The sequence below is a fragment of the Cheilinus undulatus genome, linkage group 6 (genome assembly GCF_018320785.1).
Source record: "Cheilinus undulatus linkage group 6, ASM1832078v1, whole genome shotgun sequence".
Classification (NCBI taxonomy): domain Eukaryota; kingdom Metazoa; phylum Chordata; class Actinopteri; order Labriformes; family Labridae; genus Cheilinus; species Cheilinus undulatus.
In genome coordinates, this window is record NC_054870.1 from 23173274 (window position 1) to 23245362 (window position 72089).

Here is a 72089-nt window from a genome sequence, read left to right on the forward strand (position 1 = left end):
AGTTGTTGTGGATCTCAGTGCGCATGCGTATCCGATTTATGTGACGCCATCAAAGATTTAGTAGACCTCAAAATGTGATAAAAGAGAAAAAATAACGTTTGTCGTCGTATAATGACACAGAAAATTCTTACTATTTGTAAATTGTTAAAATAAATACAATCTTTTGCATGTTTGTTTTTCTGTTAATTGATTTTTTTTCCTGTTTTCTGTATTTCCTCTTTCTTCAAGGATGAAGTTAACCAGATTGTGACTAGTAATGTCCGTCTCAGACAGGTAAGCATGACTGAACAGCTAATTCATGCAACTAATTAAATATACCAGTAAATATATGGATCAGACACATTGAAAATGGGGTATTTGGAATTAGGCTCAAGATTTATCACAAACTCATGCGATATACAGTAATTTTCCCTGTGGAACAAAATGAATACTTAGCTTTTCTCATGCATCACAATTATCTTACCCACAAAATGAATGCTAAAAAAGTGTTTTGTATTATTGCAATAATATTGTGAAGTACAGGAATTAAATAATTCAAAAGAAAAAATAAAATAACTTGGCTTATATTCTGCTTTGCATTAGTTGACTAGATAAACGTGTGTTTTTTCTGTATCATTTTCATCCCAGCAATGGACTGATGTTAACTTAAAGTGGAATCCTGACGATTATGGAGGCATTAGAAAGATCAGAATCCCTTCAGCAGACATATGGAAACCTGATCTGGTGCTTTATAACAAGTAAGCACACCTTTTTGATATAATTATGTTGTATACTCACCTGACCATTTACTATTTAAATGCCTCACTCTCCTCCTGATTTCTGTACTTGTCCTCCTCTGCAGTGCTGATGGTGACTTTGCCATCATCCATGAAACCAAAGTCCTGCTGGAACACACTGGGAGGATAATATGGAACCCTCCTGCCATCTTTAAGAGTTACTGTGAGATTATTGTCCTCCATTTCCCATTTGACCTGCAGAACTGTAGCATGAAATTAGGAACCTGGACATATGATGGACTGCTGGTGGTCATCAACCCAGTGAGTGTGGATTAATTCTGTTACATTAGGAGATTATGGTGAAAATGTTCCATAAAAAGTGTATTTTGTTTCCATAAAGCCTGCTTAAGTGCATCATTTCCTCTTTTCTGTCTTACAGGACAGTGACCGGCCTGATCTGAGTAACTTCATGGAGTCAGGTGAATGGGTATTGAAGGACTACAGAAGCTGGAAACACTGGGTTTACTACACCTGCTGTCCCGACACACCATACCTTGACATCACGTACCACTTCCTGATGCTTCGGCTGCCACTGTATTTCATTGTGAATGTCATCATTCCCTGTATGCTGTTCTCTTTTCTCACCGGACTGGTCTTCTACCTGCCCACTGACTCTGGTGAGCAGATGCTGGCAGGATTTTAGGGGGCATGGAGAGTTGGTCTGGTATTATAGAAAATGTTGATGGAAACTAATAAGGAAGAATCATCATAACCCCCTGAAACATTTGTACAATAAGGGTGGGAATCGCAGGGTTTACTCATGATACAATACAATACAATGAGCAATATGTGGTCAACAATAACAAGTTTGGCAGACACCAAAAACTGCTCATCACCACAAACACACCATCCCCACAGTGAAGCACAGTGGTGGCAGCATCATGCTTTGGGGATGCTTCTTAGCAGCTAGCTCTGGAAGGTTTGCAAAGGTAGAGTAAAATGAATGGGGCAAGGAAGGAAAACATCACTGCAGTCTTGAAAAAACATCTTTATAACCCACCTATAACAAATCAAATCATCAGTTTCTCTGTGAAGCTCAAACTGGCAATAGTTTCTGTGCAAGCAACAGCTGTTCAATACTTTCTAAAAACAATGGATCTCAGTTTTGGTTAAAGCAAAAACAGTTCAAAATGATGTGTTTCACAGTAGTTCAGAAAGCATAAAATCATTTGCAATTGTGCAAAAATTTTAAATGTTTAGTTAAAACAAGAAATTCAGGGAATATAAGCAGAAATCTTAAACCTTTGATTATGAGTGTTAAAATCTCCTGAATATCTGTCTTTGCATCTGTCTTTCTGCAGGTGAAAAGATGACTCTGTCCATCTCTGTCCTGCTGTCTCTAACTGTCTTCCTTCTGGTCATTGTGGAGCTCATCCCCTCCACCTCCAGCGCTGTTCCTCTCATAGGGAAATACATGCTGTTCACCATGGTGTTTGTCATTGCCTCCATCATCATCACTGTCATCGTCATCAACACACATCACCGCTCACCCAGCACGCACACGATGCCTGCCTGGATACGCAAGGTTTGTGTGTGGGTGTGTGTGTGTGTGTGTGTGTGTGTGTGTTGGGGGGGGGGTCAAATCATAAACATAAACAAGTAAATAAAACAGATTTTTGAATATTATCATTAATACTTTCTTTTTTCTGTTGGTCAGGTTTTTATTGAAACGATTCCCAACATGATGTTCTTTTCTACGATGAAGCGTCCGGGTCAGGAGATCCAACAAAAGAGATTGTTCCCTACTGACATGGACATCTCAGACATCTCAGGCAAGGCTACCACTAAATAACAAACTTGTTAAAATGAGATAATGAGACTGTGGTCTGTAACTTTAATATGCAGATGTGAACAATTATACAAGTCCCCAGATGGAAAGACTGTTTAGATTGTTTATGTCTTATCCTCACAAATAAACCTTTTTTTCTCTCTCCTCTGCAGGTAACCCCACCCCCACCAGTGTCACATACCAGTCTCCCATTGCCAAAAATCCTGATGTCCGCAGTGCCATAGAAGGGGTGAAGTACATCGCTGAGACCATGAAGTCTGATGAGGAATCAAACAATGTAAGACAACTACACACCAATTGAGTCTATAAAATCCATGGCCCAGTTGTGGATACAGACTATCACACCATTAATGTGTCTATTCAATTGACTGAAAGGCCTGTACTAAGACTGTACAATAGTCAATATGATTTTTTTAAATCTTTTCATGCAAGAATTATGAAATCCTCAGAAAGGATTTTCTGATGTTTTTAATTGTTCTTGAGGAATGAAAAACAAGATTTGGACATATTTTTTTAACCCAAAGTTTTCAAGATTTGCACATATCCACAAGAGTGGGGGCATTTTCAACTACAGAGATATACAGAAATTACATAGCAATACGATGTGTTTTTAATGAATTGATTAATATAAAATTATGTGAGGACTATAAAATACAAAAAAATAAGATTTCTTCAACTATTGCAGAAGCAATCAAGGAATAATGTATTTCACTCTTTTGAATATATATATGGAAAGAGAACATACATTTGATATGAAGTTAATCGGTATATTTGAACCTCTGAACTGAAGGTAGGATAGCAATGAAAACAAGATCCTATATCATGTCTAAACTAATGATTTAGTTGTGAATAACATGTGTTAAATATTTACTGTGACTCAGTCTGTTGGTAACATTCTTCTTTACATTTGTAGAACTGTATTCCTTGTTCAGACGCCTGTGTAACAAGTCCATTGAGCTCTAGCATTTACTCAATCCTTTTTCCTAGATGTTTTTTGTCTATAAGAAAATAGGGTTTTACTACAACTTCTTCTCTAGAATCACTTCTCCTTTTTCTCTTTTGTGACGTGTCTCATTCCAGGCTGCAGAGGAGTGGAAGTTCGTCGCCATGGTTTTGGATCACATCTTGCTGTGTGTGTTCATGGCTGTTTGCATCATCGGTACGATCGCTGTCTTCGCTGGGAGACTCATTGAGCTCAGCCTTTCTGAGTCATGAAGGACACGTTTTGTTTTTTTTTTCTTTCTTTAATGCCAGGACAGATGTCACATGTGGTGATGCATCTGTATTGTCCATCATGGACTGATTCCAGTTGTGTGCACAGGATGATGTGATAGTAAATGCAATAATGTCTTCTTATTGACAGAGAGCAAAGTTAAAGGGAATTTAGAGGAATATTTAGGCTAAGAGTCTTGTGATATGTGTCTCATACTTGAAGTTATTTTTGTGTCAAACATTTTTTATGGTTTAAGTTGTTTTTGTACCCTCTTTTTGGTCCTTGGTTGGCTCTCTGAGTGTATTTTTTACTCCCCTGTAACAGTAATAATTACTCTGCTGTCCTTTTTTTCCATCTTGATTAAAGGTTAATCTCAGAGTATGTAATTTCTAGATCGATATTTCTAGTGAACAGACAAATAACCTATTCTCCATCTCATTACTATATTTTTAGTTTAGGGAGACTGTTCAGCTTGCTCTTAACAGTTTTGCTCATTGTTTTTTATTATTAGGGGAGATGTAAAAACCAAATCTGGTTGAACAGAAAACTTTTATCCTTGAGTGCTGGCAAAATATTTTCCTGTCTGGAAGTTTATTGTTTCTTTTTGCCTGACACTCATTAAACATTAGTTAAGGTTGTATAAATACTCGTGGATTAGAAGAAAGTTTAGTTCTGTCACTAAGGTTGGTTTCTTCTCTTTGCCTCTGTTGTATAGTTTGTTAGAAATCTGTTAAATCTGAAAATGCTGTTTTTTGATGAATTCTAATTATATATTTTTTCCATCTGTACTTAAAACCTGTGGTTGACTTATCCAACAGCTCTCTTTAGTAACCTGAATGTATTAAGGTGACTGTTACAGGTTGTTGTAGAAGCACTGTCCTCCAACAGCCATCAAAAAGTAACAGCAATCTGCTGTGCTTTAAGTCTCAGTTGTTCACTGTACCAGACATTTACATATGAACTTGAGTAAAAGAGGTCAAACAACTGTCTCATAAGAAAAGTGACTCATAATGTTATTGATAGGTAAAGAAAACAAAAGTGGCATAGCAAACATCATTTGTCTAGCAATGGATGTGAATAATTCCTATTAATAGTTTGAAATGTTGCAGCTGCAGTGTTGCGGCCTGTTTACAGCATCTGATGAAAGCAACTTGATTTATTTTGCAGCTGTGATTGTTTTTAAAGAAAACCTGAATGAGGTTTTGTTATGAACACGTTGAAGTTCTGATCTAATAATCATTTATCATGGTTTTATATCTGTGAAACTTGAGTGAAAAATCAATATATTGGTCTTTGTTCGTTGTAGTACTGGAGTGGTGTTGTTTCAGTCTGAAAACCTAATCTACCTAATACAATTTTATTCAAAATAAACATTTTTCAATGTCTTTCTCCTTCAATATATTCCCCTTCTGCATCAACACACCGCTGCATTCAGGTCTTCCGCTGATCAAAGCAGTGCAGTAGGTCTTCTTCAGACAGCTGTCTCAGAACTTCTGATGTTCTTAACATCTCAGACAGACTCAAAACATGGTCCTTTTGGCACAGATTTGATCCAAGTAAAAAGGAAACACCTACACAGTGCTATATCAGGTGAATAGGGAGGGGGATCAAGCGCTGTGATTTGTTTTTGGGCCAGAAACTCACCCTTTCACCGTTAACCTTCAGGAATCAACTTGTCTAAAATTATACCCTTAATGTACAAAAAAAAAAAAAATAAATCAACATGGCCTTGAATTTGGACTTGCTTTGTGGTGCTTTCTTCATCTTTGATGATGATGGTGTTTGCCATTTTGTCTCAGGATCATGCTGGAAGATCCAAGTTTTATTGCATGTAATCACTCCTAAAAAAAATGTCTTTTCTTCAATTTGTTTTGATCAGGAGTCTGAAGTTTTGGCACAACTTTAGCACACACTGTTGTCATATTCAAAATTTCATGCAAAATTTGCTACACTGCTTTATCAATGGAGACCGTTTCTGCCATTATTCTTATACTGAGTTGTCAATCATTTTGAACAATTATTCAATTTGTTGGATATTTTCAGAAGTTAACGTTCATTTGGACATCCTTTCTGCCTCTACAGAATCTTTTGTGCCATACACATCAGTTAATGTACCAAAGATTTGGCTGCTGTTTTGTTCAGATTCATCCAGAATTTCAAGTTAATGTGTTGCTCAGCTTTTAAGCTTATCATTTTCCGACCTCTTAGCAAAAACATGTGAACTTCAATCAGTAGCTAGCAGTGAACTAAAGATGTCACTTAATAGAAATTTACTCAGACACTTAACCTTAACCTTGCCAATATTTTACTTAGATGAACCCCATAACGCCTGAAAACACAAGCCAGAAAATTCAAATTTTTTGGAACTGAAATGTTCATGTAACTTTCTACTGAAATTTAAAAAAAATCCAAACTCCCGTAAAATTTAACAATTATATTTTTAGTATCTCATTTTATTCATTAGGTGTTTTTGGTAAATGATAATCTACTTGAGGGCATTTTTTTTAATCATTTATCAGATTGTATTCATACGTTTTTTTGAGTAATTTATTGAGCATATTGATTGGATAGAGGCATCATAAAAGTATGTATCAAATATGCGACAACAGGCGCTAAGGGGTTAAAGAAGAATAAGCCCTCAGATTGCTACTCTTCATACAGGCCAATAAGCTTGATAGGAGTGGATTGTAACTGCTGTCAAAACTTCTTGCCAGGAGGTTGGAGGTCCACCTCCCAGCCCTGGTAAAACCTGATCAAACAGGATTCATAAAGAATAGGGTTTCACACTCAAACGTCCGGCGCCTTCTAAATGTGATACAGTACACACACTCTACTCAGGAAAGAATCCTACGTGTAGCTCTGGACGCAGCTAAAGCATTTGACAGGGTGGAGTTTGACTACCTTTTTGATGTGCTTGAAAGATTCGGACTTGGACCTGATTTTATCAAATGGGTGAGACTGCTTTATAGTGCCCCAGTGGCAAGAGTGTTGGTTAATGGTTGTGCCTTTGATGCCTTTAAACTGGGACGAAGAACGCAGCAGGGATGTCCCCTGTCTCCGCTCCTATTTCCATTGGCTATCAAACCGCTTGCAGAGACTATAAGTGGCTCTAAGATATCTCCGGTGTAAGCCTTGCTGGAACTGTTCATAAGCTAGCCTTATATGCGGATGATGTCATCCTCTTAATGACTCAGCCTGAAACATCTATTCCTGCCCTTGTTAAAATTATAGATGCATTTGGCAGCTTCTCTGGTTATAGAATTAATTATGACAAATCTGAAGCTTTGCCTTTGGGGGACTTTGGCGACAAAAGTACCTTGTTGAACTTTCCATTTAAGTGGTCTGATTCTGGCGTTACATACTTAGGTGTCAGAGTCTCAGCCAATTTAGGTAATTTGTTCAAAGTGAATTTTCTTCCCATTATTTCTGTGATTAAAAGTGATCTTCTCAGGTGGTTTGGCCTCCCTCTCTCTTGGTTTGTTAGAGTCAGTTTAATTAAAATGAACATTCTCCCAAGAATCCTGTACCCAATGCAAATGCTCCCACTGAGGATCAATAAATCAGTATTTACTGATATTGATAAAGCTATTTTGAAATTACTTGGCATGGGAAAAAATCATGTCTCAGTCTGAAAACACTGCAATTGCCAAGAGAGAGAGGTGGTTTGTCAATTCTGGACTTAACTTTTTATAATTGGTCATGCCACATGCGCATAGTGTCAGATTGGCTGAGACATTTTCTTGATTCCAAGCAGGAGACCCATATTGACACCTGGCACTGCCCCTCTTTATCTTTGATTAGTCTTGTCACAAATAAATCATCTCTTCTTCCAGCTGAGGTACAAAGCAGCCCAATTTTAATGAACACAATTAGAACCTGGGAGAGGATTGTTAAAATTATTCAGAGAAAGGGGTCCTCGTCTGTTTTACAACCTATCATTCACAACCTAGCTTTCCCTCCTCGCTTGGCTGCAAATATTTTCCTACACTGGTATGACTGTGGTATTAGGATTGTTGGAGATCTGTTTGAAGCTGAGAAGTTACTATCATTTGAACAAAGTCAGAAACAAATATAGCATACCCTCTAAACATCCCATTCCTGTAGGAAGTTACAGTCCCTCAAGACATTAAACATCAACAAAACTAAAAGTTTATGGGAGAGGGACCTTGGGATTGAGTTTTGGGAGGAGGCTTGGTCTGATGCTCTAGAGTCTGTAGGAAAAAAATTTATGCAACAGGCTAACAGAAAGTCAGTACAGCATCCTTCACAGATTGCAATGTACACCCCAATCCCTTAAAACCTTTTACCCTGGGATGCCTCCCCTTTGCATAAAGTGTAAGAAAGAGGTCGGTTCTTACATTCATTGTATCTGGAGCTGTCCTGAGATATATAATTTTTGGGTAAAGGTTTCACAAGAATTAAATCTTATTTTTAGTAAGACAATACAGGTCTAGTTTGTTTCATCTAAACATAGCAAGTGAGGAACTGTTTGACAAATGTCCAACACAAACTTTTGAGCAAGCTTACTGTCTTAGCAAGATGTTTTTTATTTCAGTGGATTGAACCTAGACCGCCAACTATTAATCAGTGGCATGGGGAAATTCTTAAAGTTTTGCAGATGGAGCGTTAAAGCTCAAGGTTGAAGGGAAATGAGAAGTCTTTTGACAAGCTTTGGGGGCCCTTTCTTGACTATCTTCCAGACTGCATAACAGACTTAATAAAGAAGGGATGTTGTGAGGTAAACTGGCGCCCCTCATGTGCTCTTCAGAACCCCTAAGATTCTCTAATGTGTATCTAATTTTAATGTTATTTTATTATGCTTCATTACCTTTCCTGCAATGTCGATTCACTGAACTACATTTGATAGCCAATCACAGTGATATAAAAATGTCTATGTAAAACCTCCTGTACTTGTACATCATGCTTGTTATAGGTTTATTTTGACCATCTCTTGTTTTATTTTGTCTGTATTGTCTGATCCCACATGGTTTGTACCCTGCTTATTCCAGTACTTGCTGTCATTTGTTTTTCTTTTTTGGTTTTCTGTTTTTACTCTTAAATGTTCAAAAATTCAATAAAACATGTAAAAAAAATAAAATAAAATAAACAAACAAAAAACCCAAAGAAATTTACAGGAGTTGTGCGTGTTTACCAAACCTTCAATATATAACACCCAGTGTGACTGTGAACCAGAAGCACATCTCATTGTGTCATAGCCATACCTTGTACCCAAAACTCACCTTAATATTAACAATTTTTTAGAGTAGATGTGGATTAAAAGCAAGAACAAAAAAAACGACTGTCATCCTTTTGCTTTTAAAAAATTTATTCTGCGTGCCATGCACACACTTAATGTCATCCAGCATTGGCAAAAATAGAGGTGATAAATCAAGCAGAGACAAATAAAACTACAGATAAAACAAGTATTTCACGTGTCAGTGTTTGAGGCAAGTTAAGAGCTAAGGAGGAAGTTTTGAATATTAAAAGTTACAGCTACATTTTTAAGCCACAATTTCATCATCAGCAGGTATTATAGGGGATAAAATCCTTATTAAAACAAGTCAGTAAGCAGGCACAGGTATCATGATGCATCTGGTTAAAGATTTTGTAAACACAGCTGCCTGGTGGAAGGGAATAAATAGGAAAAATTCAAATGTCACACTGTGGGGTCAGGCAGCTTTAAATTCATCACAGGGTCTGAAACAGGAGTTAAAACTAATTACAAACAAAAATAGGAGTTTTTAGTGAAAATCCCAAACTAAAACAAGTCATCTGTGTACTCCTACATGTGTTTGCCCAATGAGCCTGGCTATGTTTCTTTGACCAGACAACATCTAAGTTTGCACAGACCCTCTCTATTTGTTCTTGCTCCACTTGAAAACAAAATAAATTGTTATTTGCTACCAGAGGGCAGACTACATGGAAAACAATGTCTAACAGGAGCAACACAGCACATGTTACTGGAGGTTCCTGTCATTAGTGCACAAATTTAACACTTACAATTAACAAAGGCAAAAAGATGATAACACTTCTCAAAAACACTAACTTTATACAACCTTGAGGCAACTTAGCCCAGACCAGGCCTCTGCTTTTAAGTAGTTGTGACAGTAACATGGACACCACACAGAGCAGCAACATCAGAAATACAATATGGCCAAATAAATAAAAAGAGAAACTCAGTGCAAAAGGAGCCAGATAATGATCAATTAACAGTGTAGTTGGCAAACAATAATCCTATGTAGAATTAGGTTTGGCATCAACTAGATCTGAGTTTAATATGCATTTAATTCTTCCAACTGCCAAATGTTTAAAGGTTCACCGACTTTGATTCTTAGCATAACTCATTAACACTTATTCCATCAACAAGCTGACAGAGGTTCAGTGTTAAAAAACAAACAAACAAAAAAAAAACTTCAAAGACACTTTATTCTGAAAAATCTGACTTTCATTGCTGACTTTGTGTTGTCTTGATTGAGGAAAGGCACAGACAATGCAGGAAGGTTATACTGAATAGTAAAAGGGGTCAGTTTCATCTACACATTTAAAACTGCTTTCTAAAAGCTGTCCCCAAAAAACACGTTCTTCTTATCTATTGGTTGCTGATCGTAACAACACAAAGTACTGGGTTACTGCAGCAATAATTTGGACATTAATAAGTGTAAAGGATTTACATAGAGCTAGTGGTGAGATTGCAGAATGTAATCCTTACTTTTTTCAAATGTATAGCTGTGTCAGTGATAGCCACAACACTCCCATAAGACCTTCAAAGAGTCTGTGCTTGGTGTATCTGTTATTGGCTACAGTACAAATTTGGCAGTGCAAAACAACAGACTATGTGGGCATCCTACAAACATGAGGATTGTTGTTTTTTGATTCTCCTACAATGAAAACATAAATACAAATATCACATCCCATTTCATCCAACACTCTGAGAAATCTTACACACTGGGCCTTTGATATCAGTGAAAGTAGTTTGCTTCTGAGAGATGAAGGCCAACAAAAAGTATGACTGCACCAAACTTTCTCTCCAGCAAACAAAAACAAGAATTATCAGAAGCAGTTTGTGTTCACATCTGCTGTAGCTGCCTCCCTAAAAAGAAAAAAAACTGATAACATTATCATCTTGAATCCTGTTTTGGCCTACAACTTCAGAACTTTTCAAGTTACAATTCAACGGTATAAAATGTCGACATCCATCAGTACGTAGTAAAATGTGAGTAAAACAAATTAATCCAAGACTTCAGGGTGAGAGTTTTAATGGGGAACTAGCCTCAACTTTGATGGCATACCTGAATGGATAAACTGTAAACACATTAAATGATAAATGTTTATCTAGAGCTTTACTCTTGAGGATTAAAATGGTTTCTTGGCAATAAATTTCTTCACACCATCCAACAAAACAGTGAATCCAATTAATGTCTGAAACTTAAATTTGCATCTTAAAGTGAGAACACAGACACCACACTGTGTGGGGTACAGGTCACTACAAGAATTATAATTCAAGCATGTTTCCACTTTTACTGTTAAGAACCTATAGCAATTTTATCTAAATTAAAAACTCTTTAAAACAACAAAACATACAACAACCAGCTACTTCAAACCTTAAACAACCCTGTCACCTTAAATAAATCATAAAAATACTGATGAATTAACTCTGTCAGTTAGCACAAAAACAGCCTTATCAGCAGCAAACTACTCTATCCAGAAACAGACTTAAGATTTGAACTACAATCATCAATGTAACTGTTAAGGCCATGATATGTTGGCGACAGTTTTAGGCAATATGGTCAGACAATTTTAGTTAAAACATTATGGGTAATGTTGTTACTTTAATTCACATTCGACTATGTGTTTTTATAGATATAGCAAAAACAATTCGAGATTTTGGTTGCATGGACAAAAGATATGATTGATCTGTTGTTCATGAAAATATTGTCCATCTATATTGCTTTAAAGTGTCACCTGTCAGTCATGGCCGATCAAAGCCCCTTTGTTCAGACAGGATGATCAGACATCACGTCACCACTACGATGACTTGGCTTCTTTCTCACTCTCCTCTGCTTCCATCATTTCCTCTTCCTCCTCCTCCTCAACTACTTTATCCTCCTCCTCCTGTTGTTGTGGTGGGTGCTGCTCCTCTGATTGGCTCTCACTCTCTACTTCTGTAGTGGGTCGTTCATCTTCTATCAGCTCTTTTTCATCTGAGAAGAAGACAAGCGAGTTAGAGGGGTGTTTAAGTGAGCAAAAAATAAAGAGAAAAAGAAAAATGAAAAGGAAAAACCAGAACAATTCAGGAATAGTGAGAGACAGAGGAAACTTTGAGATAAGGTGAATGGTGTGAAGACCAACAAATGATTTGCTTTTTTGGGTTAAAATCAGAAAAGAATGAAAGAGAAATGTTTCTCATGCCCATAGTGAGGGTTAACATATGTTTAAAGCTGGACATACACCGTGTGAATTTCATCCAGTTCAGGCATGAGTTTTGAGTCACATAGCCCACTTGGAAGTTGTGCAGACTTTCAGTCGGACCGTGTATCATTTGTCATGTGTGTATACGGGGATACGATGGCTGTCCACAGCTGGACTACAGCCCAAAGAGCTGCTCCCAACTCATCGGATGGATTTCTGACATATTTGATATGTTGGTCATATGACTCCAGACATTCCCACTGAGAGAGCAGAGCCATGAGCAGAATCCTCAACTTTAGGGCATTTTTCCCCTTGTGAACTGTCAGACAACATCTCAGATTAACACAACAGCAGTAATGACTTTCTAAGCCCCACCCTTTGCTATAATAAAGGAAATAAACAAGCAGGAAATATGCCTATCCAAAGACCTCCATCTGACACAAATAGTAATGTTGCTTGTGTGTGATAGAGGGAGATAGATAGCAGGATAAAGAGAGAGAGGGGATATGACTAGATACAATACGTGAGACTTTATCAAAGGAAACTACACCTCACTCATACAACGTGAGCATGCAGGTCATGCACAACCATCCAACAGTATAGTGTGAGCACATAAATCGTGCCTGATAGCTGTGCGTTGTAAGCAATTCAGTCACACAGCATGAGCCGACACTGAGCCACAACTGCCACAGTCGCTTAAAATCACAGTGTATGCCCGACTTAACTGAAATTAATCAAAACAAATAAAATCATCTGCCTTCAGTCATCTCTGGTATGACAGATACATCAGTGTTAAATAATTAGAATAATTGTGGCCAGAAATAAAATGAGATCTGTGAATTAAACGCACCATTATTTGCACACATTTAGATCAAATTAATTGAATCATAAATTCAGATTGTTTTTAATGTGAAAACTGAAAACCCTGTAACACAGGATTATTCTACATGATGGAAAAAGTTGCCCCTGCTCTTCCCTAAAAAATCTTGTCTGTAATGTTCTATCACAAGGTAAGAGTTTATCATAAGAATTTTCTGCAGCAAAATCACATCTCCTAAAAATGCACTTCTTAAACCTCAGGTATTTACTCTAAAATAAAAAGGTACAGGTACAAATGTGAATTTTTGACACAAATATACATGAATTTACATGCAGAAAAGGAGATACTGGACATGCTGATTACAACTAGAATTGGGTGAGAATGTGCTATGGGTAGAATCAAAACCACAAATCACAACTCTTTCATTAAAATCAACCGAGCTAACATGTAGAAAGACATCTTCAGCGTTGTGTTAAAAAACAGAAGCAAAATAACACCTTGTGCTTGAAAAATGTACACTCTTATATGAAGGTCTGATCAAAGAAAGCACAGCTTGCAACATATTTTAATGGTCTTTGACACAGATGTCATACATTGGCAAAAATGTTTGGCTTCTTGAGACAATCAAGATATAAAAGTAGATTGGAGAGCAAAAAAATGAATTGAACTCATTTGGATGTTGTGTGAGGACCAGCTCTGAGTCAAACAAGTGTTGTGTTTTAGCTATGCTTTGTAAAATAATCGATAAGGCTCCAAATATTTGTGATTGATCCAGGAAGACCACATATACACTGTAGCAACCTCTGTAAATCTGCAATACCAACAAAAGTATCAGTTCTATGAAATTAACATTCAACAGATAGATTTTAAATCTGTAGAAAGGATCAATTTCATGTTTCAACACTTTTTTAACCCAGATCTGGTGTAGATAACACTGTAACTGCCATCCCCACCGTTGGTTTAGTTTGATTAGAGGTTATTGTGATTATAGATTTGGAGTTAGCATTAGGCTGAGCTCTACAATGTTATGGATTTGACAGCCAATAAAATGGGCCCATTCTGGGAGAATCAAATCTATCAAATCAGCTCAAATTAAGCCAGATCAGACAGTGCAGAGAGAGTAAGGGGAACCTGGACTCGGCAGAGGTCGGCTCTGAGGTTTCTTTGGACTCTGCTGGATCCGGAAACTGTGGACCATATTCCACGGGGCCGGAGCCTTTGCTAGAGGCAAGATCACACTGTTAAACCTACAGGTCATAATTATATAAAAGCTTTACTGAGCTCACAGGTGTGACAAGGGAAAAATGTTGGGAACTTTTTGAGAGTAGAATTAGATGACACACAATCTTATTTTCAAAGACCTTTTTTGTACCTGTCTGTCATAATGGAGGATGGATTTCACAGTTTGCCTCATCCCAGGAAATATAATGAAATCTAACAAAATGACAATACCTAAAACAAGTAAGGCATTTTCCTGTAACTGGTTTAGGTACAATTTTGTAGCACCACCGTAAAAAAGCCTGCAGTCTGAACCCAATACTTGTGGTTGTGTCACACCTCTGTTGGCTCACTGTTCAGTAACAACTAGGATGAAAGTTGAGATCATTCAAGTTAATAAAGAATCACACAGAAACAAATGGTAAAGGTCAGCTGTGGTGCTAAAGTAAGAAGCAGGTGGTTAGGACATGGATTAAGTGACATAAATATGCACAGAATGGTGTGAGTATGCCACTGGGTGTTTGTCTGTAGGTCTCTCCATATAAATCAAACAGGTCACGCATGACATATGTCCTTAGTTGTGCATTGCTCTCAATTTTAACACAACCCCAATCCACTCTCAAGTCAGACCTGAGGAGACTCTACCTTGGTTGCTCCTGCCTGTTGCCTGCTGTGCATCTGTGTGTTTCGTTACCTCCAGAAGGGGGTGGGCTCTCCTCTGTTTCTATTCCCGAATGCCGTGATGGTCCAGGGGAACGCGATTCTGCCCGCAGTTTCCTCTCATAGCTGAACTCTGGAAGCCTGGGAGCTTGAGGGCGCGTCTTTCTTGCCGGATTCAAGAAGTAGCAATATGCACAACGAAACGCTGAGGGGTTGGAGATAGAAAAAGGGATAATGAACAAAATAACTTACATTTACCAAAGCCCTAGTATATAAAATTCCACTGACTGACATTCCAAATGTGTAATACAATTAAGAGCTCTACAGGATTTTTAAATACAAAATCTTAAATTATGCTCCCTCCCTTGTAAAAGACAGTCAGTCTCATTAATAACAGTGGTGTTTTTGTTCTTACCTAAATATTCAAATTCTTCTTTCAGAGCCATGCCATTGTGAGAAAAACATTGTTGGCAGATCAGGGCAAATCTAGATGAAAGACAAAAGGAGAGAGATTGTTTAATATCATGAGTTAGTAGTGTCTACAGAAATGGAGAAAAAAAAAACATTATAATTTTTTTGTCTGTTTCACTCCAACTGCCTCCTGTAACTGACTGGTGTATTCAAGAGGGCTTTTGATAACATCAGGAGACATGTATCTCAGAGCATACACTGTTTATAATTCAGCTGACTAAAAAAAAAATAAAGGAACATTTGTGATCAAAAGATCAGTTGAAAGCAGGAGAAGTTCCACCTGAAGAGCAGCAGAGTACATACCAACTGAAAAGTTTAATTGCGTATTTTTTCTTTTTCAGTTTATGTGTATGCCATTTACTTTGGCAGAAGGAGGAAGCAACATCTTCATTAACATGGTCGAACTACCCAAGACGCTCTACTTTCAGAAGCTACAACGCAGAACTGTAAGGATGTCAGTAAAAGTGATTGACTAAACAATACTCCCTCATGTAGAGTCTGCAGGAGTTTTCACCTGTTCTGTGGTCCGTCTCCTACCAGGTACTCAATGACTCTGTCCACTGCTCCCCTGTCTCTTGGCAGAATGGGTCTCGCTAATGGAGGACCTGGTGGGTGTAAACCTGCAAAAGCAGACACACAGTGATGAATTACTTGCAGTATAATACACAAACAGTTATATGACATAGCATGTTTGTTTTGAATTTATGCAACATTCATCCATCCAGGACTTTTCCAGTTTTAGTCAAAAGTAATCTTTGACAGCTAAATTACGCAAATTCTCAGGATGTTATCAGGAGGAGAATATAGCCATTAAAATTGAAGGTTTATAGGGCACAAGTATCTTGTGTTTACTTCAAAATTACAAAACATGTTTAAATGTGGAAAACTGCTGCAGCAGGATGTGCATTTCCACATCAAACACGTGTTTATATAAAGATGCATTCATAGGCTTTATAACATACCTACACCTGGAACAGGGGAGCAGGGGGTCCTGGGTATGGCCCCCTGGAGCACAGAAGCTGACAAAGCTGATCTCTCTGGTGGTCCTCCTGGAGCTGAAAGAGGAACAGGCTCTGTAGGGAGAGTAACACCGGATAAAAGCACTGAGATGTGTCTAAAAGAACCAAGTCAAAGACAACTGGACTTTCGGTTCATTCCAGCTGACATTAACTTGGTCCATGAGCTGGGTGCCTGAGAATCTTAACCTAACACACCAGATAGACAGTTTCACATATACTTACTGCATGGATATATTTTATATTCATCTGGGAAACCTACCATGGAAAGGGCAGGAGTTTTCAAAAAACTCTTGGAAGGTGAGTGGAGGAACATTCTGTCTGTCAAAAAAGAAATGTGGACCAGTTCTGATTGAACTGCCACTTCCCTGCAGCTACATCTGAGCTAACAGCTACCACAGCAGCAGACATTGAATACACTGGCAGACCCCACCTGTAACGATTACAAACCAATGCCGAAGCAGACTGGGAGGAGAGTGAAAACATCTATCTGTCATGAAAAGCTTGCAGTGTTGCTCACTGCCCTTGTTTTAATAAAGAAATGTTCTGTTCTGACAAAACTGCTGTTGTGGCTAAGTCCAAGCTAATCATGCCACTAGCAGTCATTGTATACAACCACTCACATAACAACGAGCCCTTTCCCTGTGAATCTCACAAACTCCTGCCCAGGATGGTTGCCTGAAGAGCAAAAACATCTTCCCTAAAAGTACAACTAAACCCCACCAATAGCTATCAGTTCAGTTCAGCGCAAACATTGTGGATTAGAGCTTTCAAGATGGATTTGCCTGATGACAGTGATGGAGTCTGGCAAATCCATCTGCTTTGCAAGGTTATGAGATTCTGTGGACAGACAGACTGGACCTCTAATATCCAGAAGTGAAAGAACACAACTGATAAGCTCTATCAGTTAAGTCATGGTGCTGTGTTGTCAACATCAAAGTTGATGTACTGACAAACTGTGATACTTCTCCATGCACAGGTTAAGCATCTCTGTCTTCCCCCTTACCCACAGGTGTACCTCCTGGTGCCAATGTGGGCCGAGCTCCCTGGGGAGTCATTGCCATTGCACCTGGGGACCCCACTGGCATGGGTCTCATTTGTGGCCCTCTTTGTCGAATCTCTGTGAAGACAAAAGGAATTCATCACATAAATATTCATTAGAAGAGGTGATAATTCGTTCAAACTAAAATCTCTGTATTCTGGTGGTAATGTGTCAGTTTTAGTAGCGCTCTAATGACTCAAGCTACAGCCTTTATTTTTCTGTTTAGAAATGATATGTTATGTACCTTGTCCTGGCCTGGGAGTCATCTGAGGACGCACTGGAGTCGACTCTAGCTCCTAAAACAAACAAATTAAACCAGCAAAAGTCAAACAACATTTAAGTAACTAAGAACATCCAGGGATAAACCAAAGTAAGAGACACTTACAGCTTTCCTTTTGGCTTCAGGGTCAAAGCGTTCCAGGATGAGTTTGGCGTTTTTGTATGTCTCCGTTTCCATCACTTCCTCCAGCTGGAAACACAAAGCAAAGAAATTTTCATTTTAATATGCACACTAATATGTGGTCATTTGGTTAATGCACAGAGAAGCACTGGGAATAAACTCAGAATATATCTGTTTAAAGGTTTAAGGTTCAAGGTTCTTTATTAGTACCCAAAAGGGTAAATTTGTTGTGCAGACAGGAGTTCAGCATCCAAGAGTCAAAAAACAACAATTCACAATTCAAGGCAGAATCCACAAAATAGATTAAAAGCCAGCATTAAAATGCCAAAACAAACATTGAAGATTAAAACCATATCATGATAAAGTGCTCTAGATGACATCCATTCTAATATAATACTCCAAAAGTGCTAAGTGCTTTTGAAGCCTCCCTAAAATAATACATATTCCATTCTAGTTAAAGTGCATCATCTTGTGCTCGTTTTGTTAAGAAGTGCAAAACCTGCAGGTAGAAAAGTGTTCCTGTAGCGTTTTTTCTCCCTTTAGAAGCAACAAAGCGACAACCAGAGTGTAGAAGTTGGAACTCTGAATTTAAAGGGGGAGAACAGTCATGGAGAACAGAGCTGGCTTTACGCTGCAGCTGTGAGGAATAAAGATCTGACAGGTTGAGTTGTTGCTCACCTATTAGCTTGCTTGCCCACTTTAGGATTTTTTTTTTTAAAAGACAAGTTACCAAACCACAAAACAAGGGAAAAGGACAGGACAGATTCAATAAAAGCTCGATAGAATAAAATCATCAAAGTTTTGTCAATGTGAAAACAAGCAAGTTTCACTCAGACAAAAAAAGACGCTGGTGTGCTTTTTTGCAGACTGCCTCACAGTTTCTCTCAAAGGTCAGTCAATAAATGTTCCAAGATATTTGTAGTTCTCGACACATTCAACTGCCTGGTTTTTGATCATTGTAGGCTTGTGATTTGCAGCATGGGCTCTAAAATCTATGATCATTTCTTTTGTCTTAGAAATATTAAGCTCTAAGAAAGAATCATCACACCAGGTGACAAACTCATCCACAATGGGACCGTGGCTGGACTCATCATTGTGCAACAAACTCACAACAACAGAATCATCAGCGAACTTTACAATAAACCTGTTCTCAAGTTTACTTTTGCACATGTTTGTGTACAAAATATACAGCAATGGTGAGAGAACACACCCCTGTGGCAAGCCTGTAGAAGTATAGGAAAAGTCTGATATGGTGCTTATTTACTTTGACCCTTTGTGACCTTTATATTATTACATTATTATCCAGCCAACAAGATTAAAACTCAGGTTAAAATGCTCTAAGAGCCTCATGGCAAGAATATGGGGTTAGACTGTGTTAAAAGCTGAGGAAAAATTAAAAATACAGCAGCCTGGTGGGTGTTTTGCTGCCTTCAAGATGTTTGGTTAAAAGGTTCAGTAGCATTAGTGTGGCATCCTCTACTCCTCTATGAGCCCCATATGCAAACTGTTAAGGGTCAAGTGCCTGCTCAGTTGCCTCAATAATCCTCTTCTTTATGAGCCTTTCAAAGCTTTTCATTACAATAGATGTGAGGGCAACTGGTCAAAAATCATTAAAAGCTTTTAGGCTGCTGTTTTTAGGGACAGGAATGATCACAGCCTGCTTCCACAGGTCAGGAACACATAGAAAACATAAGGACATATTGAAAATGTAAGAAAACATAAAACTTAATTGACTTGAGCATGACTTTAGTCATTTGCCATCAATGTTGTCTGGGCCTTGGCTCGTATTAACTTTTACAGAACCAAAAGACTTCTTAACCTCTCTTTGGTCAAAGACAAAGTGCTGACTGTCATTACGTTTACATTTTAGTTCCTCTGTTCTGACATCCAAGGTCTGTTATTAGGAAAGATCTTAATCTTTTTTGAGGGAACAATCATATCTTCACAGAAAGTAACATAAGGACAGACAATATCTGTGAGTTCACTGATATCCTCGTATGAATCTTTGAACACATTACAATCAGTGCATTCAAAGCAGCCCTGAAGACTGGTGACTGATTCCTCAGACCAGGTTTTAATGATTTTGGTCTGTCGTTTTTCCCTCTTTAAGACAGTTTGATATGTGGGAAGAAGGAGTACACAATTATGGTCTGCGGATCCAAGAGGGGGCATGGGGATAGATTTGTATGCTCCTTTATCTGTCCCATAACAGAGGTCCAGTGTCTTGTTGCGCCTTGTGGGACATGCAACACATTGATAAAAATTAGTCAAGGACTTTTCAAGGGACACATGATTAAAATCTCCAAGTACAGGGTTAGGAGCCTCAGGGGAGCTAGATTGGAGTTTTTGAACAACATTAAATATAGTGCTGGTGGCTGTGTCAGGGTTTGCCTTTGAGTGAACATATACAGTTATAAATATTTGGGGGAATTCACCTGGTCAATAGAATGGGTGGAGCGACACTGACAAGAGCTCAACGTCAGGAGAGCACAGTCTCTCTCTGACTGTGGCAGAGCTGCAGTAGCGCTTGTTGCCGTAGAGGCACACGCCTGCTCCACATGCTTTCCCTGTCAGCTCCACTTGCCAGTTGAGGCGAATAGGAGCCCCAAATCCATCCAATGAAAGGTCATTGTCTGAGTCTAGCTCAGTGAGCCAAGACTCCGCTAGTGCTGTGACACAGCTGTCTCTGTATTCTAGAAGAAAGCGGACATTTTTCTGTAGTTCAAGGGAAAAATCTAAATGTGAAGGAGCAAAATATATTTAACACAGAACTATAAAGTAGCTGTTGTCTTAGCTTGGCAATGATGCAGCAGCAAATAGGTAATAACTCCATTTGTGCAAAAATTTTAACTCTGAAACTGAGGAAAAGAACAAACAACTTAAAAAAAAAAGCAAACTCCTTTTCCGTAAAATATTACACAATGTTAAAATGCAGTGTGAAGAATCGGTCACTTACAATCTTCTTCTTTGCTGCCTTTAGATCTTCCAGTTTATCATCTAAAAGAGAGTCACTGATTAGTTTAGACAGCACAGTATGCTCAGAGTATTAAACACTTCTGTTTTAATGCAATTACAATATTACCAAGCAGCTTCTGTTGTTTTAGTTCTTTGGATCAAAATATCATGTACTGAAAAAAATTTGAATGTTTGAAAGACATGTGTCAGTGGGCAGCTTTGTTGCTGGCGTCAGTCAAAAACCTTTTTTTCTCATAAGTCAGTGCCATTTGTCCCCCTACACATTTGTTATTGCCAAATTTTAAACCAATAAAAACTGTCAAAAAGATGCTAACAATTACCATTTGGTGTTGAACCATTTGAAAGATAAAGTGTTTTTTTTTTTCCTTCCATGAAAAGTGGTGATTTTGGCGATATGAGATTTTGGCCCAACACCAGCGATAAGTTACTATTAAAGATGTAAGCTTTGATAATAAGGAGGAAAAAAGTAACAATATGGTGAGTTTGTTAGTCTGAAACAGGACAATAGTAATAATTCTGTTCATTCATCAAAAGCCTAATAAATTATTTTACAATTCCCTTAAATAATACTGGAGTCATGGTGGAGCAGAACTATCTCTGTTGTATTCTAAATAGTTTAAGGCTCTCTAAAGGAAAACTAACAAAATGTATGCAGCAAGAAAAAGAATCTGTTCTAGAGAAAAAGTTGATAGTTTTAGATTGAGGTTTAACATCCCTCAATGCAAGATCCTCCACACAATTTTGATGCGATTTTTAGATAACTTACTGTTTCTCTCAGTGCGTTTTGAAAACAGAAATACCAACAGCTTTCTGATAAACCACACCCTAAAGAGGAGAGAGAGACATTTTAAAAATCCTAAAATGCACAAAAAGAGCATACAGTAAGAAATGAAGGAATATTTTAGATGGCATACCTTAAATGCCATTATCATATTAGTTTATGAACTATATTTATAAAATACAGTGAGCACTCACAGAACAGGGTAAATAAAGAAAGGCAGCGCCATGGACAGTCTCTGCAGCCATTGATCAGGCAGGTAGAGCCAGTACACAATCACAGAGGTCAGCAGGTAAAGGACTGATGAGTAGAGAATCAACCGGCCCACCCACAACTGTGCAAAGATACATTTAGCAACTCATTACTGGAGATAAAAATGCTACAATACTGCAAATTCTGCATGTTTTGATATAGATTTTCACCTTTTGTAGCCGTTGGTTTTTGGCTCTGAACTCCTCGAGATCTTTGATCTCCTGAAAGGGAAACAATAGAGGTGAAAGGTCATTGAAACACTGCCAACCTCATGGTACAATATGTCCAGATTGATAACACCAATTTAAAGCAACTTTAATTTTCCATGAGTATATTTGTAATGTAAATATTAACATATTAAATTAATAGCCATGTCTGATCAAAAAAGATTGCCTTTTTAGGTAAAACAGAATTGAGAATGTCAGATGAAAACAATGTTGAACTAAAATGTTAAATATAATCATCCAAAGTTCATCCTGCTCTTGGCACAGGGCAGAGTTTATAGACACAAGCACCTCAAAGTATTAGAGCAGTACCTTGTCAATGTTCTCCAGCTGATCAACTGTGGTTGGCTTTGTCTGCATTAAGGAAAAAGATGAGAGAATCATCAACAAAATCATCTTTACTATTAACAACATTTTTACAACAAACAGATTCAGAAATGACTTATCAAGGATTCAGTTCTTTATTCCACTCCAAAATCTCAGCAAAATATGAATAAAGACTTTATGTGCTGTACACTATTACTCTAGTCTTTCTATCAATGCCATAAAACCTGTGTTTTGCATTACACTGAGTATACTTCTCTCTCTGAAAGATTTGTGAACCTTTTACCACATGTTTCACTTGTTACTGATCACTCTCTCTTACTCTCATCCTTTCTTTCCTGTCTAAAAAAAGCATATGAATTTCATCTTTCTAGGGCACAGAGTTCAGTGTGCTGATGGCTAATGCACCTAAATTGACTTAAAAGAAGCCTACCAAAGGTCTCAGAGTCTAATTGCACTGTAAAAAACACATAAATGATGTCCCCCCCCACCTCACAGTCTATGTGTATTTTTGGCAGGGAAGAATCCTCACTGCTGTCTTATCAAAATAAAAGCAAAAAATTATCTGAAAAAATATCCCTGGTCATGCTGTGGATGTCCCAAGGGCCTGAAAACTGCCATCGCTCACTAGGCATAGTGCCTGGGTAAAAAAAGCCAGGAAAAGGAAACGTCGTCAAACTTGTCACGTCTACACACGTGTAGACATCCTTGGGTTGTGACACCTCGGGCACCAGGATGAATCCTTCGCGCCCTACATGCCTAAAACTTATGCACATGACTGTATATAAGAAGTGCCTATGCATCTAATCCTAAAGCCCGTTTCAGACTAGAAGTGTGACACGCACGTCTTGACCGCGACACGCTTGGATTTTCAGTTTGATTGCATGTTAACAAGTCAGGGCTTTCAGACTGCACAGGAAAGTCAAACGCAGTACGTTCTTTTCTGGTTTGTGCTTTTCAAATTAAAAGCCCGGTTTAGCATTTCTGTAGAGAAACTCTGTTCACTTGTACAGAATGCTTTTGTTTTGAATAGTTTCCGACACACTTCCTCATACACTAAATCAAATAGCTTGCAGGGGGGTTTGTTCAGGTAAAACTTGTGAAGAGGGAAAGGGCTCTGAGAGCAGAGAGATTTGGCTGACACGCAGCAAACTTGCACCCTGTGTGATAGCCGCACCGGCAGGAGCCGGAGCAGGCACACGCAGGCAGCAAAACACGCTCCCAGTCTGAAACAGGCTTAAGAAGTAGGCACTGCAGTAACTGCCAATGGTTGTAATGCTGTTATTACACTTAACAACAAACCCATCATGCAGTGAGTCAGTTTCTGGAATTGTTGAGTTCTATCTATCCAAAAATGTTTCCTGCATATTTTGGAAATGGCTTTAGAAACTGTTTGGGATACACACATGCTAATAACAGTGTCAGGTGTTGGTGCCAATGCCCAGCCTTAGTACTCATACTCATAAAACCCTGCCAATACTGTACTCTGGATCATTTTTCAGCATAAATAGCAGGTAGGCAAAGCCTTCAGTTTTATAATGTTGAACATAAGTGAGGAAGACACAGTAGAGCGGACCACAAAACTGTGCAGAACCAAACGATCAACATGAGGGGAGAGGGGCCTCTGATAAAAAATAAAACAACCTTTGAAAATTCCAAGAATAACATCGGTATTATTAAGTATTCATATTATTCTCCGTACCAGTGTGCAGCCAAATGTTAGTACTTGAACTTGTATTTGGTCTGAAAAAATTGGTATCAGTGCATCCCTAAAAAACTGTCACTACATCTTGTTGGTAAAGGTACTAAATTTGGTCCAATGTGACAAAATCTCTGAACAGAAATGTCTGAGACAAGTTTTACCTAATTTATATCATATTTTATCAATACTAATTAGGATATTCATCAAACATAGAAAACAGTTGAAAGAAGCACTTCATAGTCACAAAAACTGAATGTTTGAGGTGTTGTTTGGAAAGGCATGCAAGCAGTCTGTTAAAGCTGTTAAAATGCCTCTATTTTCCCAGCATGGTCACACAGACCTTAAGAAAACACTTGACGTGTTTTGGGTCAAGCCCTCATAAGGAAACCTAACAAAAATGAAGGGGGTTTTCTTATGAAGGCATGATGGTCTGCACAACCACAATGCGAATTAAGGCACTTTAATTGTTAAAGAGAGTGAATTACAGCTCTGTTTTTGTTTTCTCTTTTTGACACATGTTTTAGTGTCGCATGATATGACCACTGTTTTACTCTACTACAGTTTGTTAACATGACGCAATATTAACTTCTCACTCATGTGTTTATGACCATTTCTTTCATCCACTTACCTTCCATCGGGATATCAGGGCCCCCATGTCTGAAGATTAAAATAATCCTCCTCTTTGACTCACTACCAGACAGAAAGTCTTTGTTAAATAACATGCTTTAGGTCAAAAAACACACTCATTAGAGCAGCAACAGGATGTTTGTTGCTGAACACCACAACTAAGCCCTGCTGTGAGATTTACATAACACTTACATCATCACAGGATTTGGCAAGCTGCCTATGGAATAACTTTACACAAAGGTTTCTGTTGTTACTGTGAATTTACTTGGGGAAACGCTGGTTTTTGAGTCTTCTCAACTAAATCAAGGAATATTAAAATGTACACTGATGTAGATCACAATCGAAGATGAGATAAGATCAGATCAAATGACAACGCTAATCGTATTTATTAGTGAAACCTGTTCACTGAACATGACTGGCCCAAACTCCAAATAAACAGCTGTAACTTTACAGCTCCCTGCATAAAGGGCAGCTTCTATTCAAAGGTTATGATGACATCAGAGAATGGTTTATCTTCTGACAGGATATGACCCATCCAAACATGACTCAGCATTTTATGCACAAGAAATCAAGTCAACTTGTACCACCTGGTGTTATGTCATGGCTGTCATTTCATTTTATGCATTAAGTTACAAAAACAAAACCCAGGACCTAGAAATAAATGTTAGGCCCTCGTGTTCAGTTTGCAAATTGAAAGCTAACGCATAAAACAGAAATGAGCATAGCTTAGCTTGCTCGCTAACTATTCACTGATACCACTTGCATATGCTTATATATTAGAGCTCCTTATACTGAGCAATAGTAGTAACAACATTTCCAGCTCATTCCCCGAGGATAACATGTGCACTCTTGTACATTTTTAACATTTGCAAGAGTTAAGTGGTAAAACAGGTTAACCTTACAAGTAGTTCCACTACATTTCTCTTCAAAAACGCCATTTTATCACGAACTATAGAGGTAAATTCAACAGTAAAGGTAACTGTAAACGCTTTATCATATTGCTTTCCTACTTAGCCCTCATTCGACGTCACACTCGTTAAGAGAAATGTTTTTCAGCAAAACTAAGGAGTTATAACGTCAGCTACGTAGCTTTAGCTGCTCCATCACAGCACTAGAGACATGAACCTTTGCTAGCAGGGAGCAGAAACGTTTTAAAACCACTGAGAGTCAAATCGTATCCCCCTCTCTGTGCGTACTCGGTGAGAATTAAACGAGAGCATATCCAAAATGTACTTTATGTCAACTGCTAGCCATAACTAGCTAATAACTAGCAACAACAATAACATACTTGAATCGGTGTCACCTCGAAAACACTATCGTTAAGGTTTGTAACAATTGTCGAGCATTTAATTTAAACACGTACTTACATTTTGTGGTTTCCGGCGTGTTAGTTACCCTTTCATTGGATCGGTTTAGCTCAGAAAAAGAGCAAACAAGACACATGAACAGCCACCTCAACTGACATTTCTGCTGCCAAGCGAGAGTTGGCGCGGTGAGGCGACGTAATAAACGCTTATTTTGGATGACGTAACCAGGAGAAGACGTTGTTTTTTTTCCCATAGATCTTTGCGTTGTAGTCTTTTTGGGGTCTTTGTTTAAATCATGGGATTTCCCCTTTGTTGACAGGATTTTAGGACAGAATTTGGACGCTTGCCTCTAAATGATATTGACATACATTACAAGAAATGTAATAACAAACATATGCGTCAGTTTTTTTCAAAGCAAACGCGAAATAGTCTAAGAGGAATTTTTTTTAATTGGAACAGCCATTTAGTAGACATTTAAAATGTAAAAAACACAACGTTTACCTCATAAATACTGTATTCAATTAAGTCAAAGAAATTCATTTCACTTCTTCAATAATATATCCTGTCAATTCATTAATCTGTTCACATGTGGATAATACCTGTGCATTTTGAGGACATGTTGATAAAACACTAGCATTTATCTTTCTGACTGCAATGCAACTATGCAAAATTGGCCAGATTGTATGTCATACATTTCTGCTAACATTTCACATATTTTTCCTTGAAAGATGTTATTATGATGACAAAAGTAAAAAAGTCTGTCTAAAGTGAACTACTTTACTTTACAAGGAAAATTCTTCACAAGCAAATACTTTGAGGCTTCAAACCATCATTTTCTCATTTTTTGGATTGAATTTCAGTACCTTTATAACTCCCTCAATAGAGAATTAAAAAGTATAGTATTCTTAAGTAAATAACAAAAATGTATTTGGAGAACACCCGTTCAATGAAAAATGAAACATTAGCAATGTATTCCTTGATATAAAGAAATAAAGAAAGATCTAATATAGATATTAGATTATGCATAATTTCTCAATTTGAGAGATTTATGTATTTATTCTATTTATTTTAACTTCATGTCTTCCAGAGATTATTTTAATGTTATTTTGTATCATTAATGGTTTACCACACATTGTTGTATTTTACAGTTGCGTAATAGCTCTCATGTTGTTTGTTATATGTGGAAAAAGAAGATTTGATTAAAAAAACATAAAAAAAATTGGCCAATTATTTATTGTATTTTATTCATTGATATTTTGATTAAACTGTCTTAAAGCTGTTGTCTTGACAAAAACATTACTACACTGTTTAAACGACATGTGTTTAGATGGACTGTAAAATAAGGATGTCATGCAACCTTTAGGCTTACTCATCTATCTACTCATCTATTGATAAAAGAATGTAAACTCTCAATTGATGCATTCAGTCACTGAATAAGATTGAATGATAATGACTTTGACCCAAAAGCCAAACATCAAAGAGAAAATACTTATGTCCATAAAAGTCAAACATCAATTCAGTGCATAGGTCATCAAAAAAAATCTCAACATTCAGGCAAATTAAACCACGAAAAGTTCGCCATTGAAAATGTAGACGAGGGATAACATTTAAAATGAAATATAGCCTATATATTAATCCTTCATCCATTGAAGACGAAAGAAGTAGACGCTGGGTGTAACTTCTTGTATTACCACTAGATGTCGCACTTTTATCATTTAAAAAGGACTTTCTTTTTTTTCTGTCTGCCGCATTTAACATGGGCTGACATGTTGAACAGAGAAAAGCCTACTCTGACTCACTTGTAACCAATGTACAAGGATACAATTTCAATTAATTTCTTTAAACAATATGTTCATTGAGTTTTTCTTGTTTTATGAAATAAAGGGAAAAGGGGAAAATCACAAGTAATGACACAACAGCAAGGAGAAAGCAAAATTACATAAATAGGACGGTGATTGTTGAAGTGCTGTTAACATGAAGATTGTGCATACAAAAATGCGTACAAGTTGTCATTAGATAAATCATTTTACACCGATAAAAATAAATTACATTCAAAGTAAATGGAGTTATAAGTAATAACTGAAAAAGAAAATGCTCCAAATGAAGAGGTTACAGTAAGATTAACAGTATTTGTGGACTAAAACAAAAATGTAACAATTCTCTAGCCAGCGAAACACTGAAATTTCCACAGCCTTTGGTTACTGTGAAGAGGAAGTCCTTTACACTGTGCAGACAGCTGAAGGCTAGGCACTCTGCAGCTTTTTGAGACCACATGCTGTCCTTACATGCGGCGGGGCTTCCAACCTCAAATATGCATTTGCATTAAAGGTGAAGCATTTGTGAATGTGTGTTTGTGTTTTTGTGTATGTGAGGATGACTGTTTTGGTCTGTTTTACCATTGACTTTATCCACCCAAGGACAACAACTGGAAATCAGCAAGAAAACTAAAGTATCTTTGTTCTTTTTTAGACTTATATTATTTTGCCCCAAATTCACTTAAAGGGAAGTCTGCAAATTAAGATTCACATTGGATTAACATTTGTGTCTTTTATATGTAGGCTGGAAAAAGAAACACAATAGATCTATATTACATGATAAGAACATTTTAAGAATAAATTCACATTCACAAGTAAGCTGTCATTGCTGTGCAGTACACTCTGGCTATTGTCGTCAAATGGATGTATGGTTCTTCTCGTATCTTTGAAACGGTATTCGCTTCCATCTACTTTACAGTAACTTCTTCTTTATTGTCATCTTCAGTAACTGCACTTTGGCTAAAATCCTTTTTTTTTTTTTTTTTTTTTTTTTAAGTCTTTAGCCATTGGTGTAATGCAGGGAATACAGCTACAGTGGTGTGAAAAAGTATTTGCCCCCTTTCTGATTCCTTTTTTTTGCATATTTATCACACTTAAATGATTTGGATTATCAAACCAATTTTTATATTTCACAACAAAGACAACCCAACTAAATAGAAAATGCAGTGTTTGAATGATCATCTAAGTTTTTTTTTTTGGGGGGGGGGGGGGCAAACCTATCTGGCCCCTTGTGAACCAGTAATTGCCCCCTGAACCTATTAACTTGTTGTGCCACCCTTGGCAGCAATAACTGAAATCAGGCGTTTGCGATAACGGGAGATGAGTGTTTCTCATCACTGTGGAGGAATTTTGACCCACTCTTCTTCACAGAATTGCTTTAACTCAGCCATATTGGAGGGTTTTCCAGCATGAACTGCTGTTTAAGGTCACACCGCAGCATCTCAGTTGGATTTAAGTCCGGACCCTGACTGGGCCATTCCAAAACCTTAATTTAGTTTTTCTTGAGCCATTGAGAGGTGGACTTGCAGGTGTATTTTGGGTCGTAGTCCTGCTGCATAACCCAAGAGCACTTGAGCTTGAGGGCACATACTGATGGCCGGACGTTCACCTTCAGGATTTTCTGGTAGACAGCAGAATTCATTTTTCCATCAACCACAGCGAGTGGTCCAGGTCCTGAAGCAGCAAAGCAGCCCCTGACCATCACACTGACACCACCATGTTTGACTGTTGGCATGATGTTCTTTTTATCAAATGCTGTGTTATTTTACGCCCAATGTAACGGGACTCAAACCTTCCAAAAGTTCAACTTTTGTCTCGTCAGTCCACAGAATATTTCTCCAAAAGTCTTGGGGATCATCAAGATGTTTCTTGGAAAATGTGAGATGAGCCTTTGTGCTCTTTTTGGTCAGCAGTGGTTTTGGCCTTGGAGCTCTCCCATGATGCCATTTTTGCCCAGTGTCTTTCTTATGGTTGAGTCATGAACTCTGACCTTAACTGAGGCCAGTGAGGCCTACAGGTCTTCGGATGTCGTTCTAGGTTCTTTTGTGACCTACTGGATGAGTCATGGTTGGACTCTCAGAGTGATTTTGGTTGGCCCACCACTCCTGGGAAGGTTCACCACTGTTCCTTTTTTCCATTTGTGGATAATGGCTCTGACTGTGGTTTGCTGGAGTCCCAGAGCCTTGGAAATGGCTTTGTAACCTTTTCCAGACTGATAGATTCCAATCGCTTTGTTTTTTTCACTTTTTCTTGAATTTCGTTGGCTCATGACATGATGCGTTTCTTTTTGAGATCTTGTAGCCTACTTCATTTTGTCTGACAGTTTCTATTTAAGTGATTTTTTGATTCGACAAATCTGGCGGTAATCAGGCCTGGGTGTGGCCAGTGAAATTGAACTCAGCTTTCCAAAAACTGTGGTTAATCACAGTTAACTTATGATTTCCACTTTTGGTGCCTCCTGCCCATTTTTGCCAATTTTAACCCAATTTTGCTTTTTCTTGCCCATTATTGACACTTTTTATTGCCAATTTGAACCCATTTTTGTCACTCCTTCTGCCACTGTTAACCAATTTTTTCTACTTCTTGCCCAATTGTGCCACTTCTTTTTGCCATGTTTAGCACGTATTTGCTGCTTTTTGCCCATTTTTCCAATGTCTTGTCACATTCAACCCATTCTCACTGCTTACCCGTTTTTGCCACTTCCTTGTGATACTTTTAACTAGGGGTGTGTATTAGCAAGAATCTGGCGATACAATACGTATCCCAATACATGGGTGCCGATATCGATATATTGCAATTTATTGCTATATTTATCTATATTTGTATGTAAATGTGTGTGTGTGTGTTATATATACAAAACTATGCAATTTTAAGTTAATGAATAAAATAAAATAAAATAAATCTATCAACAAAAATGTATTAAAATTATATGTATAGTTTATAAATAAAAAGCTATATTGTGTATTATAAAATAAATGGTCCTGCATGTGATCTGAAAATGAGGATTTTTCCCATTTTTTGTAGTGAATTAAAATGCTTTCAGGATTCTTATGAGAAAATTGGAAAGATAAACCAATATAGAGTAAATGTACTCATATCTTTTATATTTCACAGTACATCAGCTTGTATGTCTTTACATAATGACAAGGTGCTTGTGGGGGTTGACTATGGGACACAAGCTGATCCTCATGTCCAGCTTTAAGGACTGAAGGACTGTGTCGAGAAGAGGACATGACGTGATGGGCCAGTGTTTTGATCATATTACAGAAGCCATCATTGCTAACTTCACTACATGGCGCAGGTCCTTACAAATAAAACACAGTATCGACTGTATTTATGGTTGCATAAGTAAAAACCAGCGGTAGCTTCATCAGGCTTATTTCACCTTAGCTGTTAGCCGCTAAGCTATTGTTATGTCGTCGGGTCCATCGTGTCGTCCGAGTACTTCACTCTGGCGTGGCGTATCTTACAAATGACTTGACTCCTGTCTAAGTTTGTACTGTCTTTAATGTTTTGGAAGCCAAAAGTCCACATATCCGCTATGAATGCAGCAGGAGCTGCACTGCTGTGTAGACACAAACAACTGGCTCGCTCAGACTGGAAGTCTCATGTGATCTCTTTGTCTAAGCAGAGGAGAAGAGGAGTCAAGGCAGGAGAGCAGTCAACTGCTTGCTGCCAGCTGGCCGCACCTGCCGTTAACTAGCAGTTAGAAGTGAAATTACACCACAAACTACCGCACCAACAAAGTAAATTATTAATTAAAAATATATATATACTGCATTTTAAAATATTGATACAGTATTGCACCGCGAAATATCATGATTTATCAGTGTATCGATATTTTCTTACACCCCTACTTTTAACCCATTTTTGCCTGACTTTGTCCATTGATGCCACTTTTCTTTTACCACATTGGACCCATTTTATGCCCCATTTTTTACTTTTAGCCCAATTTGGGTATTTCTAACCATTTGTGCCATTTCTTTTTGGCATCTTTAACCAGTTGTGCTGCTTTTTGTCCATTTGCCACATTTACCTAACTTGTTGCCTCTTTCAACCTTTTTTTGCCACTTGTAGCCCATTTTGCCACTTTCAACAGTATGACCTAACTATGAAATCTGACATTACTTTCCTCATGGTTTAGTCCAGTGTACTAATCCACATGGCTAACATTACCATTCTGTTTCTCTTTTTCTTTTTTTAAGGGTTCACATTTCTGTAAAGGCTATATTGTACTACATCAATAAAATCAAATTTGTTGCTTTGCTAAGAGTTGTTATTATTCAGGTTAAACATAAATTATGGGTATCACAGATTAACTTTACAGTGGACCAAGATTTTGCCGACCTCCATGGGCCCCCAGTTGGACTGGGCCCCTGAAAGCTCTCCCCTAATCCCCCCTTATTGGCAGCCTTGCCTGTAGAGTATAACCACATAAAAAACTGAATCCCAGGATGGCAAAGGGAGCAACAGAGTAATGAAAGGCCAATTTTAGGTGAACTAAATATGCAAGATGTTCTGGCATGTCTTTGCTCATAACTCAGCCTGTTTATCTTTTGCTGTAAGAGCCTAAAAAATGTGGAGGTTAAATCAGGAGAATATCCCCTTCTGCAGGCACCACTACACCTCTGATTTAAAGGAGGACACACAACAGAAAAAAGTAGGAAGAAGAGCAATCAGACCATTTGACTGTACTACCCAGGGTGCATTGCAAAACAATGGCAGCCTAAATTTTAAATCAGTTCTTCAGATTTTCTCAAAATGCAGAAATCAAGTATGTTTCTTTGTACAACATCAAAGATGTCTATTTACTGATACACAGGGTTCCTTCTAATCAGTGAAACTGATTGAGTAAAAATGACTCATTCTGTGTTTGGCATGGCTGAAAAAGGGACAACCCCTATAAACATACATGTCTGTATGGCTCCACTGTTATCAGATTGTAGTAAACAGTTTGGGGATCTCTCCAGAATTAAGCAGCTTTTTCCTCCAGGTCTCCTCTGAGCTGCTGCAGATGAGGCTGCAGCGTGCACAGATTTGGCCTTCAGCTTTAATGCTTACAGCTTCCTCTAGAGACCCAAGAGTTATGGGCCTAATAAAACTCTCTCTCTCGCTCTCTCGCTCTTCTTTCTGCCTCTCTCACTCTCTTCTTTCTGCCTCACTCTCTCACACACACACCAGGTTGTGTGTTGATGTATATTATTGCTGATGAGTTATCCTGATGCTGAAGTTATTTCCGTTTCATTAACCCTTAATAAATTAAGCACTCAGAATAAAAATGAACAGCGGGGATTGTTTTTTTCAATTCTCCAGCACCTCACTAAGACAAGTACACACCCAGTCACTCTGAAACACACAACACACACTATGAATGAATGGATGGTGAGGAGTCACAGAACACCAAACAGTAAATACATCATATAAATGTGTCTGACCAAATAAAATCCACAATAAGAAGGTGAATATTGAGATGTGTTGTTTTTCTTATTTTTGGGGGATTTTGAAAAGCAGCAGGCAAACAAAAACATAAATGCATATTATGAAAGCTAAGCCCCTAATGGAATACTCCAATATATTTGTCAATCAGCACTTAAAACATCAAGGTAATATTCATTTATAGTATTGTACTCCTGTAATTTCAGCAGGGATTGATTTTCAGCTTGGAAACAAATTAATAAAACTGAAACCAAAATCAACCGAAAATTTGTGCATGAAAGGTCAGAGCATATTGGATATTTTTCCACATTTTCTCTGGTAAAAAAAAGAACCATTCCTATCGTGTATGTGCGTCATGACAGCTGTGGCATGACTGCTACAAAGTCGAGGTTAAACAGCGTCCTATGCACAAAGGCCTTCCCAGACAGGATGAAAGGCCTCCTGCTCGTCACCATTTGCTGCTTTTGTTGACTGAACATTTGAGTGATCAGCACATGGTTCAAAGACACTTTGCTTGGGGGGGTTCAACTGTTTATTGGACTTGGCAGTCAGTTTGTGTCCGTCAAATTAACACTGCAGACACCTGCTTTAGGACGGATGTATGTGAGGACGCACAGCGCGTGAAGTTTGTCTGGATTTTTATACCGAGATCTTTGACAGACAGAACCAGGTCAGAACGGATTATTATATTAAAACTAGATTGATCAGTGTTAAGCTAAACACAGTTAATGCTGAAAATGCACAACTCGTTTTATACCGCCCTTAACTTTTTTTTGTCGTTTTGATATTTTTTTCCTCGATTGCACCATCGCTTTCATTAACCAGATGTTTCCTTTAACATACTGCAAATTCTACTAAATATTTCCCTCTGTTAATTAGCAGGCCTGATTATTATTACTACAGAGTAATTTTGATATTATTATGTTTTACTGAATGTTCCTCAGCGCCTTTGCCTTTGAATAACCATGCTGTCTATCGAAACATCTGGATTCCTTTAGTCTTGTTGGAAAAAAATCGTACTATTTAATGAAAGCGCTTTTTAAAAAGCTTCAAAATCACAAATCTAAATCAAACACATTTTTTCATGTGACCTGGTTTTATTTACTATAGGACTGGAGCAAGCGATCATGGGGGAAATAATCCAAACTAAACCTGGTTTAACAGAGCTACAGAGCTACAGGTTTACAGAATAGAGACGGTTCAGTGTTTGGTCATCGATTAAAAATCGCAATGATTGCCATGTCTAATTTAATTTATCGAAGAATTTTGGGACTTCTAAATTTCCTGAATGTCTGCTTTAAGCCTGTTTGCTCCAAACCTGCGCGGAAATCTCTTTAAAATATCCAGGGCAACTTTAAGGAAGTTATTAATACTGTAGTTTTATTTTGTACCATATTATTTCACTTGTAGTGTGCTAAGGCTGATGTAATCGAGTCTGTATCATCTTGTAAATACCTTGTATTCTTGATTCATAATTTTTGACTTGAAGTCAAAGCTGGAACAGGGGCTTTATTTTCTGAATAAGTTTTAATTTACATGAACTACTAAGAAAAACACGTGTTTCTGCCATTTTATGCCTCTGATTAATCATGGTGATATTTTATATGCATGCTTCTCTATGCCTTGAATTTTTGGATACTGTTTATAACGGGGCACTGAGGTTCATTACCAGTCTGAAGTCCACCATTGTCTTCTGTATGATCCAGTTGGGTGGCCTTCATCGACCACACGTCACCGTCATATCCTTATTTGCAAGGAAATGCTCAATCTTTTTCTATTATATTTCTGTTTAAAGTGCTGCACGCTCTCTGTGCCCAAAGTGTGTCTTAAACGAGTAAAAAGAGTTCCGGGTACGCTGCTCCTGCAGCCTGGAACCTTCTGCAGGAAAATCTGTTGTTTAAGGAGTTGAATCTTCATCAAAGTGGATCAAAGGTGTTGGAGGAAGACGCAGAAGGTTGTGCATGTTTTGACTCATGGCTTAATTGCGACCTGGATTTAGCTGATTTGTGTCTGTAATAGTTTTTGTGCTCAGTGTGTGTACCTTGTGTACCTTTGATAATTTTGCTGCGGCCCATCTAGGCCAGGGCGCTATTGAAATGTTTTTAATACATTTAGCTAAATAAAAAATACATATAAAGTGTTTGGAAAAATAAAAGACGCGCATCTTTCTCGTTCTCTCGTCGTCAGGTCAGTGCTGGAGGGCTGGGGTGTGTATGAGATCCATTCTCCCGTCATTTCAGATTAAATAGGCTTATTATAATATAGTACCCCATAATAACAGAACAGACCACGTGATTTTACTTTGACTATGACCTTGTCTGATGAGCAGCGTCAGTTTGACACCTTCGTCAAACGGAAAGATGATCCGATTTTCTGTATTTTCCCCTGTTTTCTCACCTTTATACATTTTTTGGACATACGACCAACCATATCCAACTATGCGCGTGCAGATGGAAGCTTACAGTAAACGTGAGGCCATAGTCACGGAGAGCATCACTGTGATGCGAATGAACGTCAGCGTCATTCTGATGTGCTCCATTCTTATCCCACAGGCCTTTATTTTCCTCACTAAGACAACGCCAGAGGACATAACGTTTATAATGTGATGCAAGATGACGCCAAAATGTTGTTTTAACATGTTTCATTCAGACAACATTAATAGTCAAAGTCTTTGAATCAGACTAAATCAGCAGCTTCAATGGATACGCTTTACAGTGCTAAGGTTTGGATCTTGCTGCGGATTTACTGAGGTCCTGCTGCAGCCTGTCTGAGCCCATCTGTAAAGACTTCCATCTGCCTATGACATGTGATGAATGATAGACTGTATTGATGCACATTTAAGGTCCACATCTGGTTTGTTCATTGACTTTGCTTTAGTTATATATTATATCAGTGTTGGAGGGAAAAGGTTGCAGCAAGTCTGAAGTTCAATAGCCCACGTTTAGGAGAAAAAACAAAACCACCCGTCTGCTATTGTACAGTTTTATAAATTAGACTATCTGTAAAACAAATCTTCAAGAAAGGGAGTAGTCATTCTGAAAAGAAACTACTGAGATATTCAGGTACAGCAGTGATGAAGCAGACACCTGCCTATGCATTAAAGACACAGTTCAACACTAAATAGCCTTTAACACAGCTTTTTTAAATTCTTGAGTTACCAAAACATGTAAGATTATCTATTCCTGCATTATGATTAGTAACTTGGTGAAGTGATAAAAACAAGGCCAATATGTGACAGATAATTCAGATATTTTATTGAAAGCCTTTAATAGCTGACTGCATAGATACATACACACACACACGCACACACACACACACACACAGAGAGCGAGAGAGAGAAAGAAAGAAATAATGTTAATGTATATTAAAATGTTAATGAGTATGAGTATTTACTTGCACGTTACTAAGTTATCTAAATACAAAATATTCACATAATTTAGTATTTGTAACAAGCATTTTTCTTTATAATTTCACCAGAAAACAGACACATCACAAATATTAAATGAGTAAAAAGGTAAGGAGTAAAGGTTATAAAACTGCCCAAAAATCACACCGACTTTTATACATGAAAATTTTAATAAATTGGTAAAAATGTACCTTGGGATCACTCTTTATTTTTTTTACAAACCTGTGCCAACATCTTAAAGCACTATAGAGTACTATTGTCCTACGTTATAAATAAAGAAAATATTCTTAGTATGGTTGTGATGAAATGACTCTATGTCTTAATATAGACAACATTTTATGCAGTTGTTCCTCCAGTTTTCATGCTAAAATTGCAGTAGTAATGCAGTAATTGCTAGAAATCCTACACAAATAAAACCTGTCATGACATTTAACACTACTACTCCCCTTTATAATGTGTGAGTTTCATCAGTGTATAACTAGTGAGCTGATGAAACTAGTTAAGATTATTGTGTGTGGACAAAGGAGTTGTTAAACTGCATTATGTGAGTTCTGGAGGGAACAGGAAGTTTGACATGCTCTGGGCCACTACTGATTGGTTAGATGGTTTGATGTCACTTTCTTTGATTTTGACTGATCTCCACTGATTTGTTGAGAAAAATCATTCTGGTTCTCCTGTATCACAGAGAGTTGGGGGGATCAAAGTGACCATATGAGTCTTTGCCCCATAAAGGGTTAATATACACAACATAAATGTGTAAATCAGATAAACATTAAACACATCATTCTTTAAAATTCTTTCTTCAACATTACATGACATGTTAGATAATCTATTCCTGCATCATTGCTATTAACTTGGTGCAGTGATTGAAACAAGGCCAATACAGCTGATAATTCAGATATTTCATTGCATGTCTTTAAAAGCTGACTGCAATTTAGTTGTAAATGCTTTCCTTATGTTTATGAGAGTAATAAAAATGTAAACATAAAGCCAGAGCCTCTTTTGTCATGCAATCACTAGGTCAAACAAGTCAAAAGTAGTCAAGCATAAGTCAGGCGTTGTTATGAATTTAAAATATTTCTAAAGTGCTCTGCCCACGTTTGTGGTCCATATTTAGCTGCATGTTGTATTTCAGGTTTACAGAACATTTAGAAGTCTTTACACATGATATAAAACTATCCAACTCATAATTAGCAAACAGAAAAAAACATAGCTACTTTTAAAACAATCTTGCTAGTGAGGGAAAAAAAATCTTTTACACCTCTAGAGTCCAAATGTCCAGTGTGGGAAATGGGTTTGATATTAGTGCAGTACAAATCATATATGCAGAAAATATCCTCCACATTATGCCAAAGTTAGTTGTGTTGTGGCTGCTCTGGACACGAAACACTGATAACCAGTGTGACGACTGTGAAGGTCTATTTTCTTTGTTCTCATGCCTTCCTTTTCCCTAATTATGATCATGAGCTTGTCATTACTGTAGGCTACAAGGTGGAGAATACCTCCTTTGGAGTTTGGTTGGTAGTTCATTACCGGGGCTTTGATTTTGGGTGCTTAGTCAAAGCCCTGAGCTCATGTTTATCAGCCGTTGGTCTCTAAATACTTTGCAGCAGCTCCCCTATGCCGTTATTGTTCCTCTACATCTTATGTTTCATCAATGTTGGTACTTGAGCCTATGTCAGTTTGCATGTGTTAAGACTGCGTGTGTGACAGCATGCATTTAAGCAGATCATCAGTAGTGCTTACTATACATGCTGTTGAAAGAAAGAGGAATTAAAGTAATACATGCTCTCTGTACAACATCAGCATTAAAAATATATCTCTGGGCTGTAAGAGAATGATCCCCACATGAGAAAGTGAATGATCCCTACATGAGAAGAACACTTTGGTGTGCTCAGTGAGATGTTCTCATGATGAATGAATGCATGAAATAGACAATTACCTTTGATAAGAAACATATTTTATTGAGCATTAAATGGGAAAATCCCATCCAGTACAGGGACTTTTATTCCAGAGCTGTGATGTTGAGCTTTATAAGGACATGACCACATATAAACTATAGACTTCTGCTCAGCTACTACTGTCTGCTATGTACTGTCAGATCTCTATGATGAGTATAAAGCAACTAGATGTCAATTATCTAAGGAGAGTGTTTTTTTAAACTTGATTTTGCCAGTCTAGTTCTATAGATTTCTATTTCTGAGGCGATCTTGCCAAGAATAACACACAATGTTTCACTAACAAAAAAAATAAATAACCAAAACTCTCATATTACATCAATATGTTAGTAAAATAAGGCATTTGCATACAAAGAAAGCCTGGATTTTTACTTTAACGTGTGTCTCAGATTAAAATCAGCCTATAAATTATTCCAGGCAAAAGATGCAGAAAATGTAAAATATTTATTTCCCAGCTTGGTTCAGACTTTCACAGTGACAAACTACATTCTGAACAAAGGTTGTGGACCCTGTTGTTCAAGAATAAAATGAAGAGAAGGTGTCTGTAATTGTGTCCAGCATGGCTTTATAATTGAAGATATACAAATGTGCAGTGTACTTAAAGCAGCCCAGTTAGCTTAGGCGGGATCAGGCAGCAGACAGTGGTCCACATTTAGACTGGATAGAGATAGACAAGTCATATACACTTTTATATTGAGGTTCTGTGTCAAAAACCATTAGTTTCTCCTCCTGACTGAGACTTTTATCCATTACTTTACCAATCACAAAAAATAAAGTATACATGGCCAATCTCCAAAAACAAGGTAACTCATCCATTTAGGAAAATCTTGCAATTAAAACAGAGCTAAAAGACAGAACACGGAAATGCCTTCTAGGAAACACAAATCTGAATTAAAGTTAAACAATATGAACTGACATAGCTTTAGCTGTTTCTAGAAAATGCACTGCATTTAACTGGAAGTTGATTTTTCCCTCTCTGTATTAAGATGAATGTCAAACAGAATCCCATTAGGAAAAACGTGCGTACGTTCTTAACATCAAACATAATGTATTTGATCCAATTTGTCCATCCTTTATTGATTACACTGAAGCATTACTTCTAAAAAGCATGGACTTGTGATAATCCTTAATGTGGTTCCAATACAAACACTAATATAGGTATTTTAGATAAAATGTCTTGGTCAATGATTTTCCATGAACTGTTTGTTGCTATGTATCTAATATATTTCATATCTATCAATGCATATATGCTTATGCATGCATGTACTGTATGTAGGTGTTTCTGTTTGCTTGGATGTATGTAGTTGTGCATGAATACATGAGTCAATTTTATCTCATGCTTTCTTTGTTTATTTCACACATTACATTATTTTTAAGGGATTGAGTTGTAATATAAGTAATATAAGTAGGACTTTTGGAAACACCTGCAACAACAGATTTGTGTGCAGTCTTCGGGTTACAGTCCAGGACAGGATGAGTTTTACAAAGACTGTAAAATCCTCTTCTGTAATTTACAAGATGGCAGCAAATGCTTTGTAGGATATAAGTGAAAGTCTGAAGATGATCAGGCAAAGGGACTTGGAATTAAGTGTGAAGAACAGGTGTGGGTAAATACAGTCCATAAAAATGAGTTGGCCAGCAAGGGACTGTAAAAATAAACTCATGCATTATAAAATAATTCACATATACTATTGGACTCCAGTCAGGTATAAAAGCTTGGTCTAATTGAAAGTAATAAGTGTTAGAAATACAAAGGCTCCATGGGAAATTGTTCATCTTTTATGTGGGATTGCCCACTGGTTTCCCTATTTTGGTCTTAGTGTTTTAGGGAATCAAGGAGTGGTGAGAGCAAGGGTTGCCCAGCATACCACCATCCTTGCCTTGCCAGGAGACAAATCTCTTCTTCCAGATGGACTCTAAAAATCACAAGCTGGTTTAGCCCTTGCAGGCTTTCTTAATGCAACCAGAGTTGTACTGAAAAACTGGAAATACAAGCACACCCAACTATAAGGACTGGATTGAATTGATGACTGTTACAGCTTCAATTGAGCTGATGTTAGTCCAACATACTGAAATGTAGTGTAGCTTCCTGAGGTTTAGCAGTGGCCAGGACCAATGGATATCAATTCATTTTAAAGATTATGCCGACCCTTACCACCCCTTCGGGCACACCTCCGGGAACATACTGACTCTACTTCCTGAGTGACAAGACGACATGTATTTTTAATAGCTGTAACAATAGGTTGCTAATATTTAACACTGAAAAAGTATATGTGTTCATTTGGTATAATGTTTGGTGGTCTACAGCCAACAGGATAAAGATCTGGAAAGTTTGTATTTCAATCAGTATCAGTGAGAGTAGGTTATCACTGAGTTATTTGTCGTGACCACGATGCAAAAAGAAATCCAGACATGAATTTTATATTATCTTGTTAAATTCAAGGGGAAACACTTTTGTGCTAAATTGGTAAGGTTGAGCTGCATATCAGTTACCGTAAGTGCGATGTTATACAGCGGTGATCATGAGCTGGGTGCCAATGGCCACATCAGGCTCCCCACAGCTTTCCATCTGTCCTTTGGAAGATTATGAAACCTAGAAAATATGCAGAGGAAAACACATGTTGTTTGTTAAGCATGTCTTTTTTTCTTTAAACACCTACATCTAGTTAAAAAAAAACCCTCAAAAGCAACTGAGATTGAAACAGTTTTATCAGTTTTAACATCCATTTCTTAGACATCCACCAGTCAGCCAATATTAAGCAAATAGGATGAACGATAAACGGCTTTTCATGGATGACATGACAACCCCCAACATGTGGCCAAAATATCTGATTCATCCCCTTATGGTTGAAAGAATATAAACATGTTAAACATTATTTTAAACCAAAGCGTGTTAATCACACCCAAGTGTTCATTTATTTTAGTGTATTTGAATGTCCGGCCCCTAAATGAATGTGATTGTTGTATAAGCAAAGGCCAAAGGATAAGAGCTAATTCATTTTAAAGTAATTGTTTGAATAAAGACAACTAGAAGATGTCAAATGCTATCATTATCAGCATATTAATAGAACCCTAAAATAAACCTACTGTGAACGATTATTTTCCTTATATATGTCATATTTCACATCATATTTGTTCCTTGAAGCCACTTTCAGTGAAGTAGATGGGACTACTGTATCCTTGGTTTGGAAAGCTGCAAATATTATTATTATTTACCAATGGCCTATTTCTTAGCCATAATGTGATGTTTAAACTCAGTAAGTATATTTCCATCTATTCAGACTGTATAGTTTAAATACATACAGAAAATGAGGTTCGCAAAGGAGCAAAAAAATGTTTTAACTCCATATATCAGTCCATCGTCACCCCTCTCTCTCTGGATTGCCCTCAATGCTCTCTAAAGCCCTGTAAGACTTGTTTGTGTGCATCTTTCAATAAAATTCCAGGAACTATCTTTGAACATCTGTTATTGCTTTACAAGAAATAATAATCCAGGCAATCGCATGACCCGCAGATGCGTACAGCCTATAGCGGATCAACATGAGCATAAAGGGACTATTTTCTCTCTTTTTTATGACATACACAAGGCAGAGCCTGGCGTGTATGCTTTAAATTTCTGTCACCTCCTTACAATTAATTTATGTTTTATGCAAAGGCCATAAAAGGATGTACGTTCATGTACGTGTGAGTGTGTGTTTGGGGCTGGCCTCATGGCAAAAAAAAGCAGCCTGTATGTTTAGTTAATTATACTCTGCAGACCCAGTTTGGGCAGGCTCAAGGTCAAAGATATGTTTCCTCTCTTTCCTGCTTTCATTGTGGTCCGGGGGATGATGGAGACATGTGGGCATCACTTGAGGACTATCGTATTTATACAAGCCTATCAGATTTCTGCGACTTGTTTGCAACTTTTTGGGCATAGGTCAGGATGTTAGGTTTAAATCAAGTTCTTATTTTTTATTAGGCTATAATAATTATTTTCAAAATACACTGCGGCCTAGCCTACAGTTTTAAGACTCCCATGTTAAAAGAGAAACTTAAAACCATCTGCTCCTGCTTATGACCATTTCTAGTTTTGTTTTATCATTGGTCTTTAAGTTTCATTATACGGTAGTTCATTGTTTCCATGTATTTACCAAGCTGCACCTATCCGTCAAAGTCGGACTTTGGCTCCATCGCGGCATCATTTTCAGCGGAGACTGGCACGGATTACCCGGGCTACTGCTACCACGAGCCTCGGCAGCACTATCCTCCTCCGCCTCCTCTTCCTCCGTGGAAATGGACCTTCTACCAGGAGAGCAGTCCTGTCACCTCCCCACAGACACCCTGCCTCACTTTTAAAGGGGAAACTGTTTATCACGACGGTTTACAGCCTCCGCCAGAGACTATTTTCAGCCCCGGTAAGGAGTGCTTTCTCTACGGAGCGCCTGCTCCCCGTTTCCCCAGCGAGCCGCTGCCTTTCCCCGGCAGATACTCCGCGTTCAACCCGGACTCACAGCTCCTCTTCCCCGCAGCACGGGGCAGCATCCTCCCACCGGTTTACGATCAAGATGGTGGGGATGCGAAATCCCAGACTGATCAAAGAGAGAATGAAGCGCCTAAGGCCGAGTGGACGAGCTGTGACAGCGCTGAGAGCAGCGAGGTGAAGGCGGGGTCAGAGTCTCTACAGCTGGGGAAGGAGGACAAGGAGGGAGCGCCGATGTCCAGCGGGAGTGCAGGAGATAATAGTCATGAACCGGGTGAGTAACTAACTTACTAGCTTACAATAAACAAAATGTAACTCGAGACTTCAGAAACTCGACCGTAGTTTCCTGCTGATGGGCTCACTAAAGATTAATAGCCTATGTTGGCCTACAATTTACCGTACGCCGTTCAAAGAGACAAAATATTATGACATAAGGTTGAACAGGCCCTGACTGTGCAGTCAAGACTTGTCATTTAAACTGTATACCCTTTCTGGCAAAACATGGCGCATGAGGGGCTAAATACCCTCTTATAAACTCTTACAATAGGGTACTGCTTTTTGATTCTTAAACGGCTTTATGCTGTTTATTGTGACCCAAAATTAATACAGCCTACTGTAGGCTAGCTAGCTTAGATCATATTAGGTTTGTGAATAAATATTGAAAAAGCTAAACTTTTATAGGCTATATAGGCCTTAAATGTAGACCATTAACAAATGGACCTTAGAATAAATTGACACAGGTTGCTGTAGGCTGAAGCCTGTAGCCTAATAAAAGTTACGTAGCTAGAACTAAGCAAGATTGGCTTGATCCGCATTAGGAAACAGGCAGGCTAGCTAATTTCAGAGATTCGCCTGGAATTTAAAAGTAGACTAGAGGTTTTAATGCGCTCTTTTTCCCAGTCAAACAGCTCCTGCAGACGGAAGAAAAAGCGGCCACATAACCTACGAAAAGGAAGGCATTGTTTACGTTTTCAAATAAGCTGAAAGAAACTGTCTCGCTGAGGTGACCTTGACTTTACATGTTAAATTACTCCTCAGGTGACTAGTCATCATCATGTTTTCTCCCTATCTCTCTGCAGAGCCCCGTGTGAAGAGAAAGAAGCGGTGTCCTTATTCCAAGCATCAAATCAGGGAGCTGGAGAGAGCCTTTCTCTGTAACATCTACATCAACAAGGACAGGCGCCTGCAGCTGGCCCGACTGCTGACTCTGACGGAAAGGTGCGCAGGCATATATCCAAGTAAAGTGATATCTGATAACAGAGAGGAGGAAATAATCTAAGACTTTCTTTAGGCTTTGAACAAATACGAGACATATAGGATAAACACATGCAATACTGTGCAATACTGACTGAAACAAATAATACTAGGAAAAATCGTCCCCACTTGTACTATTGAAATACACCTTGCCTTGAAATTATATGCACCGTTTAATCTTAAAGAACTATTTCCCATCATCCAGTCATGTTTTTGCTGTTTTCCATCGGTTGCTAGATTTTTTTTATTTGGCGACGTTTTCCGTAGGCTAATTACACAAACCCTTTTGGTGAATAGGCTTACCTTCATCTCACAAGTTAAAACAAAAATAATCTCGAAAGATAAATGGCATTAATTCTTTAGATGCCTATTTTACAATTTATGTCCAGTTATTATTTATGGTAATTCTGCTTTTCTTTTTTTGTTTCAAACAAAAGGATTTAACTAGGGCTGTTAAGATTAATTGAGTTAATCATGATTAATCAAGGTCCACAACTAGTGCAGTTTTTTTAATCGCATGCTTTACTGTACCTTTCAGTACACTTTGGTTAAGGCATGTCTGCCTCTCCCTGCAGCCACAGTGATATAAAATGAATCCAGCACTGCTCCTTAATGTTTCATTTTACTCTAAAAATTTTTAGACAGCTAGACGAGTCAAAATCATCTGAACCTTTTCAATTTTCTCTTATTTCATTTTCAGTCCATAACAAGTTCCTTTTTCCGCTGTAAAGTTCATGTTAAAATGTTTGATCTACTAATAAAAGAAGGTCTGTACATGAGGAGAAAGTCAATCACCCTAAGTTTAAGACAGAAGAAAAATATAAAATGACACAAAAACAGTTTAAAATGCAGAACAGTTGAATTTTAAAATGTGAAAAAAGGTGCAATTAGCTACAGAAATTCAGAGATTAATTGTGATTAAAAACTTTAATTTTTTGACAACCCTAGTTTAACATACTTTTCTTCTTCTTGATCATATGCAGACAGGTGAAAATCTGGTTCCAGAACAGAAGAATGAAAGAGAAGAAACTGAAAACAGAGAGACTGCAGTACTACACTGGGTACACTCTGTTCTGATGGATGAATGGTTGAGAGAGATAAAAAATACACCGCCTTCCCTTTAATGTGCACGGACTGGGACACCTCTGCACACACGCTAAACAAAGACGGTCACCAAATGTTGAACCCTAAGGCCCAGGTCACAGCCCCATGATTTTCTCATGTGTCACAAGGCCAAAACATCTTATGACTATTTTTTTCACTCTTTCTTGTCTTGACTTTTTATGAGAAAGAATCTGAGTCACTCTTTTCCTCACTTGAACCTGAGGTCCATGTGATGTCATGTAGTAACAGTAAAGACATGAACCCTTCTGTTTTTTTCTTTTCTTTGTTTTTCAGTGAAAAAAAATCAGTAGAGATATATCAAATACACAGGATGTTGACTTGCACTGCTGACAATCTAATTGTGTGTAACAATGTGGTAAAGGTTAAAAACTTTTAACTAAGTCTCAAAGACTAATATCCACCCTGAATATTAACATGGAAATGTTTCAAGTAAGCACAGACAATCAATGAATATTCTGATGTTGTGATAAATGGTCTTCATATCATTGCCAATTGTTTGTATTAATTCTAAACAATGATTTGATAGTACTTGTTTTCTTTGCTTTTCAGAACTTGTAGGGAATTACCATGTGACACACTGCAATCAACGACTCATGATTTCATTTGACTTATTTGTACGGTTATTCCTGCATTGACACAGTATGTCACTGATTTCTATATATTCATGGATTATCCCTTAATGTTTTTACACTTCAAGAAAGTTCCTGAATATTTGATGCAATTTCTAAGGGGATTTGTTCTGTATATTTTGTAAGATTTTGAGTGTTTAATTTTTCATTTGATTTGAAAACCTGTTGTGATAAATTTGTACTGTAAGTTTGTAATAAGCCTTCAATACTTTTAATGGTCTTTTAGTCTATTAGGCTCAGTTGTTTAGGGGACATTAAGGGTTCAGGTGAAGTCTGACCTCACTAGTGTAAGGTGGATAAAATAAAATGAAACAAAACCCAATACATGAGTGTTGCATGTTGAAAGTAATTTGAAATAGAAGTTAAGTTGTTTCATTTTTGTGTTTGGTGCTAATACAGTGTCTCCATGTTTTATTAAATCACCGAGTTAAAAGCAGTGATTTTAGTGCATTTTGACACATAAATGTCAATGAATTTCAGTGTGCCCCTTATGCTATAAACAAGGGATGCAATGATTTATCAATTAAATAGATTAAACACCTAATTGATAAGTATTTCTTAAAGTATTATTAAAAAGCTTTTGTGCACTCTTTACTGTGGAGTTCTGACCCAGACTTTGAACACTTCAGGACCAGACAACAGAAACACACTGAGTCCAAGGCTGTTAGTGAACCTTGAACCGCAAAACAACAACCACAACACAACCTCTCACCATCACCACCCCCATTTCCTCAACCTAATGACTTTTATTGGGGCAATAGAGAGCGTCTGCTGTCCCTCCGTCTTTGTCTCACGCACTCACTCTGTTTGTGGGAGTGTGAGGCTGTGCTTGAGTGTGTGTGTTAAAAAGAAAGACCAGGAGATGAAAGGAGAGATTGTGTGTCTGGTTGGAATTGATGCACTCAACCTAATGGCCTACAATAAAGCCAACCACAAGCATGCTGAGCCTCTTTTTCCAATGTAGTCATGTTTTAAGCTCTTCAATATTTATATTACTAATACTCAAACATATTTCCTGACTTGAAGAAATCAATAATGGCAACAGAGGGAATCCTCTGTCATTTGAATGTTCAGTGGAGACAGGAAAATCTGATCTTATTGTTTATAGTAGCAAAACTAGTGAAAGAGACCACATTAGGCTAATTTGTAGTTCAAATCAGTTGATATAGTACCAAGGTTTAGAGCACTAGTAACACTAATGCAAACATCTTCACTTAGCAGATAACAGAACACACACTTATAGTTTCAGTTGCAATAATAGAAATGGAAATAATAATTATAGAGCAAAGTTTGCTTCAAGTTATTCAGCATTATATCTGGAATGGACAACTTTGGTGACCAAAATAAAAAACAAAATTACATTTTATTTCCCTTACCACGGAAGCATAATACCAATAAGTCTATCATAAAATGTCAGTTAACAAAAAGAACAAATATAATAATTCATCACAACATTTAAACTGAAATGAAAATAGTAATACTCAATCTGATAGCTAAACACAAAAATGTAATTTAAGTTCCATTTTCAGTGCAATGAATGAAATTTTTTAACCAATCAAAGTGCAAAGCTGTACACGAGATTGATTGACAGAAAAACATACAAGGAAACATACAGCCAATCATTTCTAGAGTAATTTCTTGCAAATTAAAAAATGAGTTCTCCATGGCAGATTTCTGATGTTTTCTTAATATTTGCAATTTGATATTTGACATTAACTAACCCTACTGAGTGGGGAGGGGGGCTGCTTGTGGTTCTCAGGACATGTCTTACGCATATTCAGATTTATAGGTAGTCGATATCACCTATTATCTAGTAAATAACAGAATGCATCAACAGCAGAAAAGTGAAATGTGTGTCAGCCACAACATTGTGAGCTCTCATTCTGGAGCTGGGTGTGTAGATGATGAATTATATCATCTATTAAGTTATAGTGAATTTCATTCTTTGGTTAAGCCCAAAAGCCAATTTTACTGACATGTTTGAAACATTTCCTCATACTACTGAGTACATTTTTATTGTGTTCTCATAACTGAAGGAGATAAGACATTGCAGATATTTCCACTGGTATTATTAGGCTCCATACATTCTGAGTAGTTTTGAGATATTGAGCCTTGAAGCTCATTATCTCAAACAGATTCAATTGCAGATTAACTTTTTTGTTTTCAAGATATTGTTTCCATAATGCAAAAACGTAATAAAAACATTTATGTTTACAAGTTGTCAGAAAAATATAACAATATTTGATATTCTGAAATTGATGATTATATCTATTTTTTTATTTAAGATAAAAGCATAAAATTCCAAATTCCACTACGGATATTTGAAAAAAAAAAAATAGAGTTAAGGAAAAATAATATAAACAAATCTGATTTCGTCAGTGCCCTACTATTACACAGCTGGTTTCAGCTTTTTGTTTTATAACTTTAAAGCCTCCACATTAAACAGCACGTCAAGAACCACAGCAGTCATGTAAACACTGCCACCTAGCGGTTACTGCAGTAATCACTTCTATCTGCCCTGACTGCAGCGTCCAGATACACTAAAGATGAAACACTGATTTATGTGTTCCTTCATTTTTAATACTTTGGCGTTGACAGAGTTTATACAACGTATTAATGATCTGAATTAAAGGGATGCAGTAAAGTAGGCTGCATGTTGACATACACCAGAGCTCCTCAGGGTATTCAACTTTTATGCTTACCGGCCTTGCAGACTTTTTCTCTAAGGATGGTGATCAAGGGTGCTGGCAGGTGGTTTATCAACGTCTGCGTGTAAACCTGCGGGATTTAGCCACATTCATGATATGCTGATTCACCCTCGCTGACGTTGAAACAAACTTGGGTACAACTACACTGGAGTTGTATTCAATGCAAACATACTATCAACTGATGCTGATCAGTACCACGAGTCTATTAAATGCAATCTGAGACCCTACATCGATATAGCCTATGTTTTTGCGACTATATCTCAACTATAGACTTGTGAAGTCTTCCTGCATTAACTGATCCAGCCAGCAGATGGCGCTTACAGTGCACAAGACATCGATATCGATCAAGGTCTATGTTAAAATAAAACGTTAGAAAATCCTCAAAAACATTAGGCTTTGTTTGGATCTATAGGCCGCTCCCACTTCATTTTTTCTATTCCATTCAGCCAGCAGAGTCTCAGGCAATGGACACACATAGAAACGCACAATGGTGTTGAGTTGACGGTTTTATTCTGAACCAAAGGCCTGACCAAGGTTCTTACACGAAATCCAATTTTGAAGTAGGCTGCTTTGTAACTATACAGACAAGTCACATAGCCTGTAAAAATTACATCAAGTAAGCTTTTTCCATTGTTTAGACCCAGTTTTGGAGACGGACAACACATCTGCACTGTCATTAAAGGGGTTGAAATGTCCGATACTTTGAATAACTTAATTTTCAACACACGTGCTTTAAAATGACACTATCTCCATTATTTTAATGATCTAGGCCACGGAAGGTATAAGAATCTTTTTTTCATAAGACAGGTTGTGTAGGGGAAGAATAAATCCCATTAAATATGAAAGAAAAACTTATACACAAAACGCTGGAAACCAGGGGCTGAGCCGGATGTGTTATATTCAGGGCTAAGCCCAAAACAAAGGAAGGTTCAGGGGGCTACTTTCTCAGAAGTTTCTCACTTGCATCGGTCAGTTGTATGCACTATTTCCTATGCAATTTGATACACAAATTTAGAATTAAAATGCTAACAAATCAATGCATCATCTGGGTAAAAATGGTGCTGTTCAACCTGAAAGCATTCTCAGTGTTTACACACTTCTTTTTCTCAAGCTAATAGTGTTAAAAGTGTCATTATCATTCTGAAATAATGAAATACCTTGAAGAAGTTCAACAACTTCTACTTCTGCATTCTAAAAATGTCTAATCTTTCATCTTTAACTTACTTTGCATAGGTTGGGAAGGAATTTGGTGTGAAAGTTTACAACTGGAACTTTGCAATTTCAAACCAAGAACATAAAAAACAGATAGGGTTGCAGGTATTTATTCACAAAAATGTTAAAAATTATATTTCTCAAAACAATGCGAAGGATACTTTTATACTGCAATACGTGAATAATTTGTTAAGACTGTTTGTTTTTCTTTCATTATGCTTGCCTATAATAATCAAATTTCAATTCTGTGATCAGCAAAGCCCAATTGTTTATCACTTATTTCTTTTGCATTTATCTATCATAATATACAGCACAGGCGGACCTTTTCATTAGGTTTAGATAGGCAATTGCTCGGGGCCCATGACTACTAGGGGCCCCTCGGACACATAACTATCTTAACCCTTTCTGCTGCACCAGTCTGTATTCTAGCAGTTGGGAATTTTAAGGAGTAACAACATTCATTGAAAGAAATGTGGTCATGTTAAATTGTCATCAAAGATGGCTGTAAACTTTTTTATTTGGAAAACACCAAAAACAAATGTAATTTGGTCTGAATTTTATTTGACCAAATATTCTATGATAAATCTTATTTTAATATTTACACTGAAAAGGTAATATTTGGCCACTTTTTGAGAGGTTTTATCCAGTAAAGCATGACCAAAACAAGAAAAAAATTACAAAATGTCACAAAGATTTTTTTTCTATTTCATTGAGTAAATTGACATTTAAGAAAAGCATTTAAAAATTTGTACGCTATTACATGTCTTTGATGTTGTTTGGTTGTCAGGTCTTCATTTAGCATGGATGAAATGATATTCTGAATCTGTCAGAACATTTCTACAAGAACATAATGGAACAGTAATTTCTGGGTGGTTGGTGGAACGTTTGATGGGAGGGGGACAGGCCCATGTTCGCTTAGGGCCCCAAAATCGCTCAATCCGCCACTGCATATAAACAACATACTTATAACCAACCCAATAGACACGGGGCTTTTGAGAAATCATTTCGAGCTTAAGCCCCATAAGCCACGCTTCGCTTCACCTATGCTAGCAATGTTGGCCTGTCTACTAGAGATTCTGCTGCCCTGCAACTTTTTTTATGTGAGGAAAATAAATTATCCAACACTGGTTGTCAGGGACTTGTATTTTTGTTGGCATCTATACTTTTGGGCTGTTCATACGGGAAAAGACAAACGTCCCTGTTTACGCCGTCAGTGCAGGGATGTTGAGGTTGTGTCTACAAAATACACGGTTAATCTTCAAGTACACCAAAAAAATGTATAAAGGCCTTTTCGAGTTTTTTAAAATACAGAGTAGCAAAAGCAGAATATTAAATTACTTTAATAAAATGTCAACAGGGCTGACGCAGAAGGCGTTATGAGCAAAACTGCATTTATTGTAAAATTGTATGCTACGTCCTTGCGTAATGTAGCCTACTAGACAGCAGCTATAGCCTAGCTAAAGCCTAGTCAAAGTAAGCTTACATATTCTTAAAGTTACATTTACAATATAAAATTAAAAAAAAACTTGAAAATAGAAACGATAAAATAAAAGGCCTTTTCTGTAATTTTTGACATTATAATGGGAAAGCTAGTTTCAAGTCGTTTTTACACGAACTTCGCAGTAGAGTTGCTATAACTTGCTTTAAAAAAATAGCCTATTGTAAGACACTCGCCCAGACAAAGAAAAGCTAAAGCCCAGCTCTATTAAAGTCAACCCCGTTACACACACACCCACGTCAAACAAGCTTGTAAAGTGACTGTTCTCTGCTACATTTTATTCAGCTTGTAAAACGGTGTTTCAAGGAGAGAGTTTTAAAAAGCTGTCTGCTACATTCAGGGCCAGCTGGCAGCAGGAGAGCAGGCCTACTGTCACATATGAGCACAAAAGAATCATGAGATTTATTTTCTATGCTGGGTAAATACAGTCCAACCATGTGATCCACTGATTAGCCAATGAGCAGCCGAGAAGAAGGTAAGGGCAGGAAAAAAAATTACTACCATTTTAGGGGAGGATGTAAGCCACTATACTAGCCCATCTAACGTTTTACAGTCGCACTTAAGTGTCTTTTTATTGAAATAATAAAATAAACATGTCGCTAACGAATTATTATTCCATGATGGGGCTCCAGACCGAGGAGCCGTACGGTGCACATTTCATCCCGGGAGGCTTGCAGGGTTCGACGGCTGGCTGCGCGAAGCCAGCCCGGGGAGCAGAGGAGGAGGAGGGGACCCCCGCCTCACACATTCCGGATTTTTCACATTTTTCCAACAAACAAACTAGCTTAAACGGCTTTTCTCCTTGGACAAACACCTCTACTTCCTCTTCGTCTTCCTCCCCGCAGCTGCAGTCCACCCCCGGTGCCTCCATCCCCGGCCTTTTTCATCCACATCACCTCCTGACTCACCACCACCACCCGTACTACGGTCCGCAGACGCAAACCCACACCGAACACATCGCGTCCTCGACGGCGACAGAGAGCAGATTCGTCCGCTGTTGGGAGGGGGCGACCCCCGTGTCGGAGACCTCCCTGTCACACGCTTCGGCAGGTTTTCCCGGGTGTCTCCCAGCTCAGGGTGACCTCTCTAATCCAAGCCCGAGGTATGAGGCGGTAAAACCCGAGAGTTCACCCCCGCCACCTCACGAGGACAGTCCAGAGGACTCCAGCTTCGGCAGCCCGGCCGAGGTGGTCCTCGAGCGGCTTGGAACCGTGGAGGAGCTAGGGAGGAAGCCGGAACCCAAAAAGGAGGACGAGGAGAGAAAACCACAGCCACCGCTTGACCCGGGTAAAAGACAGATAAGCCAAACTCAGGAATGTTTATTAGCATGTGTATTCACAGGTGTATGTGCCCGAGTGTGTGAACGTGTGTGCTTTTAGAGTGGGCAGAGAGGGAGAACGCGGCCTAAGTAAGTAAGTGTGACTTTTATAGCCCAATAAATGTCTTGTAAACGGTTAAATATAAAACTTTATTGTCCATTAAAATAATTAAGCTGCTATTGCTTTTATTTAACTATTTGTCAAAAGAGGGAGAGGGCAGGTAGGCTCGCGCTACGTTTATGTGAGGGACATGTGCACAAATGATTTTACAAAGCTTACGTCATAATAAAATTACTCATATTACCAAACGTCTTTTTTTCCCCATAAAAATGTAAACAATAATAATGATAATAAACTGAACAGTTTGTACAGGAATTTTGCTAATAAACAGAATAAAGTTGAAAATATCCTACAACATGCATCAAGCAACAAAACACCAATTTAAAGCTGGTAAACGTAAAAAATATTGCTTTGAAAAAAAGTTCAAGGCGTAATGTGAAGGACTGGACCCATAACGACATTAAATAGCAGTAATTATAACCAGTGACGTCCTTTAAAACTGAGTTTTTGATTCATCAAATTATATATGTTTTTTATCTTCAAGGGTCAGAAATAAACAATGAAATTGTTTTAAAATTATAACTTGCATATAGCTTTGTATTGATATTTAATATAATAATTTTGGGGGATTGTTGAGGAAGTCATCTTAGACCAGGCGCTGTTTTTAAATAAAATCTTTTTTTGACTACCACACACACCAATACTTAAATGATGTCAGACTAACACAAATTACTCTACTGTCTTGAGCAGACAGTAAAACATTGCAGTCAAAAGTCATAAGTTCAAATTTCACCTTTTAAGATAATTACTTAAATGAGCAGCTCAGCTCATCAGCTTGCAGCCACACAGAGACTTGGTCTGGAGCTCTGCTGTAACTGTTACCATCATCCCTGAAATATTTGTGTGTTTAAAAGTCTTGCAACATCAGAAACCACACACTTAAATATTATCAGTGCCCCATTATTTTAAGTTGCTGAAATGAGGGAAGAGCAGAAGCAAGCCAAGAGCTAATAAAGATTTGTAATTGTGTTGTTTAAGGGACAGTTTGTTTAAAAATGAGAACTAAAATTGCATAACTTTGTGTTTTACTCTATTTTTATTTATGGATTTGTGTCTTGAGTGCATGCTTTTGTTTTCTTCTTCTAATGAGCCAAAAGTTGCAGGCTCATAAAGTTTGTTCCTGAGGCTATTTTCCCAGATTTTTATGTCAGTCTTTGAACTCCACAGCTCTCTCTCTCTCTCCTACACACTCACACACACATTGCTGCAGGGTCAAAGTAAAAATCCATGCCACCCTGTTTCTTCTTCTGCAGAAAATCCATCAGCCAGCTGGATTCACGCCAAGTCCACCCGGAAGAAGAGGTGTCCGTACACCAAACACCAGACGCTGGAGCTGGAGAAAGAGTTTCTGTACAACATGTACCTGACCAGGGACCGGCGCCTGGAGGTGGCAGGACTCTTAAATCTGACTGAGAGGCAGGTCAAGATCTGGTTTCAGAATAGACGCATGAAGATGAAGAAGCTGATGACCCGGGAGAGGAGGAGCATGAATGAATGAATTAATGAATGAAGGATTTTGGAGAAGAGGCTGGGTTTGTTTTTTTCAAGGATTTCTACATGAAGAGGTAGTGAAATTCCCCAGATTATTACTCCCAGCTGGCTAAATCATGTTTTTAAGCAAGAGACGATGAAACCAACATGGCCGCCTTGAAAACTGCAGTGTTGAGACCCTGCAGGGGGAGGCCAGGGTGTGCTGTAACACTCTTTTGGAGAAAAACATACTCCTTCTATTGTTGTCTTCTTTGTCTGATCTTCTGAACTCTGGTGGAGAATTCTTCCATCTGCATGTTACAAAGTAAAGACAGTCTAACTGTAACCTGGAGTAGTTGTAAATAAAGCTCAGAATCACAGTCAGAGCCATTAAACGATAAAAAAACACACTAGTTGATATCAGAGACTCTACTCATTTTAACCCCCCTCTGTTTTTCATAAAGTTCTACATCCCACATGTCCAAAACTGAAACTACTCGACACACACTTGACTCCGCATAAATTGTCTTGTGTTTTCTGCCAAAATTTTATGATGTAGTGCTCAAACTATCGTCCTCATAAAAAGCGCTCTCAGTGTGCCAGATGAGACTGAACTGCAAGGCGACCATCAAAAATAAATTCCATGAGTGGTTTTATGAGCAAACACCTGTCTGTTAGGAGCTGAAAAACAGTAACCGAGTTTATTTGACATTAAAATAAAACACTTTTAGAACAGGAGCCTAAACAAACTGAAGCCTGACACTTATAACAAACTATGGACCAGTAGAGACAAGAGTGAGACTACATTGGAAAGATTAATGAGTATCAGCAGTATAAAGGGAATAATAGCATGTGATTTACTGAACACTTTGTTGGCTTTTATTCCAAGATAAATATGTGATTATTCTTGGTTCAAACATGAAGTCATTTGCAGTGACTAAAATCACATTTACTATGGCTCGACTTCTGCTAGACAACACTACTACTTCTCCATATTTCAACAATTCATACAAGATTATAAATGTGAAATTGTAGTTTTCACATGTGAACAACCTGAAAACTGAATGTGCTTTGTGATAAGTTTTGTCAAAAATATGATTGATAAAGGAATATGTTTAATGCCGATGTGCTTCTTTGCAGAAATAGCTTTTAAATTGACCACAGAAGTGTCACAAACTTTCTTTAAACTTGAATGTTCAGCATCATGCCTCTGTAGGGCATACATAAACCACTTAAGAGTGTAAGCTATTGAATATCATCAGCTAAAACAAGGTGTGTTGAAATGTTTTTGTTTTTGTCTTTTTTTTTGGGGGGGGGGGGGGTCCAGTATGAAAACAAAGGTCATGTGGGGAGTTTTTAGTTGGTTGAAAACTGAGTGAAATGAATACTAATGCCTCTTTATAAGCTATAAAATCAAACTATACCATCAGGAGAAGATTAACTATTTCTACATAGTAATGTTCTTTAAATTCTGAAACTGTAGGTGTTAGATGAAGTGATAAATGCTGACATTTTTACATTTCCCCAGCAATGACTCTTGTTGATGCCCGGTCAAAAGAAAGGTGCTTTTTAGTAGAAAGACGACTTACACATGTACTGGAAAAGATCTTGAAAGAGATAGAAGATCCAGGTTTGTCCACAGGGGGCACCAAAATGACTCAAACTGATACGTTGCTCATGGTAGCTTTAAATCATCTCTTAGCAAACTGTGATAAAGTTTTGAATTCAATTGCAAAAGAGAGTTGGATCTGAGAGAAAATAATACATCTTTTTAGCATGCTGATATTTGTGTCATGACTTTGTATAATTTGATAAAATGCTCTTCCAGAAAGATGGTACTGAACAGTGTTTATACATTTTTGTTGTATATGTCATTTATGTTGCATTTTTGTTAAGTTGTCATACAACTTAGAAACATATGTATGAGGACAGTCAAAAGATTTACATTTTAATCACAATTAATCTCAGATTATCTGTAGTAAATTGTGATTAATCACATCCTTTTTATCCCATTTTAGAATTCCACTATTTTGCATTTTAAACTGTTATTATGTCATGTTGGATTTCTCTTCTGTAGTTGAATTCCTGTTTAGATACAGACATATATTTAGAGGTAGATTGGAGGTTATAATATAAATTTAATAACAGCAAAAGAACTTGTAATGGATTGAAAATCAAATTAAGCAATAATACAAAAAGTTCAGGTGACTTTGACTTGTCCACTGAGATGTCTTGAGTTTTGTAAAGTGAAATGAGACATTAAAGAGCAATGGTGGACTTATTTTACATAACAATGGCTGTAGTGAGACGCTGAGGCGCCATGACCAAATTCTGTTGAAAGGAAAATAAAGCATGCGACTAATCACAATTTTTTAAAAAAAAGTGCTCTAATTGTGGACCTTAATTAATCATGATTAAATCGATTAATCTTGACAACCCAAATATTCATATTTAAAACACATTGTTTCATAGTCTGACCCTTGAATAGTTTGTTCTTGAATATTCATCTGCTGAAAACATAATCAAATAATCCTAAAAAATTGTTTAGCATTTCAACAGTCCAGTCTTTATATCCATTGTCTGGGTTGTTTCAGAGTTAGTAGGGATGTGTCAATACAGTCAACTCAAAATTTGATATGTATCACAACCATGGGTTTGCTATATGATTTTATCACACCTATTTATGGTTCCAAATTTTAACAAAGTGATGTAAAAATATGAAAATAGGATTCTTTAATTAAATTCTCTGACAGTATAGAAGAAAAAATACCTCCTTTTTAAATTGTCTTTATTAATATAGAGCAAACTTTCAAATTCTATAGTTGCTTTTTTTGACAATGGATATTTTAACTATATGCAAAGTGACACTGCAAAGCACTACCTCTTCATCTGCTGCCATCAGTAAAAAAAAGCCAAAAGCAGAAAGCGCCCTCTGCTGGTTAACAGAACAGCACTGCAGCATATTTTTTTTGCCACATTGATTTAAACTGTCCATAACTATCATTTTTAAAATTATACTGCAAGGTATCATTACACCCCTAGAAGTTAGCAAAACTGATTTATGCTTGAAGATTAGGGTTTAATTTATCACAGAAATTCAATTGAACTCTGCTGAATTTAGTTATAAAGTAAATAACATTAGGAGAAAGAATAGCTTAAGAAAAAGCTTCTTCAAAGTATGTTGTCTGCGTCCAGAATCTGAAATTTCACCTGTGGCTTTTAGTTTCTGATTGACATAATTTCAGTGTTACGACTGACCCTGGTCTCCCCTTAAGTAACAACCAGAAGGTTCCTCAATCGTTACGTTCCTGAAATACAGAATAAGCTTCTTTGTTTTGATTTTATAAACTGTGCATGTAGCCTTATGGGCATATTTGTTGTTATTGTTGTTATTGTTGTTGTCATTGTTGCTATGTATCTCTGTTGTTACTGTGAGTCTGATACGGTCAAGCCTGCATTCCTCTACACACACACAAATACACACCAGTCATTGCTAAGCTACGGTGTGACAGCAGCTGATGGTCATTTCCCTGTTTCATTGTTACCTCCTGTGAGAATAAACTGAAAAAAGGACTTCATTCAGAAATAACGCACAACACTTTTTTCATTTTAGAATGTATGACTACGTCCAGTCAAGATCTTCTAGGAGTACAGTAGTTATTTTAAAGGTTTTTAATCACTCTTCTTTCATGAGAATGACTCAAAGACAACACAATCTCTCTGGGAGAAAAGAAACAAAACAGGCTATGTTAGCCTCCAGCAGCAGGCCTGTGCTGTGACGCCACCGGAGTCAAAATGTGATGAAAGGATGCTTTCATCTGCTGCTTGTGGGGATTTTTTTTTCTATTATTGAAATAAAGGATGGATGATAAATCATCACTCATAAGCCATACCATTGGATTCTTTTTTCTTTTCTTCTTTGGGGTCTTTGTGAAGAATTCTTCATTTAAGTTGGATTTATTCTAGGCTTTGATTCGACAATTCTTACAATACTGGAGTTATTTTTGTATGGAGGTCACTTTTCCCACCCATTTTTAAAAATAATCTGAAAACAGTTACAACACACTGCTCTGACTATGACTAATTTTATTGCTTCATCACTAATAACACCAGTCTTCTGTTGATACTATTATAACTCTAAATATGGGGCATTTATTCTAATTTAGACAGTTATTAATGATTCAAGGATAATTTAGATTCTATTAGGTGATGCTGTTATGAGTAGTACATCTACAGATCATCTACACAGTCAATGGCATATCTTAAAAATAGACTGTGAAAACCATTACAACCAATGATAAATAACAATGGTAGTGATAAAAAATAAAACTTTTTGCCATCTCTGCTACTAATAACAAAAACAAAAAATAAAAAAGGAGCTTTATGTGGACACACCCTACTACCAGGTTTTTGAATGTATTATATGTATGGATGCACATTTCTGGTTATTTCCCCCAAATCTCTCCATATAGGTATATTGCATTTTCTGCAAATAAATAATAAAGATATCGACAAATCAATCAAAAACTATTCTGGCTTCCCAGTGGAAAAAGTTCATTTTAGGAGATTCTTGAGATCTTGGAGAAAAACGACTGATATCAACTCATGGACGAGGGGAAACTAAGCCGGGCAAATGACGGCCTAATGTAGGCCTATACTTATAATTTAATATTAATCCTACATGGTCCACTGCTTCTTAAATAAAGCTTAATAATTGTTCATGCATTGATCGTTTTAATTAAGCCAAGGGCACAGTTTTCTTAAATTCACTTTTATCAAATATTTATAATCATCTAGTAAAAATAGGCAAACAAAATAATACAAACACAGGTCCTACTATGCCTTTACTTCTAATACTATTATCTGATCTTATTATATGATCCAAGACAGCAGAGCTGTGGGTATCTATGCGTGACGTGTCACTTGAATGTGCGTAATAATGGGATTTCTTATTCTGATTTCATTCTAGAAACGTCAAGGTGTTTGACTGCTGCCATCTCTGCAGTGTTAGTCTGAGTCCACAGAGGAACCTCTCTGCCTCATTGTTTAGTCAAAGTCAGAGCGGAGCCTCGAAGCTTCTCTCATTTACAGCCGCCATATAATCCAAGCAGAGCTCATCCTACTGCAGGGTCATAAAGCAACAGCATGCATTTGGAGAATAAACGTGACTTTCCCCCCGCACACACACGCAGAAAGAGAGAGGGAGGACTCAGGGACCATAAAGTGATTTAGCCCAGACAGTCTCACTCACTATATGGTTTTATTGGACACCCTTTCCTGCCTTGGAGCGTCAACTGTCTTTCGAAATGTTAAAGTCATTGTCTGCAGATGAGACTAGACAGCTTCAATCAAGCTGAAAGCTTGAGAGCACAAAACACAGGAAATTTCAGCACACAGGGGGATTCAAACAAAAGAAAGAGGCCTTTGGAGTCCAGGTCTTTATGGGACGCGTTTCTAGAAATGTAGCCTTTGGCCTACTATCCTATGGATAGAGAAAAGGATAACCATGCGCAACCTCAGGGCACATGTCATTTAACACTCACTGAAGGGTTCGAATTATTTTGATGTTTTTCTGCTGAAATAAAAACGAGAAGAAAACATAGTAGGCTATCTGATAGAATTTATTCGCATGCAGTGTGAGAGATTTGCTCACATTGGTAAAGCGCAGAGATTTAAACAGGTTAGTGAAAATGAATTAAGCGAAGAATACAAAAAACAAACAAACAAACAAACAAACAAAAACCGTCTGTTTAATTGTGATTCCTGGTTTATAAATAGGGGTATTGCCTACATGTTTGGTTGTTTTCCATGTCTGGTTGGGGTTGTTCTGTGGTATTTGCAAGCACATGTGAAGTGTGAAATTGTTGTAAGCTTATGACGATATTGTTGCCAAAATATCTTAAAATACAGCGTATATTTCTTTGATTAAAAAAAAGTTGTGTAAAAGACACAGCACAGGTTTTTAGTTCAAACATGCTGAATACACAGAATATGCCACACAGCACGCGCAAAGGTAGCCTATGTTAGAAATGACTGAAAAATTGGTAACCAATAAATAAATAAATTTATAAATAATCAAACAAATAATCAAATAAATAAATTATTACGGAAAGTCTGAGAGGTGTAAATGATTGAATTCGGAGCATTAGAATAAAACGTTAACTGAAACGACACGGATCCTGATAGAAACTGACCAGGATGGATTCATTTTCACATTATTAACTTATATCAAATATCTTTTCCAACACTGGTCTGCATTGGCTGTCACATAAAAAAAAGCTTTTACCATGCGGTGTTACCCGAGGCAAGCTTCGTGCAAGATGTTTCTTTAAAAAGAAAGAAGAAGAAAAAGTTTCGTGCAGCAGGGTAGGTGCATCCTCAGTTTGACGTTGACAGAGTGTAAAAATCTGGAAATTTAGCTTCACAACTTAAACAAAATATACATAATTTATTTTCTTCCTAATAGGTAGATGAAATTGATGAACGTGAAACGGCTGTGTTAATGGAAAAAGGCATAGACATCTGTTTTTTTTCTTTGAACCTCCTGTGATCATATTATCTAAGCACATCATAACAAAATGCGAAGTTGTGAATGCTGTTATAAAAGGTCAAACCAAACAACAACACTAAAGAGGAATCAGTTGTTTGTGTTTGTGGTAACACGCTCTGCCCGCTGGGTGGCAGTATTGGCTTTGTTGTTGCTGTTATGACGCACACATCTCTTCTTTGATGTCATGGTAAACAGCTGGACTCTGAACAGATTTTTACAGAAAATTACACCTAAAGGGAGACAGTAACCCTGAGGTGTATGGGTGTATGTTACAGCGTTATTATTGTAAGAGGAGATTGTTTTACATTGTGATTGTGTAGAGCAGTGTTTCTCAACCTACATTACATAAACAAATCTCTTAAAAATTAAAATGTCTATGTTCTTACAGAATAGTGGTGTAAACGCCGAAAACAACACTTTAACAAATTTCAACACACCTGCTGAACTGGCATAAGCGTACACATTTGGCAACCTCAACAGTAAGATCTCAGGAAAAGGGCATATGAGACAATCCTGGTTAATTACGCTGGGATACTTAATAGTCTGCACATTCATAGTGATTCTTGGTTGTTTGAAGCATTTTGAGAGCACCCCTGACAATGCAGGATGGCCCCCCAGGGTGCCACAGCACCCTGATTAAGAATGGCTGGTGTAGAAGGCCTTTGGCTCATGTTTCTCTCCTTTTGTTGCTGAAAGTATCTTAAGTTATTTTGGGTTCAAAGTTCCATTAAAAGTTACCACAGTTTCTTTTTAAGCAGCTTACATGTATGAGTCTGACACTGCACTGATCTGACTGGTGAATATTTAGTACATGAGTAAAACATGAGTATTGTAGCATAACTTGACATTGGACTGTGGTTTTGCTGACCTCCATGGACACCCTGTGCAGCAGGGGCCCAGAAAGGTGTCCCCTTTCCTCTCCTCATGGAGGGCCTTGAATATGAAAAGCAGCAAATCTTAACATTGACATGACAACAGTGAACATCTATAGCTGTAAAATATTTGTGCACCAGTGACATTTAAAGTGGAGTCAGAGCAGAAAGTTGTGCACAACAGTGGTTCTCAACTGGTGGGTCAGGAACCAAAATATGGTCACAGAGCTGTTTTCAGTGTGTGTGAATGTGTAATGTATTTTACGGTTTTGTGTGTTAATATGCAAATGTGATTTTTTTTTAGATCTTGGCATGGTTCTCTCATTATATTGGGATATAAAAGCTGGCTTTCTGATGTCAATGTGCCCAAATTTACACAACATCACAGGAAACAGTCAAATAAACTGCAGATTTACAGACTTCTGGACGTGGTTTCTGTAATGACACATTTTCAAGCATGTTGGTTTGGTTTAATCAAATGTATGTCTGCCCCATCTATGATCAAAAATGCAACTAAATAAATATGAGTGGTAGAGAAATATGGGAAATCTGGTTTGGAGTCTCACTGTGGAGGTGATGGTGGGTTCTGAAGTCACCATCATGCCTGCCCACAGAATTGGCTGGGCCCCTGTAAATCCCAGAGAACGGGCCCTCCCCAGTTGTGATTTATTGATGATGTCAGTGCATGTGTGTAAGATCAGTAACATTGGTGCTAGCATCCTGGATAACAGTTACCTTATTTTTCTTACTTTTATTGGGTCCTGATGTTGAAATTATTTATCCCTCTTGCTTTTTAACACATTAAAAAATCTGCCCTTTTTATGCCAATTCATTTGAACAATTTTCACCCGTGTTTGCCACTTCTCAATATTTTTTTTCAAAATTATTTTTACTGCTTGTTTCCCTCATTGTCACTTTTATGCCCTGTTCAAACAATTTTGCCAATTTCTTCCAGTTTTTCCACTTTTTGCCATTTTTAATAAATTGTCATCCCCTTTTGTCCTTTTTGACCCATTCTTGCCTCTTTTTATCCATCTCTGCCGCTGACTGTCATTTCAACTAATTGCTGCCACTTTCCCCCTTTTAACCTAATTTTATTTTTGCCATTTTCAATTATTTTTTGTCACTTCAAATATTTTCTGCCTTTTAGTTGCCACTTTTGCCCATTTTAACCCATATTTGCCACTTTTCGCCCATTTAGCTAATTTTAACCTGCCACTTTTTTAACCTTTACTTTTTTTTTGCAATATTTTAACTAATTTTTCCCACTTTCTCCCCATTATTTTCCTCTCTCCACAATTATTTAACTCTTTTCCATTAAAGTTTTCTCAGTTTCATCTTCTTTTTTTGTCTGGCATCCTGACATTTGTGCACATCATGGTTTAAGCTATGAAGTCTGACGTTACTTTCCCAGTGGTTTAGTTCAGTGTGCCCTCTACATTGTTGTTACCAGTAAAAAGGTAATCCTGTTTAAAGTTAAGGGGTTTACACTTTGAAAAAAAAGGCTATATTTTACAACAGCATGAACAAATAAAATCATTGTATTTTTTCCTTCGATAAGAGTGGACATTATTCATGTTAAAAAATAAAATATGGTCATCACAGCTTCACTTTTTAAGGCGTTACGATTTTGCAGACCTCCATGGTCCCCAGTGTGGCTGGGTCTAGAAGACTCTCCACTTTATCCCCCCTAATGGGTGGCATTGCCTGAAGCTAGAACAGCTGGAATCACTGGTAAAATATGAAAATTAAAACACTAAATAAATACAAAATACCTCAAATTTGTGTGAGAGCACACTGAGCCTATGTAAACCTGCTGATAATTGATCCGAATTATTTACCCAATAATGTCACTGAGTTTCATTCAGATGTTTTACAGAATTTAGCCAATAACCAAACTTATAATATAATCCTCCACATTCAGCTGGTTTGATGGCTCTAGCTGCAGAATAAGATGAGACTCATAAATCTAACTACTGTCATTTTAAAAGATGGATTTCTGGAATCACTGCATTTGAAGAAAAGCCATGTTCATACTCAGTGACAGAATCCCCATTTCAGATATTAGCCTTTCATTTTTTAATGAAGAAGTCTATTCAATAATACTATAACAAATTTAATGTGAGCAGAGGTGCTGCTAACTTTTATTGCTTCTAATGCTTTTAGACAAAAAGCACATTCTGTAATAGTTTCCATCTGAAACAGTGGATTAAGATGCTGGAATCTGCCTGAACTCATTAGTGCAGTCAGATGGCTTTCTGCTTTCTCTGTTTCCTCTTCAAAATAAAACTTGTTTTTCCTGCAGACATCTTGAGCCACCTTCTGTTCTCCTAAAATTAAAACGAGCACAGTGACAATTCCTTCTTGAGAGAATTCAAACATTAGCCATCACTTTTTATTCAAGGGAAATGATAAAAAACTTTCCAGAAAATGAGAATAGCATGAAAACAAACGCTATTGTTGTAAAGCATAACATGGTGCATCTTGTCACATAAAAAGCCCACTCTCTTTCACCACTGATTAACTATGACATAAATAACTGACTTTCTAAATACACGCCAGCATTAAAATGTTGTCAACTCATATTTCTGCTCTTGCTCTCAGAGAGCAGTGTGGCTATAAAAAGACTAACAATAAATCTAACTAAGACCAAAACAAAAACTTAGTAGATTTATCACCAACGGTGGAATTAATCACAAGTTGTTGTCTGGTTTATGCAGCATTTCTTGAATTCTTTTTCCCTTTTGTAGAGGCCTTAGAGAAACTAAAACAGTAGAAAGGCACAGGTGGATTATGGCCTTTAACACATAAAAAAAAATCAAATAGCTGCCATTAAAATGGAAATGAATGGGAATGTGAGGGTTTGATTGCAGCTGCTTTCATCAAAGGAGAAAGCCCATCATAAAGTTTAACTTAGCAACCCTTACTGTTAACTGCACGAGGAAATAAACACCAGTGTAAACACATTACAATTACGTTCGTATTATTTAATGGGAATATTCAGAATGCATCATAAACATGCTCTGATCAATAGTAATCCAGTTTATCTAAGCTTCCAATATATAAATAATGAATGAATGAATATAAAGAAGCACAGACCTGCAGAAATAAGTGTAATGAATGTGAAATATGCATCATTTCAGAGCAAAATCGATCAGGGGTGGTTCTGTGGTATTATTAAAGACTGCTTCAGGCCTATTTAATGCCAACATTCAAACTGAGACTCTTCCCCCACTGATGCCTTTACTGCAGGCTAATGTGGCTCCAGTTTAAAAAGGAAAGTGTCATCTTAAAGTTCACTGTTCATTCTAATTTAAGGGGATGGGACAGCTATAGACATAGATTTTGTGCTTACATTGTCATGATATAAGGGGAGATTTATAACCTAAGTCTACAGCTGTCTTTCACTGAGCTCTGAAAAACTGCAGCTCATTGGTCAGCTGTATGGGAACTGTTGGTCTCACAGCTCTGACAGTGATATTTTCTGATACAGGAAGTTACTGTTTTCAAGGAAAAGGCCCAAATCAGCAACTAACTCAGGAGAGGATTCCCAAAGGCTTTAATAAGAACCTAAAGGCCGATGCAAAGAAAAAAACAGGAATTAAAGTACAAAGACTGGACTACATAAAAGAAGAAAGTATATTTAATGCATGCATAAACATATCTGTATATGCAAATTCAATAAATACATAAACAAGCCTGGACAAATATGCAGTTTACACCAAGCAGGTTTATTATTCAGTGAAATACATCAGCACCTAACACTATGGCACTTTACCATCTACCTCATGCACTTTAATAATTTCTGCACTCTGTCTGCAAAGGTCACTTTATTCCTGTCAGTCTTAGTCATAGTCATGCCTTCTGTATCGTTGATGTGCTGTGCATGTTGTTTGGTCTCTGTGTGTTGTCTGATGTTATGTTTATTTTTTATTTTTCATTATGTCTATGCTTGATGTACACTTTAAAACCGTCAACCTGCCAGTGAAAATTAGCCTATGGCTAAGGAGGTTCCTCTATAAACAACAGAATTAAGGATAATTGTTTGCGTGACTCTGCTGCCCCCAAGCGGATCTACAAATCGATTAACAGTAGTTGGACTAGGCAACTATGCTGGACCTGTATGTGTGGGATTTGTTTTAGTCATTATTTCGTCATAGCAAGAACAAATTATTCACATCCAAATTCTGAATAATTATTTTAGAGTTTAAAATATCTGGCATCAATAATAATAATTCATAGTTGTTAAGAAATGTTGAAGAATTTTGTTAAATTAGCCAAAATCACCAGTAAATGTGTCAAATACCGTTCATACCGTTTGAATTTATGGAGAAGGTGCAAGAGGAACTCAGAGGAAAATATGAAAAGTTTTAACAAACACGAAAAAATGGTCCCATTTTCTTGGCAGATTTTTTTTTCAATAATAATGAGTGTGATCTTACGGCAGGCTGTAAATAGGCTGTTTGTAACATTTTTTATTTTTTAGGCTTTTTGTCTTCATGATTTTTAGTTGTATAATTCACACATTTTCTTCATTTTTGTTTATTTGTTATTTAGAATGAAACTAAAGTTCAATGAGCGCTTCAGTCATTTTCGGATTTGTGGCTGCTTTTTCCTGCCTTTAAGTGAAGGACTTTTTAAGGCCCAGTAAGGCAGTATTGGTCGACATTTGACCTCTAATGAATTCAAATTAATCTAAATATCGCCGCTATGTTCGGAATGTATCAGATAAAAATAAGACAGATCTTTTCCTTTTTGACTCATTTGTTCAGGCTGGGTGTTAGTTTGTGTATGTAGCTACGTCACACGGTGGGCCAATACTGTGCTGTAGTGACTGTTTGTTGATGTATGTAGGTGTTTATGAGCGCGTGTTTATTTGTAAATGCAGCTTTCTCCTGAGCGCAGCTGCCACAGATTCCATTTTCTCTCTGTGTGATTTACACAGACGCTCACACAGGCTATAAAACTGTTTTACGAGCCAACACTCGCCGCCATTGGCCGCTGCTTGGTCATGTGTGCGCGTGCAGAGCGTACCTTCTCTATCAGCTCTCGGCTCGCGCGCTCTCGGTGACGCAGAACTGATTCCTCGGCAGCTGCGCGCCCTATAGACGATCTCTCTTTGATATTTTACGTGTTTGTTTAAAACTTTAAATCTGTTTAAAGCCTAAAGTGTCTGTTTCATTCGTTAACTGTTACATTTTAGAGTTTAAATAAGCGGCGCAGGCGAACCCTGTTTAAACTCTTGCGGCATAAACATCGTTTATCACCGAGAGGCTGTGAAAAAAAGAGCAGTCATTGGCGTATAAAAACACGTACGTAGATGTTATTTTTCGCATGCTTGCGTTCCTTTTTGCCTTACTCTGAAATTGTCTTGAAAAATATTTCCTCTGATTTATAAGGGAAGTTTCCTTCTATCTGGTGTGATTTTGTTTCACTCTGTTTTCTGTCTTGTGTTGTTGCTGTCAGGATGCTGCAGAGGAAAATGGAGTCCAGCAGGCTGCTCACATGCATCAGGTACCAACACTGAGCTCTGACATCTGAACTGACATCTATCACACGAGGGTGAGCAAGAAAATAAATGCCCCACATTATCCCAGTAGACAAATGTGCACATTTCAAACAGCATGTTCTGTTATATGTAGCATGTTTCTATTGATCAATGAGTTTATTTGTGTGATGCATAATAAATAAATTAAACTGATTCAGCAGCCTTTCACTATTGGCTGCAGAGCAAATGCATTATTTTATTTATAAATTAGGATCTACTTTTTGCACTACCATTGCTACTACTATTACTACTACTACGTCACAGCTGATGCCCATACACCCATCCAACCCGTTAAATCATGCAAAAATCTTACCTTTAATGATGCATATAGATAGTTTCATCTACATATAACACTTATGTCATATTTTAAACATTTCGTTGTGCTTGATATTACATCATTATTTCCAAAGTAATCAAGGACTGACTTTTAATCAAGTAAAATATGAAATGAATGCATCCAGCTCAACTGGCAAAGGCAAATCACCCCTCAAGGACAATTAACTGTGTCGTCTGACTTGGTTGCATATTTTTGGATAATAGAAATATTCTGGAAATAGTTTAAAGATAATTTTGTTAAATTGTTCCTGTTTCTGTACATCTGGTGGAAGGAGGGAACAGCACCAAGCTTCAAGAGTCATTTTGTGTGATAAAAAGGGCCATCTGGTTACGATTACCAGGCCTGATCTGAAAAATTTTTGAGGTTTATTTGAGCATCAAGTTCTGTGTACAGAGTAATACAAGCATGCTTTCAGGAATCACTAACAAAAGGACTGTTTCTTTAAATGCACTCCTGAATATATTCACCAAACAACCACACATTAAGCTATACATTAAAATGCACATGCATGAGTTTGGATATGTGCATACAACATCTCCCAAATCAAAGGCTTTGCAGTGTCTTTAATGGTTCTCTCTACCATCATTTCCCCTCTGAACCAGGCTACATTTCTGCTTCTTTATATTTTGCTCCTCTTCTCTGGTTATCTTTCAGCACTCTGCTTTCAAATTAAATCTTTTAAAGGTAAGAGAAACCAAATTTCTCATCCGTGCTCCATAAAACCCACTTGGACAGATGGACAGAACAGACAGAAGGGATCCTTTCCTCCATGTTTTTGTTTCCATTCACACTCACTTTTTTTGTATGAGGGTGTCAGATGGACAAAGAGACAGTATTTTACTCCCTTTTTTGAATTTTATGTTTCTTTTTTCATTGTCAGCAGGGCAGAAGGCGGGCTGTGAGAGATAGATGGAAACAAAGACAGTATTTCACTGGTGCTGCTCAGTCAGGCTCAGCTGGCACTCAGTATTTACAACCTACTGCAATGCAGCAGGGAATCTGTGAGTGTGTGCGTGCGTTTATGTGTCAGTGTGTGTGAGGGAGAGAAACAAAGAGACAAAAGGTGATAGGGAAGAGTGTGACGTAGGGGAACGAGAAAGATATTAAATCAAAGCCTGAGATGGACAGAAGAGGAGCATTAGAGAGAAACAAAAAGACAAAGAGAGAAACGTGTTTGTGTCCTCTCTCAGTGTAACACACAAACATGGACGCCCCTCTCTCTCTCTCTCTCTCTCTCTCTCTCTCTGCAGGACACTGAGGAGGCTGCAAGTTCAGATGCACAAGAAAGACAACAACCTGCAGGTTCGTACTGCACAAACCAAATGCTAAGAGATTCTCTGTCATGGCTGATCTTTGAATTAATTAATTAATTAAGCTTCAACAATAAACTGATATTAAATGAAAAGAAAACGATAACTGATTTATCCTATTAGTCTCATTTGGGGCATAAATGCTAAATGCTGATATGACTGGGGGAAAGAAAAATGTGGTTTTTTTTTTTTTTGTTTTTGTTTTTTTTGCAGACAAAACAGAGTCAAGGAAACTGTGTATGCAAATTAGTTAATGGAAAAAGTACTGGGGCAGAGCTAAATTCTAGATAACACTGAAAAAGTCATCTTTGCATTTCACTGAAAGTCTTTGTTTTCTTTTTTTTAGGACTCACAGTTTGAACAGTTTAAAGGAAAGTCGAGGATCAAGCACAGGTAACAAAAGAGATGAGTGACGATGAGTAAAGTTATATATATAAAAGAATTCACTCTTTTATTGTGTAATAGTGGTGTAATGCCCCTTTTAAATATCAGGATTGCTGTTCCTTAATGAGCCACCGGAGGGTGCTACAAGTCTAGAAATAAATGGACAGAAGGAAGAAACATATCGCTGGCCTTGTAGCTCCAGTTCACGTTTCTTTTTTGAATCATAAATCAGTGCTATTGGTCTCCTTTACATCCTCCTGTTGGTTTTAACCCATTTAAAAGCAAAAAGACAGACACAAATGTGCAGACTATAACAATTCGGTGTTCACTTGATTGAAAAATAGCCTACAGTGTTTATTTAATTCCCTGAAAAGTGATGATTTTGGTGATAGAAGATTATGGCCCAACGCCAGCGATATCCAAACATACAGCGCAGTCTAACAGCACTCCTGTCGTAGAAGTTCAATATTTAAAAAAACTTAAAGCTAATAGGAAGGGGTTGCACGTGCACCACTGATGACTGTGCGTGAAAATAACTACATATAGCCTTCTGTGTCAGAGTTATTTTAAAGAACTGTTATAATCTATTTAGATTCATCAAATATGAATATCAAAATGCTAAGAGGACCGTCCTAATGGGAGATGAAACAAGTGTAGACTGGGTTGTGCAGATTGTCCACACACAGGCCACAACTGGCGGTGCTGTGTATCACTGAACACTAGATGGCGCTATAGATTCACGTATTTACTCTTATTGTGTCCACAAGTTCCAGTTCTGTGGGGTTTTTTTCAACACCATCTCGGTTAAGAAGAGTTAATTCAACTCACAGGTCTCTAGAGGTTCCGTTTTCCCAGTTACCTTGAATGCACCTCGAACATGGCGACTTTAATGGGACGTTATCAGCGCTTAGTGTGTGTTTTCATGTTGGAGCAGTTGGAGGGTGTTATTAGGCAGGACGCCAAGCCGAGGATGCGCTATAAATCACGGAGTCAAGTGGCTTTAAAACCCACGCTGCTGACACTTTGTTCACGAAACTAAAGAAAGAGAAACGAATTGTTTTAGCTCTGCAGATTAAAATGACATAAAGAACATCCTATGTGGCCTATATTAAAGTCGGTGACGTCATGTTCATAGAAAAAAACGTTATGCGGATGTTTGGATAGTTTGTTTTTTTGTTTTACAAATCAAAACATTCAGAGCAGCTGAAAACATAAAATAAATTATTTATGTCGACGCACATAATTGAAAACACACGCCCATGAATGCGTGTGTGATCCTGCCTTTATAAAGCTAGAAATGCATTATTTGCGTAATAATTATAATGACTGAACGTTTAATAAGGTCATTTCTAATTATCTAACCCACTTAATAGGACGTGCTACATGTGTAACTTTTGGTGTGATGTAACTGTTTTGACACCTTAAGTCCTGAGCAGCCGCAGAGCTGACACTCAGCGCCACACACAGACGCGCCGTGTGTTTTCACAGAGCCACTTTATGGCTTTATTGCTCCCCATTTACGGAAATCAAAGCAGGAAACAAATGCTCCAAACAGCATTCCAGAAACATCCGGAAAACTGCAAACAGCTTGTTGTGGAGGAAAGGACTGCAGAGCAAAACACAGAGGGAGGCAGCAAACAGGCTTTTGATTTTACGCACAAGAAATATCACTTTTACGCACGGATTTACGTCAGTTAACATGTGCCCAGCATTATTTATAATATAGTCTTTTCATTCAGCATTCCCTTGAAAAGCAGAAATAGAATAAATGAAATCATAATTAGTGTTAAAGCCCTAAAAACTAACTGAAGTCATTTGGCAAAAAAAAAAAAAGTAAAATATTCAAAAATAGACTTGAATGAACATCGAAAAAAGGATGAAATACACAGCAAGCACAGAAAAAGCTTGAATTTAATCTCATCACAGCGGTACAAAACCGCAGAGATTAAAGATTTCCCCTCTTTGGCGCCATTAACGAATAAAGTGGCTCTCGGTGCATGGCCTAATAATTTATGAACCCGCGTGGGAGCAGAGGAAAAAAAAAAAAAACGGAGCACGTGACGGTAATAAAGTGTGTTTTATTGCCGGCGGTTTGACAAGCCCCAAAATATAACTCAGAGAGAATAGCCGACAGGCGGCCAGATGGGATTGGTAGCCGATATTTGTCCGAAATCAACAGAATGCTCTTTGTGAGGCGCGGAGAAAACAACACAGAGGTTCAGCTTATCAGCTTTGAGCCGCTACGACGGGATTTTACCGTAGCCAACGACCGGGCTTTAACGCGAGATCACAGCAGAAAATGTAAGTGCGTCTTGATTTCATATTTGGCACGGATATGAAGTTATGACTGTGAGGGGCAGAGGGGGGGCAACTGGTGCTGGTGAAGGGGGGTGTTTCCCGAATTGAAGCTGCGGTCCAGGGAGCACCCAAGGGCCCATTTTTAATCCAAAGTGGATGTAGAGATCCACCTGTACCCCGAACATATCATCTAATTATGTCTCTGAGGTTACAGTCCGGACACTGAGACTTTTAGACTTTACGGCAAATCCAATGACTTTAAAGGCCTTTTTATATCAAGGTGTTTTTGGTGGTAAAGCATAGAGTACGGGTTGACTTTTATAGATCTTCAGATGTGATTTGATTTCTGTCTTTATTTATCCTGCTGTTTTTATA

At 37.6% G+C, this 72089-nt stretch overlaps 4 protein-coding genes across 7 annotated transcripts in view; 3 read left to right on the plus strand and 1 right to left on the minus strand.

Moving 5' to 3' along the window:
* chrna1 (cholinergic receptor, nicotinic, alpha 1 (muscle)) overlaps positions 1-5163 on the plus strand; it is a 21473-nt gene extending 16310 nt beyond the window's left edge. The window contains exons 3-10 of the mRNA XM_041790326.1: positions 229-273; positions 628-737; positions 842-1037; positions 1156-1393; positions 2078-2301; positions 2434-2548; positions 2718-2842; positions 3646-5163. Coding sequence (XP_041646260.1) covers positions 229-273; positions 628-737; positions 842-1037; positions 1156-1393; positions 2078-2301; positions 2434-2548; positions 2718-2842; positions 3646-3780 — 1188 coding nt within the window. The 3' untranslated portion in view covers positions 3781-5163. The remainder of the gene's footprint in view (positions 1-228; positions 274-627; positions 738-841; positions 1038-1155; positions 1394-2077; positions 2302-2433; positions 2549-2717; positions 2843-3645) is intronic.
* A 3923-nt stretch (positions 5164-9086) lies between these two features.
* lnpk (lunapark, ER junction formation factor) lies at positions 9087-26199 on the minus strand. 4 transcript variants are annotated; one of them, XM_041790329.1, is made up of 16 exons: positions 26065-26199; positions 24699-24760; positions 22357-22398; positions 21991-22041; positions 21766-21902; positions 21557-21615; positions 20771-20811; positions 17800-17883; positions 17659-17710; positions 17391-17492; positions 16319-16411; positions 15871-15976; positions 15301-15371; positions 14920-15090; positions 14139-14228; positions 9087-11979 (listed from the first exon to the last, which is right to left on the minus strand). In XM_041790329.1, the coding sequence occupies exons 2-16, from the start codon at positions 24723-24725 to the stop codon at positions 11804-11806; spliced, it is 1302 nt and encodes a 433-aa protein (XP_041646263.1). In that variant the 5' UTR covers positions 24726-24760; positions 26065-26199; the 3' UTR covers positions 9087-11803. The 4 variants fall into 4 exon arrangements, with proteins under 4 accessions (XP_041646263.1, XP_041646261.1, XP_041646262.1 ...); XM_041790327.1 differs by having other exon boundaries at positions 17379-17492; XM_041790328.1 differs by having other exon boundaries at positions 17379-17492; positions 26061-26184.
* A 16542-nt stretch (positions 26200-42741) lies between these two features.
* Positions 42742-46320, plus strand: LOC121511574 (homeobox protein Hox-D11b-like). The gene is made up of 3 exons (XM_041790332.1): positions 42742-43354; positions 44160-44298; positions 45318-46320. Exons 1-3 carry the CDS (start codon positions 42742-42744, stop codon positions 45409-45411), a joined length of 846 nt encoding a protein of 281 aa, XP_041646266.1. The 3' UTR covers positions 45412-46320.
* A 5564-nt stretch (positions 46321-51884) lies between these two features.
* LOC121511573 (homeobox protein Hox-D9b-like) lies at positions 51885-55610 on the plus strand. Its single transcript, XM_041790331.1, has 2 exons — positions 51885-52793; positions 54199-55610. The coding sequence occupies exons 1-2, from the start codon at positions 52100-52102 to the stop codon at positions 54441-54443; spliced, it is 939 nt and encodes a 312-aa protein (XP_041646265.1). The 5' UTR covers positions 51885-52099; the 3' UTR covers positions 54444-55610.
* Positions 55611-72089: the final 16479 nt, after the last annotated feature.

What these genes read in the sequence shown, in the direction of transcription:
- LOC121511574 (XM_041790332.1), top strand. Translation starts at nt 42,742, where the DNA reads ATGTATTTACCAAGCTGCACCTATCCGTCAAAGTCGGACTTTGGCTCC. An exon ending in AGATAATAGTCATGAACCGG is followed by an intron (nt 43,355 to 44,159) that starts GTGAGTAACTAA and finishes ATCTCTCTGCAG; the next exon opens with AGCCCCGTGTGAAGAGAAAG. An exon ending in CTGCTGACTCTGACGGAAAG is followed by an intron (nt 44,299 to 45,317) that starts GTGCGCAGGCAT and finishes GATCATATGCAG; the next exon opens with ACAGGTGAAAATCTGGTTCC.
- LOC121511573 (XM_041790331.1), top strand. Translation starts at nt 52,100, where the DNA reads ATGTCGCTAACGAATTATTATTCCATGATGGGGCTCCAGACCGAGGAG. An exon ending in ACAGCCACCGCTTGACCCGG is followed by an intron (nt 52,794 to 54,198) that starts GTAAAAGACAGA and finishes CTTCTTCTGCAG; the next exon opens with AAAATCCATCAGCCAGCTGG.
- lnpk (XM_041790327.1), bottom strand. Translation starts at nt 24,725, where the DNA reads ATGGGGGCCCTGATATCCCGATGGAAG. An exon ending in TTCTTTATTTACCCTGTTCT is followed by an intron (nt 21,616 to 21,765) that starts GTGAGTGCTCAC and finishes TCTCCTCTTTAG; the next exon opens with GGTGTGGTTTATCAGAAAGC. An exon ending in GACTCCCAGGCCAGGACAAG is followed by an intron (nt 17,493 to 17,658) that starts GTACATAACATA and finishes TTGTCTTCACAG; the next exon opens with AGATTCGACAAAGAGGGCCA.